We start from the raw sequence: 60,948 nt of genomic DNA on the forward strand, positions 1-60,948 counted from the left end.
TATTTAGCACTAGCCCAATCACTTGTATTGGGAATTACATTTCTGTTGTTAGCCCTTCAAGCACTAGACCACGTGAGAGCTGACTTTCCCCTCAGGATAAACTGCATTGCAGTGGCACCAGCACAGTTCCCTGTTTATCCACCAGATGGCGCTGCTGCCCATGAGCATTAGCTATGCTGAGCTCTCACTGTGAAGCAAATTCAGGGCATTTAATAATATAGGACTACCTTGTGTAATAAGCTATTAAAATATAGATGTAACTATGGATAACATTAGATCATGTTTTTATACTATAACCAGTAGTACAGGGGGACTGGAAGGGGATTTTTGGTTTAAGAAGTACCAGCAGGTGCCACTGGTAAAGCACAGGCCATTTCAATGAATGATTAGTCATCGCTTCCGAATGTGTGAAACATCAAGGATGTGCTCAGAAGTCTGTGCCACCACCTTTAACTGTATGGATTGTGAAGAAAGGTTGCTGTAGTTACTAATCTTGATTTTTGCGTTTTTATCATATGAGCTTTAAAGTTTTGGCAAGGAATTTAATTTAGTCCTGAAACTGCCAAATGAAGTGGCACACTTGCATTATATTTACAGAGCGAATTATTGGTCTGAATTTAGTAATTCCTACATCTAATGGATTATATTTTTCTTCTTTGTATGATGTGTGTGATTGGAAATTTGGATTACAAACATTTGCCTGCTGATTACCATTGAAGTTTGAAATATAATCTCAAGGCTAATAAAAAAAGGAGGACTGTGAATTGACCACTGAAAAAAGAGCTGAAAAGTGAAAAAACTCTCTCAAAGAAAGCACGACGTACAAGTATGTGCTACATGTTGTGGGTGCTTCTAAATCACGTTAAAAAGGCCTCAGCCAGTCTGACAGTGAAACACATATTGAAAGAGCAACATTTTACTATAACACCCGACAAGGCAAACCTTATTAGCAGAAGCATTGCGCAAAACCAAAATCATCCCACAAGGGCGCTGTGAAGAACTGCAAGGGAGAGTGGCAGACAAGAGGAAGGAACGCATAAAAACATAGTGAAAGGGGAATGTGTCCGAATGAAACGTGAAAGACAGAACTGAATTGGGTTGCTCTGGTGCGAGCGGTGCAGAGTGTCACCTCATAAACATCTATAAACCATTGTACACGCAGCCAGAAGAAAACACATCCTGCTCGGCCAGTCCCTTGTTATTGTACTGGGGTCCCTGCTGGGAATGGAGTGGGAGGGCAGCCCTGCAGGAGGGCGTTTGTGTGTGTGTGGGACGGAAGGGATTTCTAAATTGCTTTTTATTCTGAAACATCATACACCTGGACATATTGTACTTCGAGGCAGTGACCCAGCCCAGGGCAGGACCCTTTATCCTGGTCTCCATATGTACCAACTCGCTTCTAAAGCGCTTCCTCCCCCCCCCCCCCCCCCCCACCAATAATACAACATTTTCCCATATGTTTTCCTGTTTACATGACCTGTGTTTATATTACATTTTCAGGTTCCTCAATTAATTAAAAAAAAAAGAAAGCAGTAGTTCAGCCATGTGCCATTAAAATGATCCTGCATGCTTCACTCACAGTAAGATATCACGGGACAGTTATTTACTCCTTCTGTCTCCTCAAGCAGGGTGCATATACTGTACCTATTTTAAGAGATTTTAGAGGAAATGAAATGCGTCATGGATGTTGTTAGCACAAATGTGTAGATTTTACAACTGTAAACAGCCAGACTCCAGGGAAGCAGTATTCTTCTGATTTTCATTTCCTGAAAACAGCACTTTGAGATATTTAAACCATAAATAATCAACCTAATTAGGGATTTAAAATACGTATAATAAAATAGTGATACTAAAAAGTGTATTATTATTATAGTTAATCTTTAATTATTCTTATTTAAGAGTTTTTTTTGGTTTGTTTGTTTTTAAATGTACTAGTAAGTCTGATAGATTACAAATGTCCACATTGGTTTAAACATTGGGGTTGATGAATGAGGATATTTTGTGGTTGTTTTTGTTGTAGATCGCGATGGCCGCCAAGTGCTCGTTACAGGAAAGGGTGGAGCTGGTGTCATGTGACTTTTTGATCCCCTGCATGTTAACAAGATGTAATAACAATGGCAATACATTTTACAGATCAGTCAAAAGTAAATCCACAGTTTCCATGCACTGTGGGTAACTGTGGTATAAACAACTCTGACAAGGGTGTAGGAGGGATTTTTAACCTTCACTCCATGCCAAATTAGGGATTAAAAAAAAAAATGTATTCCCTATTGGGATGCCCAGCAGAACCAATCTAACAGACTTGAAAGCAGCAGCTAGCTTGAAATGATGTAAAACTAACCAGTTGGCAAACATTTTGAGTAATGCTTTCTTCATTGTACAGGAAGTTGTACTGGTGTTGATCTGCCCTTTATAAATGTGTTTCAAGCAGCAGGGCTGGCGATCTGATATGTCTGATTGATGACGACTGAAGGTGGAGTGTCTTTAAAATACAAATAACCCACGCCACCTAACCACCTAATCACGTCAAACCACATCAAACCACATGCCTATGCGATTCCATGAACTTTCACAGCTACCGAGAAAATGCATTTCACAACTGGGTGCTTCCACTCCAAGCATGAGCCACCCTTCCTCTAAAACACAGCTCTCATCAATGCAGTTCACACGGTCTAAAGGGAAAACAAACTGCCGGCTTTGAAAAAGATATTCTGTCCAAATGTTTGTCCATTTGACTAGTTTTAAATCTACAAAACCCATTATTAAACATCTTACTAAAAGCCTTTTTGCCATTTGGGATGATACCATGCAGTACAGCTGCTCTGTAATTTCTAGTATGCAGTGAACATGAAACCTGCAATGAGATCAAAGGGCAGACAAACAGTCACAAACTATACGCCTTATTCACGCAGCGGCCATGTTTGGTTGAAAACGAGAAACATACAGCAGAAAGGGTACAGCAATTGGATCGAGGGTTATATTCATGAAGTAGAAGGTAAATTAGCAAGCGCATTTGTGATCGGAAAGTGAATAAGCTACTAGCCTATACTAGATTAGTAAAATATGTTCAGATCTCACAGTTTTAGTTAGAGATCGTTTACTTTAATTATTATTGATGTTGATATCAAGCCTCTGTATTGTTTCACGTGTATTGGTTTGGTATAAGCATGTGTTAATTGTTTTCTAAATACAGTTAAGAGGCAGGAGAATGGCTGTAGCGTTAGGGCTAAGGCGTTCCGGTCAATGAAAAAGAATGAGTCACTTTACAGGGTTCAGGTAACACAATATCCGAAAACCTAGGCTTGGTTTGTTTCTCCAAGCTTAGTTCTGTTCAGTTATTAATCCCATTGTTAAGATTCTGTTCAGTTGTATACTAATCCGCTGTTCCATTAGCACATTCAATGTTTTGTGTGTAGAACAAGTGTTAGTATAATAAAAAGAAGGTAAGCAAATACATTTTAAAAACAAGAATCAAACGTCCCTCTTTGTGTTATTCCTGTACAGTTTATTTGGAGTTAATGTAACGTTACGGATCTCCTTTCTGACCAAGTACTGTGTAACTCAAGCATATTTTTTGTTAACTTGCGTTACTAAACATTTTTGTAATTTTGTTCAGTTGTGCTTAATAAAGACTCTTTTAGTACACTCAGTGTGTCATATATACGTTTTTTTAATACAAACTGGGCATTGCATCCCACAAGACACATTCCCTTTATTATCCATGCATAATCTCAAGCTTCTGCATCTTTATTTATTGATTAGGACTGATTGGAAATGCTCAATTGGCTCCCGGACAGTATAACTGAAATGTAATCAAATTTGTGATTATAATGAAAAATATGTACGCTCACACAGAAATGAAAGTTGAGATTTCTCTTCAGAAAAATATATATATATATATATATATATAATTAAATAATACATGTACAGAATTTGGAGTTTTAAGATCTAAAAAGGGCAACGTGCACTGGGTTACTTCTTAAATCAGAACTACAAAATGGAACTCAACAGTGCAACGGCATAACTTCTCTCCACTGCAGTTGGAGACATCAGCGACCGGAAGCTAGCAGCTGCACTCCAAGCCTCGTTTTGAGTCTGGCGTGAATAAGGTGTATAGCTGTGTTAGTGACTAGTCTGGGTGTGCCCTGCTGTTTGGAGGTGGGCTGGGCGCAGTCAGTGTGTCACAATGACATATTAATCCATTCAGTCACTGAGCTGCCTCCCCTTCCTGATCTGTCAAGCCTACCCGTTTCTACCCCATGCAAGCTCACAGATCAGGGGTGTGGGAGAAACCGGATCAGCTGGCTGGGACAGTGTGTCTGGAGACAGTTACATGTTACAGCTTGGACTTTGGCCAGCAGCTACACTGACTATCTTCCAAATGTCTGATGGCCCTATTGGAAGCAAGAATGCCTTTTAAAGTGCCTCTTTTTATATGTGGTTGCCTCCAAACTGCACCATTGTGGACAGGCAATATAGGGGACATTAGTCATGGTATGTCCCAGAGTCAAATATTTCAGCTAGTCACTTTCTCATTAAATGAAAGAATGCACTACCCGAAAACGACTGTCTTCTTGACTTAGTTTCTTCTACTTTTACCATAGAATTCTGCTGGAGCGTTTTGAAGCTACAGGTAAAGTCCCAGCGTGAAACGAATGTATGCATCTTGCTGATTACACTAGGCCCTGTGCTGATCCTAAAGCCTCGCGTATATAAAGGTCTAGTCTTTCAGGATTTGCTATTTGAAAGTATTGTGCATTATACAACACACAAGCTCTTACACAATGCAGGACAGGCTAGAGTGTGGACCAAAAACATTAAACGATTTTTGGTATGTACAGTATACGGTTTATTTCTAGGTAAACAGCACTAGGGGTGCCGTGGAGTCATTTGCGAGCTGTGTTTTAGACAATGATGGGAAAGACTGAATAGTACCAGGGCCTGGGTTAACACTTTCACTTTTAAAACCCAGGTATGACATTGTAATCATTAACCTTAGTCCTATCTCAAATATGCCTCTTTAGATTAAGTTCAGTATACCTTGCACTTTTCCTTAAGCCTGGTTTCTAAGTTGAGGCATCGATTCTGCTTTGCTGGTACATTCAAAAGAGCTCAGCAGTAGTGTTTCTGGTAAATATGTCTGCACCTTGACTTCAGCCTGAGCCAGAAAACAATTATTATAACTGATTTTATCATGCAGGGAGAGTTTCATCCAATCACATCTCAGCATAGCAAACCAGTACGTTATCAGGAAATAATGTCACTCTGACATCACTGTCTGAATTGCAATGTTTAAAACAAACCACTTTAAAAGCATCCATCACCAGCGATGCTTTGCTTTGTTTTCCATTCAGCCAAGCCCTTAAACTACAGTGACAGGGTTTAAAATAGATTTTTATTTAACAGCAGGCAAAATAGATTAAGATAATACATATTTATTTATAGAAAAACAGCTTTGTGCAAAATAGTAACATCATCATCATCATAATAATAATAATAATAATAATAATAATAATAATAATAATAATAATAATAATAATAATAATTTGAATTATTAGGTAAGGAAAGCAGGCTAAAAAAAATCCACCAGTCACTGTATTTAAATTTGTACTGAAATTAGAGATGTCACGATTACTGGAAACAGTGTGGATGTCTTTGGTAAACGATGCGGTTGCTGCAGGTCATTTCAGTGCCTGAGAACAGGAAACTGTCTTTTCCTGTTCAAAGGTTGCTTGGGTTCTTGTATTAGCATTGCCCCCTTTCTGCTCGATCATGATGACACTACATATTTAATAATATCAGATTAAGTGAATGATAATCCTACACAATCAACTTCGTCCTGGGTTGGTTCTAATTCACTGTGATCTTTTAATAACATTTCACAAAACTGACTTCTTAGGACAGAATTAAAACAAAAGGAGGTTGGTGGCCCGGTACTAGATGCTGTGGGAGCCTCTGCACTTTGAAAAGCATCAGCTGTTCTATAGAGAATCTGATTGCAATCCCACCGCTGAGCCACTGAATAGTTATGTTGCAATCTGATTGTTAAACTTTTTTTTTTTTCTACGAAAAATGGAGCAAGTTTGACTTTGGAGAAAATATCTTCATAAATCTGTCCCTGCCTACCCTGGCCAACCACAACATTAGCCTGCGCTAGTTTGTGGTGCTGTCTACAGCACATGTCCTGCATCAGTCTTGGCTGAACATTCAGTGATACAAACAAAGCAGAGTATGTAACAGTAGGGCCCAGTCCATGAAGTAAATTATCTTGCCCAATTAGTTGTCAGCAGAGGCTAGAATTAATTGTGAAGTGAAGTTCTGTATACCATCCATTACTGTGGGGTTAAAAATGTTACACTGGGCTATAAAACCACACTAAAACGCCCCTGCATTTTCATAGTATTTGGCAATTTATCACGATAATACTACGGCAAGTGTTTACTGCACTATGACATGGTTACTGTGCTCTACATCTCTGATAAGTACCATGCATGCCCGTGTATTATGTACTCGGTATACTGTGCCTTTCCATCATATAAAGTAGCACATTTTCATAACATCTACTTTGTATTTCAGGCTAAAGGACAATTACGATTGCTCATTAATGAGCATAAAAGCGCTATCCCTAGAAAAGATGTTCATTCGCCCTTAGCTAGGCACTTTACAGATGCAAAACATACAATTGCAGATTTTTAGTTTTGTGGTATGCAAAGATTATCTCAAGCTAGAAGAGGTGGTAACCTTGACCAGAAACTACTTCAATGTGAATCGAAATGGATTTCCTTAAAAACAGTACAACCTGAAGGAATCATGAATAATTAGGATTATCATGTTTTCTATAAAATGTATTTATAAACTGATTTAATTGATTATTTCAGATATATGTGATATTCCAGTGTTTACTACATTTATGATATGATGATGTGATGTCTAAATTCATGTTAGGATACTTAATGTCATTTTCAATAATGCCATCCTTACTTTGAATACGTCTTCACTTTCTGCAATTGCCTTTTCTATAATTCTGTAAACTTATGTATTCTAATTTTTTGATATCTATCTATTAAACACCATTAACATAGGGTTTGAACAACCTGCCAATCAATTATAACCCTTAAATACACAGGTGTTCTTGATTTGCTGGCACCGAGGATGGTCAGAATTTTATCGAAACATTTGCACGCAGCACTTTATTTTTTTGCACTGCTTGTTTTTTTGCCTGTACTTCCTCTAATAAAGAACATTGATTTTACTGGCATAAATTTGGCATTATAGTGATTTGTGTTGCCACTTGACGGTTTTCAGTGTGCGGATTCTTCCATACATCAACTACAGGGTTCTATTTTCCCTACTTTGAATGGAAAGAATAGAGAACGGAGCTCTCTGGAACAGCAGAGACCACAGGCATTTGGATCTCCTGGAAGAGAACGATGCCACCGAATTAAAGAAGAAACTGAACATCTGCCTGTCCTCTTTGTAAAAGTGCAGAGCTCTGTAGAAGGCGGCAGAGGCACAGAAAGAGATCATTGTTTTTGTGGCCAGCCCTGGGCTGCTGAGCTGTGTATTGGGAATAATATTTAAACCTCTCCCTAAACACTGCCAGCCTGTCTGGTGCACGCTCAGGCACTCAGACATTCAGACAGATGTAAGATGAACTGAGCCTCAGGGGCGAGGATCTGCTCTTGTCCGCCCACAACCTGCAACTTATTCAGTCAGCCTCACTGAATAGGCTGCAGCTAGTTTTGCATCGGGACTACCAACACATACCAAGTGTATCTGTCACAGTCCCCCAGTTTCACTTCATAGGCTCCCTTAGACTGCTATCTATGGTTTTGGTCCTGCCTGTTGAGCTCTTTTTATTGTGACCTCCACCATTTTGCTCTCAAAGAACAACCTGGTATATTTTTCAAATATCAGATTCATAAGTTAACTAATGAAATGGATTGTGGACACCCACTTCACAAAATCAACATGCCATGAGCTTAACTGGCAGTCACTGCTGGAGAGGCCCGGGACTGGAACACAGGGGGTGTACCAGAACGGTGGCACTCTCTTGCAGAGCTCTCACAGTGCCTGCTGGCACTATGCCTGACTGTAAGAACGGTGGCACTCTCTTGCAGAGCTCTCACAGTGCCCGCTGGCACTATACTTGACTGTAAGAACGGTGGCACTCTCTTGCAGAGCTCTCACAGTGCCCGCTGGCACTATACTTGACTGTAAGAACGGTGGCACTCTCTTGCAGAGCTCTCACAGTGCCCGCTGGCACTATACTGACTGTAAGAACGGTGGCACTCTCTTGCAGAGCTCTCAAAGTGCCCGCTGGCACTATACCTGACTGTAAGAACGGTGGCACTCTCTTGCAGAGCTCTCAAAGTGCCCGCTGGCACTATACTTGACTGTAAGAACGGTGGCACTCTCTTGCAGAGCTCTCACAGTGCCCGCTGGCACTATACTGACTGTAAGAACGGTGGCACTCTCTTGCAGAGCTCTCAAAGTGCCCGCTGGCACTATACCTGACTGTAAGAACGGTGGCACTCTCTTGCAGAGCTCTCACAGTGCCCGCTGGCACTATACTGACTGTAAGAATGGTGGCACTCTCTTGCAGAGCTCTCACAGTGCCCCGCTGGCACTATACCTGACTGTAAGAACGGTGGCACTCTCTTGCAGAGCTCTCACAGTGCCCGCTGGCACTATGCCTGACAGTAAGAACGGTGGCACTCTCTTGCAGAGCTCTCACAGTGCCCGCTGGCACTATACCTGACTGTAAGAACAGTGGCACTCTCTTGCAGAGCTCTCACAGTGCCCGCTGGCACTATACCTGACTGTAAGAACGGTGGCACTCTCTTGCAGAGCTCTCACAGTGCCCGCTGGGACTATACCTGACTGTAGCCTGTGTCATTGTCCCTCACCTTTCTATAACTACATCATTTCAGCCAGAACTGTACAAGATGATATTGCTTATTCAATAGGAAACATCCTATAAAACTATGTATTCATTTATAATAATTCGTTTTATACTTATTTGAAACTGATTTGACAGCACTGTTTCTGAAACTGAAGACACTGTTTCTGCTGTCCTATCAGAAACCTTTATTCTTTTTACAGTACGTGACACTTGTTTTTAGATTACTGCTTAATCAATATTCTATTATGTGGTAGTCTTTAAACAAACATTCTGATAGGATGTTGCAATTGTTAGTGTTGCACAGCAGGAGACACAGCCCATTGTAGACTGTAGAATGACACTTAAACCGTTAACATATTGCTTACATATTAACAAATGTTCTTTTTTGTTCATGTTAATCTAGACACCTGTCTATTAAATGAATAATAAAAAAGACCAGCTGAAGATGTTCAGCAAACATTACTTCTTCAGGGTTATCAACTCCAGGTCAATCATATCATTGAAATAGGGTTAAACGTTTAAAGGTGTATCATTACACATTTATTTATATATGAGAGAGAGAGAGAGAGAGAGAGAGAGAGAGAGAGAGAGAGAGAGAGAGAGAGAGACAGACAGAGAGAGAGATATTCTTGCAGAGATTACATGGAAACAAAGCAACAAAACAAGACTTCTATACATTATATAATAATAATAATAATAATAATAATAATAATAATAATAATAATAATAATAATAAACCAAAAAAATACTAAGATGATTAACTGTGCTTAAAAGTGTCTAAAAAAGGCTGGTTTTTAACATAAAAAAATACACAGAAAAAATAATCTCAGAAATAATAAAACTTTGTACCTCTTCGTTGGTGTGCATAATCCATTGCCATTTCATAAACGAACAGTAGCTCAAGTGATATTTTTTAATTGTATTAGTTCCTATCGAGGGTGCTTGCTGGCTTCTATATGGATTGGCATTACAACATAAAGCCTTTCAGTTTAGTGTCATTGGTTGGATATCAGCGCAAGTCACTGCACCGCGCAAAAATCTAAGAAAACACCTGTCAAAATACTTGCTGTCATGGAAGACACCAAGGTGTCATTTCATCATATCTTCCCGTTTATATTAAGTTGTACTACAAATCAGTTTGCTATTTTAAACAAGACGCTGTTCTGGTATTTTATTTGTAGTACATGCCAGTCATTTTCTGTAACTTCGGTCGGATCCAGTTGTCAGATATTCAGTTTTATTTTCCTCCTTTTAGTTGGTATCAGACGTCGTTTTGTGAAACTGACTCTTCATTAATTTTTAACTGTGGATATTGTTATATTTTCTGACAGTATTACATTACTACACGCGATGTCTTAACCACCCGACGTCTTTCTTCACTGTCTCTCTTCTCCTTTACTACCGCACACTCACTCTCTTTACAGAAACATGTAACAATAACATTGACGAGCTAGAAAAAACTGGAAATTAAATTAATACCACAAAACAAACACATTTGGATGTTAAATGCTTAAATGACTGGCTTTCTGAAAAATAAAAGATACAATTTGACTTTAAATGAATTACTTAATAATCGTCATCCCAATAAAGCAAACTTCTATGTGATCTTTGACAAAGCACCTTAAACTCCAGCGCTGTTAGAGCCAATGTGAGTACGTTACCTAGAGTATTCAGAAAGGCAGGCACCTCGCAGCTCAACCAAGTAAAGTTTTTGTGACAGTTATTTCAAGTCAGAAAAATGAACTGAAATATCCAATAAAGTTGTTTTTATATAGTTATTTAAGGTCCTTATTTGTTTTAAATGCATTTACTGAAACAAAAAAAAGAAAGAAAATGTTTTACCTCAATATGTATTGTATTTGTTTACGACTCCGTCTGCTAAGAAATAAATAATAATAATAATAATAATAATAATAATAATAATAATAATTGTTTTAGTTCAGGCTATTTTCTGTTGCATTAGGTTTTTCTTTTTTTTTTATAAAACGTTTATAAATACGTTTTGACTCTGTCTCGTGCCTAACAACGCGCCTTATTGCTTAAATATCTACTGAAGTTTGCTATGAGGTTGCTATAGAAACTGTTTTTGTTTTGTATGAGTGGGTTTATGTTCAGCATCTCGCCACCTTGAATGGACATAGATTTTTAAATGACGGCATGTCCATAAGAACATTACTGGGGAGTTGGTTCCAGACCCTCACAATTCGGTTAGCCTGATTAAAGTTCACTTCTGTGCCTCTGGTTTCACACATGTTTGCACTTGTTTGTGTTCGTTAGCTCGGCGTTACTGCATCGTGCAAGCTCGGGGAAGGAAGTGTGTAGGCTGCATTACTATGAAATTGCAGATGATGAATTAATGTGCCGTTAAACATACACGGTAATAGAGAGAGACAGACGTAGGTTAACATGTCGATACACCGATGTACTCATATATATATATATATATATATATATATATATATATATATATATATATATATATATATATATATATATATATATATATATAAATCATATCAGCATTATTTAACTCTTCTTACATCACTTGGTTTTGAAATACCTCCAACAGCACTGTCAGGAAGCTACTGGTTGGACTGATTACACCGTGTAACAATTATTATTATTTTTTTTGTTCCTGGGTAGTAAGTGTTATTTCCTAATTGATTATGCCTCAAAAGTATAGAAAATGGGTATTATTCCCCACAAAGTTTGCTTTTGTGACCGGGACAGTGATAGTTTGAAATTTACCTATTTTCCAGAACATTCCAGATAGATTCAGTGCTGAGTAAACTTGGAGTAACTTCTAGAACTTTCTAGAACTTTCCAGTAATATAAATAGTAGTATAAATACAGGGGCCTTAAGCCCACCAGTTCAGTTTAGTTCCAGCTGCCTAAGTGGATACATATCTGCATTTTTCTGAGATGGCATCAAGGTCATAGGAGACTTCAAAATGGTGGCATTCCTGATGGGTCTCCAAGGCGGTTTTATCAAGTTTCCCTGCTATCTTTGCCTTTGGGACAGCAGGGACACCAAGGCGCACTACCACAGGCGGGACTGGCCACAGCGGACCGAGTTCTCTGTGGGGAGGAACAACGTCAAGTGGGAGCCACTGGTGGACCCCTGGAAGGTGCTGATGCCACCACTGCACATCAAATTGGGCCTTATGAAACAATTTGTCAGAGCTCTAGATAAGGAGTCGGCAGCCTTCAAGTACCTTCAAGACTTCTTCCCTAAGCTGTCTGAGGCAAAGGTCAAAGCCGGTGTCTTCGTCGGACCACAGATAAAGAAGATCCTGGAGTGCAATGAATTCCCCAAGAAGCTCACTAGTAAGGAGAAAGCGGCTTGGAACAGCTTTGTCGCAGTGGTTCGGGGCTTCCTGGGCAATCACAAGGCCGAAAACTATGTGGAGCTGGTTGAGACTCTGGTGAAGAACTACGGCACAATGGGCTGTAGGATGTCCCTCAAAGTCCATATCCTTGATGCTCATCTTGATAAATTCAAGGAAAACATGGGAGCGTACTCGGAGGAGCAAGGCGAGTGCTTCCACCAGGATATACTGGACTTTGAACGCCGCTACCAAGGACAGTATAACGAGAACATGATGGGAGACTACATTTGGGGGCTGATTCGTGAAAGTGATTTACAGTATAATCGTAAATCTCGAAAAACTACTCACTTCTAAATCTTTTGTAGTCATTTTTGTATTACTTTAGTATAAATACATGTTAATTTGGATTCATATGTTGTTTTTTTCTGACTTTATGTGAACGAAAAGACACAAAATTTGCCAGTTTTCTCAATGGAAATAGGTAGATTTCAAAATATCACTGTCCTGGTCACAAAAGCAAAGTTTGTGGGGAATAATAGCCATTTTCTATCCTTCTGAGGCATAAGCAATTAGGAAATAACACTTACTACCCAGGAACAAAAATTGTGTTACATAGTGTTATTATTATTAAACAATGATTTTACATTGCCGTAAGATTACTGCTTCCAGCTCCTTCTTGCAATTCCTTCAGATGTTTCATTGTTTTGTTTTTTTGATCTCATGTAAAAACAACAACAAAAACACACACACACACACACACACACACACACATTACAATAATCTAAAAACAGATGGATTTGGACCCTTCAAAAGAAAGGCTGTTCTGTTATCACATCACAACCCATTATAATTACAGAGTTATTTTTTTATTTTATTTTATTTTTACTGAAAGCAGGTCTTTTCAAGTCAGCTTTGTTCCAGTGAACCGTAAAATCACATTTCAGTTAGATGTCAAATAAAATTTAAAAAAAATAAAATAAAAAAAACTGCTTTGAATTGTGTGTGTCACTTTGTACTTTTTTTTTTGTTTAATCTAACCAGCTGTTCATATGGTCTATTAAGCTGGGTATAAATTAGGAGGCACGCAACCTTTCAACTGTTGAAGTGTTCTTCCTGCGAGGACTTAGATACCATGCTTGACAGCAGTATTAGTTCAAAGTAATCCTTGCGAATGTAGGTCAACATTTCAGTAAGTACCGAGTTACCAATTAGAAACAGCTGCACAAGTTCCATGTATGTGCAGCCAGAAACAGATTCTGCACCGAGATTATTTCTGCACGGAGTTTCATGGGCGACACGTTCCCACTATGGAAACCTGAAGCCTAGCAGGAGCTGTACAACCAACAACAAGGAGAAAACAAGCAAAATTAAATTATCATATGTGCTACACCGTCTGTTATTCATAGAGCCATAAATGCAAATCAGGTGACTCCATGCTGTAGGAGGGTTCAATGAGAAACACGCTGGCAATACACACACAGAGAGACAGCCAGGCTGGAACCAGACAACAAATATGAAAGGACTGGCTTTTCTTGATATGCCACTTGCCATTAACAAATACCAGGACAGCAGCTTTGTGCTGTACAACACTTTACTGCATTTCTTACACAAGAATATAGACACACTGTTAATTTAAGGGATCCCAAAAATATTTTGCTATGGCAAAACATGTGGTACTGCAATACAATTCCACACCATGGGCTCACACCATTGTAGCTACCCTTGTTCTACCATTGCCTTTTAGTACAGAACCATTGCAGTGCTAAGAACAATTCGCTGGCTGATCCCAGAGCCATTCCATGTCTACTGTATACTCACTCCCCCAGTGCCCGTAGGAGTGCTCTATATCTACACCCCACTGAGCTTCACTCTCCTACCTCTCATAACTCAACCCCGAGTAACCCACAGAACCAAAACCTGTTCCCTTTAGTTAGTGTTCTATTGAAACCCTTCCCAGTGCAAGGGGGCACCCAGCAGACATTTCATCTTCACTTGACTAGCCAGGAAGATCCCTCTAGCTGGCCCAGTGCCCCCTATATGTGACACTATCATAGGGGTGCCACAAGCACTTTCTGGCAGTGTCTCCACTCCTCCCCCAGGTTTGATTTCAATGCATTGCATCACTTCTCCTTGCAGTGAACCCCTTTAAAAAGTTAGAAGCAAGCAATTATATGGAAACCACCGCTGTTTGCCAACTGAGACTCTCTGTCCGTGTGAACAGGAGGACTGGTGGTGACATCATGGAGACAACAGCAGACTGGGGTATGAAATGTGCTGATGTGCGTGTTTAATAATAAAAAGCAAAATAAACACAAACAACTAAATCACACAAAACGAGTACCTTACAGTTGGTAGCAATCGTATCTTCAAACATATTTTATGTTCCCGATCTCTCGTTCACTCTCCTAACTCCACCTGACTATATTATGGCCGAGGAGTTAACTAGCTATTAATTATCTTATTACCCCTCGGCCATAGTCTGCATGAGTTTATTAAGTCTGCGTGACTGTCAGCTAGTTAAATAATCAGTAGCTGACGCATTCTCATGAGGAATTTTAAAACAACAAAACAATAACAAATAATGGCGGACGGCACCTCGCTCGTCCTGTCAAATAATAAGGGCTTATTTTCGCCGTCATATAAAATACATACATCATAATACAACTAAACAAAATACAAATCATAATATGCACAGGGGCAGGGAGTACCCCGTTACAGTCCTTCTCCAGTTATTAAAATGTAACATGGCGAAATGGGAATGTCCCTTTCTCTTAGCATTACAGTAATTAAGTGAGAAGGAAACACTGTAAGTCAGTATAGGTTCATGAAACTTGAAACTCACACTTCATTTAAAGAGTTCATCTCTTGATCGCTGTTAAATGTTGCTCCTTCTCCTACTAAAAGAGATCAACTAAGAACCCCATTTAAATTTGGCACAGCAAATATGGTACTTTTTCACACAGAGAGTGGTGGTAGTGGTGTATAGAATGGGTTACCAGGCCTCGTTCTTGATGCTGATTCATTGGGATAGCTTTTGGTAAGCAGAGAAGCACTGAAGGCCTCCCCTCATGAATCTCATAGGAGTGGACTTGGCTTAAAGGACTTGAGGCACTATAAACACTGAGAAAAAAAACTTGTAGCCTTAACATTTGTCATATAATTGTATATGTGTATGTTTTGTGGTAGCGTGGCGGGCAGTCAAGACTGACTAGCGGCAGGAACAGCAAACACCCACAGACAGAGTTATTGTTCAGCGCCTTGGCGCACTTTTATTCTCACCAAATAAAACAAAACACAGGAACAAAGTAAATATTTGAACCAAAATACTATAAACCCTTTTACAAACAGAACAAACCAAAAGCCTATCTTCACTTGAAGATACTAACTTCACTATATTGAAGTCCCTAACTCACACAGGACAGCTAAGCTGTTTCCCTGTCTTAAATCTAGTTTATCAATTCTTTTAATCACTCTGCACTTACGTTCTCCACATTCAACACTCCTGCCACCTCCTTCTTACACTAAGAACAAAAGGACAGTTTATATAGCACAGATAATTGCAAACACTCAGACAATCAACACCCTTACTACCCAATTAGCCAGGTGTTTCCCTTTTCTGGCTGAATACCATCAGCCCTAAAGGCTTCTGGGAAATGTAGTTTCCCCAGCTACTTCGGCCATGACGCCTATCATGAACTACAAGTTTTTCACCTTAACAGGGGAACATAGATCTTGTCAGCCTCAGACTGACATACTTATTAGCCCTCACTGCCCCACAGTTTGTATAACTGCAGGTGTAAGAGGAAAAACACAAAAACAATCTTTAATAGATAAATCAATACAGATAATCTATGGGGCTATTTCTTACTAAAAAGCATTACCAAAAATCACTTAATGTGTATCTTTTTAATACAAAGCTTGACTAAGCAATGTTAAATATCACTGTACAGTATAAGGGAAAGATCCAGTATATGGGGCCTTACATATTTGGTTTTGTTGTAAAGCCAATTCTATAACCCCAAAGAAACCATAGTGTATTGCACAGTAGTCCTGATGCTGAAGCACACTGGTCCTCACATGGAAATACAATGGGTTCCTATCATGGTCTATTGGCTGGCTCAAACATGTGTGATACCAGTGCTATGTCAAAACATGTAGTACTGCAATACCATTCCACACCATGGGCTCACACACAAGATCACTTTAGAGATGGTAAGAAAGTTTGCATATTAGATTTATCAAAATGGGGCCTTTTTAAATTATCTTAGCAGTGTTATCTAAATAGACCTAAAATTGTTTAAAAAAAAAAAAAAAAAAAAAAAAAAGCTACACCATATGTTTTCTGGAAGGAACAGTTCCATGCCGGTTGATTAATTGTTGCTATGTCAGCATAGCTATAAAAAAGACAAGGCGGCAGGTGTTATTTGTTCTATATTTTACTTGGTTCATCTTGAATCATAGCTCTCTGAACCAAGCTGCAGATTGCATGTTTTCAAGTCACGCGGTTGCATGTGTGGGAGGACACAGCTTTGTTGTGCTTTATAGGGGGAAAAACAGTGGCTTGTGGTTTGATATTCAATAGTTTTTAGTAGCAGAACAACATTGATGCTTTTTTATAATTTTTTTTTTGTCAAAACCTCTTAAAAGTTGTTGAAAAAAGTAACATGTTCTCAGTACCCTCAGGAAAAACAGCTTGTTTGTAACCTGCTGTACAAACAACAGCCACCTGCTGGAATAACATCAGGGCACCGGAAAAAAGTGGATCAAGAAACAGACAATGAGGATTGCCAAGGTCGTGTTGAGTATGCCAAGACACCACTTAGAACACAGTGTTCAATTCTCCACATTATCAAAAGGACACTGTGGCCTTGGAGAGAGCTGGACGAAGAGCAACCAGACTAATCCCATGAAAACTGAATTAATTTAGCCAGAACGAAGAAGAATTGGGAGGGGGCTTGCTTGAACTCAGCACAGGAACCAGGTCCAGGAAGTGCAATCAGATACGTAGGAGTTAAGTAGGACAGAGGGAAGGGGACACTTCTTCACACTGAGAGTGGTGAGGGCTAGCAATGGGTTACCTAGCCACGGTGTTAAAGTTCAATCATTCCTTTAAGACCCGGCTTGACACACTTTTGAGATCAATAATAATAATAATAATAATAATAATAATAATAATAATAATAATAATAATAATAATAATAATAATAATAATCATCTTCATTTTATAAAGCGCCTTTTGTGACAAGTCATCACAAAGCGCTGTACATAAGAACACAAAATAAAACAATAAGAATAAGAAAAATATCAAAACAATACATTTAAAAAAAAGCCAGTTTAAACAAATACGTTTTAAGACGAGATTTAAAAACATCCAAGGTTTCAGAGTCCTTAATTTCTTTGGGAAGAGCATTCCACAACCTAGGGGCATAGGAACAGAAGGCCCGATCATCCTCAGTGCGTAATCTGGTTGTTGGGACACATAAGAGTCCAACGTCATTGGACCGCAAATTGTGTAATCAGCTACTGTGAACCGGACGAGCACGGAGGAGCCGAATGGCCTCCTCTAAATCGTATATAAAAATATATATAAAAAATACAATTGTTAAGTTTTCACAGCAATTTTGCAGTTCACCTTGCTTTTCAATGTTTATACAATACAGTGAGTTTACTTTTTTATTTTTAAATATATATAGGGATGAGACAAAAATGTGGGAATACATGCCATATGTAGGTATCACACCCTTGTAACTAGTTTGAACAGTCTTGTATATGGAAGCATCTGTGTGAATGGACTGCCTCTCACATGATCACATCTGCATCTCTGGTGCAAGTCAGTGTCAGTGACAATGAGCCTGATGAGACGGATGATCTTGTATCCCTGCACATATACCTCACACCCTTTTCAAATGAACCTAATCTGTGGCATGCTGATATGAGAATCACAAACAACCTAATAAACAGAAACAAAGACAGGGATGGCCTAAGATTAAACTGGGGTCCCCCCTCTAATTCAACAGCAGCGTTTGGATGCGCCCACTCTCGCTCAGTCCTTATTCCAACTGCCCCCTATGTTTGACTGTAAACACCAAGTTAGCTGCAATATATATCTTATAATGAATTGGCATCTCAGCCCATTGAATTGAACAGAAAGACAAGGGCCAGATGCAAACCGCAAACCATATGCTTCACAGGCAAATATCTTAGCATTCAGCTAAAGAGCAAACTTCACAGTCGAGAGGTCAGGACGTGTCTTATGCTGATGTCAGTATTATTAACTCATCAGCTGCTAGGAGGAGATTCATTACAATCTGTAAAATATATCTGAAGAATTGGTGCCAGAGTAAAAGTTCCTAATGTCTTTTACATTCTTCTGGCTTAGAACTGCTTGTCAAACTGCTGTAGTGATTAATCTGTAGAGTAAGAACAAGTGCAGGGTCTGTAGATAGATACCAGGATCTCAGCCAGGGGGCAGCAGCTTGGGAGGAAAAACAAAAGAAAAGTTCAGCTAATCGTGTATTATATATCTTAACAACAGATCTAAAAATATACATATTTATATATTAATTTGGTTTCTTACAGGCAATTGGAAACAGATGTCTAGGAAATCCATGAATGGTTATTGAAAGCTGCTGCTTCTATTGTGGAACAACACAAGTGTTTTCACTGGGTTATACTGGCCTATAGTCAGCTGCGTGGGGGTGTCCTGAACAATGCTGATGTTATCAATCGTTATTATTCCGGAAAAATGTAACTTAATCGAAAGCTCAGAAGATGATACCTTTTTTTGACAGGAATAGTGCTGAGCTTGCTAATAGTCCTGGTTGAAAAGCTCAGGGTGTATGAAAGGTTAACAGCTAATTCAAAGCTGTAATGCCACACATTTCTGTGAACTTTACTGTGGTGTATTGTTTTTGCATGCTGCATTGTGGTCATTTAGCACACTTGACCTAATTTTTTCATGTGTTTCCCACGTTCTCACTATATCCTTATTACACCCGCTGTAATGCACATGATAATTGTGGTGGACCTACACAGTCACCGCTTAGTGTTCCTTGTGAAACATCAGTTGTTTGTATGCAGCTGCCAACAATCTGTCTATTCAAATCTCTCAGCTCTGCCGTGTTGCCCTTTGTGACTGAAATTGACATGCTTTTACACAAAGTGTGTGCTATATATTGAAGGAAACCATTTTTTTGCCATGTGGCTGCTATGTGTCTTAAGATGTGATTAATATAATGTTTATCTGGGTAAAACCATAAGAAACAGTGAACTTCACAAACTTTCTTCTTCACACTAAAGAAGGCAGCCGCCAAACCGTTTGTCTACTTGACTTGTTTTAATACAGTTTTACCTTACTGTTTATTTTCTTACTATTTTATAAAAATAAAAATGTATTTTGTTCAAGAAAAAATAAACACATGCATGCAGGAAATTCCAAGACTTAGCAACCAGCTTCCTTTGACATATCCTTTTGAGGCTGTAGTAATACCTCTGGTCCTGCAACGTATATGTGGCCAGTCCTTGAGCGCATAAACATGTGTGAGGAAACTGCAGATGTGTTGGACAGGCCTACAGGCCACCCATTGCTCAGATCTGCTAGAACAATGAGATGAAATTGGCCAGTGAGTGCGGAGGAAGGTAATGCCAAGTCAGCACCCCAGGTCTTAGCCGTTCTGGACAGAGGAAAGCAGTTTCCAGGCTCTGAATATCAGAATCAAGTACAGTACAGAGCAGATTATCTGGATGGTAGTCATTAAACAGGGCTGCTTTCTGATAAAGTAAAGAGCAAAACTAGTAAGCTTATTGTTTAACAGTTAATAAACTAAAACAAACATGTCCCCTAATCTCTCACCTGCAATCCCTTGGCATATCTTGTGTTTAGTTCAGTCTTAAGAAAATGTTGTACTTTACTTTGGCAGAACATAATCCTTTGCTACTGCTCCCTATGCTCGTTTTTTTGCTGCTACTAAGATCTGGCAATGGGGAGGTTTTAAATGACAGTACATTGCTCAGCTAAGCTGCAAATCAGATATTAAAAATATATCATTATTATGATTACATAATTCAGGTGGTGGAGAGTATTCCTGAACTACTGAGGTGGTATACAGTAAGTCCACATGAAGAGGTGTATGGGAGCTAATTGGGAGTCTCTTACTGGGAGTCTCTCATCTCACTAAATGTATCCCTGTCTGCAATGAGTAAGGAAACCAATTCTTGCCTGTGAGTGTAACAAACAAAGCCAGCTGGTCAACAGAACCCAGAATTTAAAAAAAAAAAAATGCAGAACTCTGGACAGATTATATACTTACAGCTGTAAGTACTTGAAACACTAGGTTAATATATATTTACCAGATTGGATCATTTTCCGAAGGCTCAATTGCTTCCTCATGCATTTTACTCACATCATTCACATATGGATATAGAAATGGGGGTACATGCGACAAGAAAGAAAGAATTGGGACTGGCATACATAAGAACATAAGAACATAAGAAAGGTTACAAACGAGAGGAGGCCATTCGGCCCATCTTGCTCGTTTGGTTGTTCGTAGCTTATTGATCCCAGAATCTCATCAAGCAGCTTCTTGAAGGATCCCAGGGTGTCAGCTTCAACAACATTACTGCGGAGTTGGTTCCAGACCCTCACAATTCTCTGTGTAAAAAAATGCCTCCTATTTTCTGTTCTGAATGCCCCTTTATCTAATCTCCATTTGTGATCCCTGGTCCTTGTTTCTTTTTTCAGGTCGAAAAAGTCCCCTGCGTCAACATTGTCAATACCTTTTAAAATTTTGAATGCTTGAATCAGATCACCGCGTAGTCTTCTTTGTTCAAGACTGAACAGATTCAATTCTTTGAGCCTGTCTGCATACGACAGGCCTTTTAAACCCGTGATAATTCTGGTCGCTCTTCTTTGCACTCTTTCTAGAGCAGCAATATCCTTTTTTGTAACGAAGTGACCAGAACTGAACACAATATTCTAGATGAGGTCTTACTAATATATTGTAAAGTTTTAACATTGCTTCCCTTGACATGATTCTGAGAGTTATATTGAGGTCACTGGGGTGCTTTAAACTTCAGAGCCACCAGGATGGGATGGCTGAAACACAAACTGCTATCTGAGCAAAGAATACATTAGTGAAGATAAATGTGATATGTCACACCTACACTGCTGCAACCGCCGAACTGACTCGGGATAGACAAAGATGAGCACTTGTGTCCTCCGAAACAAGTGCTGTCGGCTTTTGTTTGCTCTGCAAGCCTGCCGTGCAGCTATATTCAGAACTTACAGCGTCCGAGGACCACGCAGTTCCGAATTGCATATGGCCAGCCTGCAGGCGCCCGGCCAGCCACAGGGGTCGCTGGTGTGCGGTGAGCCAAGGACTCCCCAGCCGACCTAACCCCTACCCCGCCCGCTTGGCCAATTGTGCACCGCCTCCTGGGAACTCCCGTCCACGGTCAGCAGTGGCATAGCTTGGATTTGAACCAGCAATCTCCAAGCTATAGGGCGCATTCTGCACTCCGGGCAGAGTGCCTTTACCGGATGCGCCACTCGGGAGCCCCTGTGGTTTAGCTATTGATTTAAATAGCCTATTGTCTTCACTCTGGCTGGCACTCAGATGCTCCTAATGTATGTCTAACACAAGGCCCTGTGTATGTTTCCATACCTATTTAATGCCTATTTTCTCAATGTCAAACGCATTGGACACTGCGCAGCAAAGGGCTAAAGGCCACACTCCTTGCTGCAACCTCTGCTGATAATGCAAGTGTGAACTACTGCACTGCAAACACAAATTAAGTGCTGGAAATAAACTTGGCATTGATGACAGCAAACTATCCCTTGTGTGTTAAATATTTATTACTGGCAACCCTAACCCATTGTGGTCAAGCTGGCTGGTGGTGATGACATCAGACCAAGAAGAACACCCAGGCTGCTAGGAGTTCCTCCTCCCGCTGCACCACTGGCAGCGGAAATGCTGCCAACGGTGAGTCTGTTAGCAGAAGTGCCTGCAGGCTGGCCATATGCAATTCGGAACTGCATGGTCCTCTGACGCTGTATGTTCTGAATATGGCTGCGGCAGGCTTGCAGAGCAAAAAAAAGCCGACAGCACTCGTTTCGGAGGACACAAGTACTCATCTTTGTCTATCCTGATTCAGTTCGGGGGTTGCAGCAGGCATCCCCGGGCGGTGCGGGATAGGGCCGGAGCAGACCCTCGGAAGGCGACGGCAAGGGCAGACCCTCGGGAGGTGAAGCCGGTAGGAGAGCCACCGGCCAAGAGGGCGGCAGCAGGAGATCCACTTCTCCCCCTGGTGATGGAGTCAGGACCAGTCATGGTGCTGGGGTTGGCCACTCGGGCTATTTTCCCCAGTGCTCCCCAGCATCACGTCCTGGTCCTTCCTCTTGTGGCGGAGGTAGGAGCTGCAGGCAGTCTCCCTCTTGTGGTGGTGGTGGGAGCTGCAAGTAGCCTCCCTCTGGTGGTGAAGGTGGGAGCTGCAGGTAGTCTCCCTCTGGTGGTGAAGGTGGGAGCTGAAGGTAGTCTCCTTTTGGTGGTGGAGGTGGGAGCTGCAGGCAGTCTCACTCTGTCTCTGGATACTGCTGTGGCTCTCCCTCTGTCTCTGGGAACTGGTGTGGCTCCCTCTTGGGCTTTGGATGCTCGATCCCCCCCTTCTGGGCGCTGGACACTCGTGTTCCCCCCTTCTGGGCGCTGGACATTCGTGCTTCCCCTTCTGGGCACTGGACACACCGGAATTCTCTCCACTCTCACTCCTCCTCCTCCTCCTTCTCCTCCTCCTCTTAACTGCAGAAGGGACAGTGTGCAAAGAAATGCTTACCCTCGCAGATGGGGCACAATGGCCATGGCAGTCGATCTGGCCCCAGATTCCTGGCGTTCCAGCGGAACCGCTCCTCCGTATCTTCCCCCCTCCCATCTTTCAAGAGATTGCCAGAAGGTCCGCGTGTACGGAGCAGCGCATGGTGGTGTGGCCGGTTTTGCCACAGGCGAGACACCGCAGCCCTGCTTCCTCCTTTCCCCCAATTTTCTTCCTTCCACAAAAGTACACACACAAAAAAAAAGTTCTTCAAAAAAATATTCACCCGCAGTACTGTTCCTGGCCTGCATCGTGGAGGCGTTGTTTATCCCACTTAGAACACCATAAGTGAACAGGCTGGCTTGAGCGGTGACCCGGAAGAACACACAGTACTGTGAGTGAAATGAAGAGACATCCACAGCAGATTGGGGAGTTGATAAATGCGCTGCTTGCACGTTTATTAAATGAACACACAAATAAAACAAAAGACCCAAAATAAATGACACGGTCGCTAAACGAACAGACAGACACTAAACAAGCACGTTGAGTCAAAACAAACAAACAAGTTTCCAGCATGAAATAGCAATTGTTACATTTTTTATCTTTATTCTCCCCTGACTTTCGACCGTTCTCAACTCACCTAACACCCAACCCCGAGTGAGTGCTTCGTGCATCTATATATATACAATTGTGCTGGGATTCAATTACTAATTAATTATTCACTTAAATCCCAGCACGTGAACTAATCTGTGCACTCCCCGTGCTCACATATTAATACACATTTTATCTGCATGTGAAGTGATTGTGCAATCCTCGTGCCTAAGTACAACTATATATTTTAAATCACTCGTGCTCCACAGCTCCATTATATCCCATACACCAATATATGCAGACGACACAAAAATAGGAGGAGTGGCAGACACTGTTGAAGCAGCAAAGGTCATTCAAAATGATCTAGACCGCATTCAAAATTGGGCAGACACATGGCAAATGAAATTTAATAGAGAAAAGTGTAAAGTATTGCATGCGGGCAATAAAAACGTTCATTATAAATATCATATGGGAGATAGTGAAATTGAAGAAGGGAACTATGAAAAAGACCTAGGAGTTTATGTTGACTCAGAAATGTCTTCATCTAGACAATGTGGGGAAGCTATAAAAAAGGCTAACAAGATGCTTGGATATATTGTGAGAAGTGTTGAATTTAAATCAAGGGAAGTAATGTTAAAACTCTACAATGCATTAGTAAGACCTCACCTAGAATATTGTGTTCAGTTCTGGTCACCTCGTTACAAAAAGGATATTGCTGCTCTAGAAAGAGTGCAAAGAAGAGCAACCAGAATTATCCCGGGTTTAAAAGGCATGTCGTATGCAGACAGGCTAAAAGAATTGAATCTATTCAGTCTTGAACAAAGAAGACTACGCGGCGATCTGATTCAAACATTCAAAATCCTAAAAGGTATAGACAATGTCAACCCGGGGGACTTCTTTGACTTGAAAAAAGAAAAAAGGACCAGGGGTCATAAATGGAGATTAGATAAAGGGGCATTCAGAACAGAAAATAGGAGGCACTTTTTTACACAGAGAATTGTGAGGGTCTGGAACCAACTCCCCAGTAATGTTGTTGAAGCTGACACCCTGGGATCCTTCAAGAAGCTGCTTGATGAGATTCTGGGATCAGTAAGCTACTAACAACCAAACGAGCAAGATGGGCTGAATGGCCTCCTCTCGTTTGTAAACTTTCTTATGTTCTTATGTTCTTATATACTGAGCATCAAAATAAATCGTTATACCATCTCGCCAGGTTTGAAATTGCTGGCTGTGAGCACCCAAGATGGCGAGCCACAGTACACTGCCCCAGTCCAGCCTCCAGCATGCCGATTGCACGAAGGCGCTGCTCTCTTGACAGACGTGGCATATTGTTTTTTCTGTGATTTTCTTTATTGCTTTTATTCAAGCTTGCAATTCGACAGCTGAAATCACTCCATATCCAGTGTCCAATCAACTGTCTCACTAATTAGGTGATTAAGTGCATATGCTTCAGTCATAGTCACTTAAGCGTGTCATGGGCAAGAATGAATGATCGAGTGATTAAAAAGAAACCAAAAACATTTTGCCAATATCCATCATTTATATACCTTATTTTTTTCGAAAATAAATGTGTTATAATAATGATAAGTTTCTTTTGATGCTCGGTATATATACACCAACAATAACACACTACATACAACATAAAACCCAATCTACACACAGGGGCGGGACACCCCACCACACCCATACTGAGTGATTTGGCAGTTTTCATCAGATCCAGACAGGCATCCGTAGCCTGGTGGTTTCAATAAGCATCATTATTAATCATTCTGGCTGTTCTTTCCCTGTTCCACTCAGATACAGTCTCCTGATTGGACGTGGAGTGCCTATGTCTCCCTATCAAGTAAAGCCACTCAGTGATTGGTTGCTTAACGTTACAAGACGTGGTAAACATGATGATTTTCCATCACACAGTGCAGTGTTCAGTAAGTTTCCTCTGAGCTGCATGCTGCAAGGCAGTGCACTGTTCATGTCAGCTTTACAGAGAGCTTCCCGTGTAAAGTTTGCCATGGCACATTTGCAGTGCAATGTTGCATATCCCCATCCATTTTGCATATTTCCCCATGAATTTTGCCATGTGTCACTATGGAAATGTTACGCCATGACATATGCAGTATCTCCCATGGGTTAGAATAATTAAAGAGGAAGAAGCTTTGACCTTAAACTTAAGAACAGAACAACTTTCCTCATTCAATTCAAATCACAGGACAAGCCACACCTACGCTCTGTCTATATAAATGTAGAGTAGGCAGGGCTGGCAGAGATAAAAGGCTGCACTGTCACATGACTTGAAGGTGCTTGTACTTTTTTTTTTTTTAAATGTATAGATATAGTGCTGAGCTTGCTAATAGTCCTGGTTGAAAAAGCTCAGGCGGTCTGTAAGGTTAACAGCTAGTTCAAAACTGTAATTTCTGTGAACTTTACTGTGGTGTATTGTTTTTGCATGTTGCATTGTGGTCATTTTGCACACCTGACCTAATTTTTTCATGTGTTTCCCACGTTTTACCGCCATTGGTTATATTTTCCAGTGCTTTCACTATGTTGAAGCTTTGATCGTCATGGAATAGCACACTAGTACATGTCACAGCGCTTAGAAGCGGAAGTCAATGGCTAGTGCAGGATAAAAAATCTACCTTTAGTTTAGTTTCAATAAGGTTTCCAAAAGCTTGGTGCTTATGGGCATGACACCTTAACCATGTTGACAACTGAGATAGACGTCACAGAATAATAAAGATGCAGATTCGTTTCAGTACTGGCTTTGCTTCTGTTCTCACCATATCTTTACTACACACGCCACAAGATCATTGTGAAAAACTACACAGCCATCACTTGTACTTAGGGTTCAGTTGACAAGCTCAAAGCAGCTCAAAACAGCTCAAAGCAGATTTAGAGAAATCAGAACCATGCACAACGATTACAAACACAACATAATTTTAAAGAAAACTGGAAAAAAAACAATTAAAATGTCTTTTGTGCTGCTAACTCTTTTAAGGTGTAGTTCTAGTTTGTAAAAACTTAAGAAGCTCTGTATTTTGTTTTTGTTTAAATGTCAAAACACTAAAATAAACGTAATCAATTAAATGTACAACTTTTAGACTACATATACAGAAAGGTATACTATTCAAAAATGCAGTAAACTGTCAAACAACAATGCTGTGTTAAAATAAAACTGAATTCAGCTTTAAGAACCCTATGAGTTCCCAAATAATCACTGAATCGTTTCTGCCTCCTACACTCTGTGTGTCCTGAACTTCAAAGGTTACTGGTAGGAGCTTTTCTTTTTTTTCTATTTGAATTGGTCATTTGCCTTTTTTTCCTACATGTTATCATGAGCTGCAGAAACAAAACCCCTAAAAGATAACTAACCGCAGGCAGAGGTCACCAAGGCTATAAAATCAACAATACCAAATGCAATCTTGGGCGACTATAGAGCTTAGTGTGATTAACCACATGGGTTACATCATGAAGCTGCAATTACCTTTTATAGAGTTGGTGTGTTTCTACTTGAGATAAGGTTGCAGTGAAGTTAAGGGTTGCATGCTTTGCATGAGTTGGTTAAATGGAACCAGCTGATATTAAATAGGGTTTTGTTTTATTTGAAAAACAAAAACAATTGCACATTATTAGAGGTATGTTTTTTTTCTTCTCTCCCTTAGGTTGCTGATTTAAAAAAACTGAAAATCTAAATCCAGTAAATTTCGATACCAGTTTATTGAGAGTAACCCACTTTGTGTACACTCCCGCATTTAAATGACCAGTACTACTGTAAGTACTAACATGTGTTTTTTAATACAAGTTTAAAACTGTGTACCACCTCAATCATAATAGAATCATTATACTGAATGAAAGAATAGAAAGACAAAACACGTAAAACCAGATTACACCAGATTTAATTTGATGTTGAAAGCCTAGCGAGGATATAGGGAGAATTGGCCAATTAGACTGAAATGGAAGAGGCAATGCACATTTTCAGGGTTTTGTAAACACTTCCACCTCTGTGTTTGGGGAGGGAAAATGTCTTCACACAAGGGGTGGTCAATATGATGTCATCGGGCACGCACTACAGATCAGGGACTATGCGTGTTTATATGGAGCCAAAGCCAGCTTAGGTCTGTGCTCAAGTGTAAACAGGTGGCTCAGATGATAACAATATTTGAATCTGATCGATCCTAAACCAGTTCAGGTCAGAGTTCTATGTGTAAACGCACCTTATAGTTGCTACTTGCTATCAGAACGTACATAGACCTTTCAGAAATTATCACGTCACCATTCAGACGAGGTCAACTACCAAAATAATGGTTTAATTCTGAGTATAAACTTGTAAACTGTGCCTTTTCTTGGCAAGTCTTGTTATTTTAAACATTTGAAATATCTAATTTACAGATTCATTGACCTTTTTAATGTCTCGCATTCCTTCCGTTTAGCTTTTTGAAAGCTAGACATTCTATCTGAAGGTTATGAAAGTTATGCAGTCACCTACCGTGTGGTGATGCTGTGCAACAACACAGCGTCCTGATTGGTGGATGAAAGTTCTGGGGTGTGTAATATTCTGCAGCCACCACCTTACTGTCACTGCTCCCTTTCGACCGATTTCTGCAAAGTCATGTGGTTTAGCATTGTGTGACGACAGGTCCTATTTTCCACTGTGCTGTAATGATAAGACATGACTTTAATTTAGTAAGGGCCATAAAAAAAATCCCTTTACACTTTAATTTTGTTTTTCTTTCATATTCCATGTCAATGAGTTATCTACCTAAAGGAAGTTACATTTGCAACACAATGTAATAAGGTAAAGTGTAAAAGTATAAAACCTAATTGATTTATAAAAACTCCAGATAAAGTGGCTCAGTTTACATTTCTGTGAACTATTGAAAAGAACAAACTTTAACAAACACATAAATACAGACCAAGGGCACAAAAAAAAATAGAGTGCTGGTGTTAGGAAACTGTATAGTGATTTTCCACTTGCAATTAATAATGAGAGCCCTGAGGTTTATGCAGCTGATCTTTCTGACCACAGCAATTGAAAAACAACTTAGCGCTGAGAATGGAAACACAATTAGACACTTCATTTTAACAAGACATGCACTCAATATAGGATTCTATAGCTTTCCTGAGTCACCATTGAACAATAAGTACTGCCACTGAATTCATAATCTTGTAAAAGCACAATCAGGTCAGTATATTTAAAACATGTTTGAGGAGAAATAGCCATGGACTCATTTGTGATCTGTTTATTTCACAGGACCCAAGCTGTGATGAGTCATTCACTTGATTCACTGTGCATGCCTGTGTGTGGCTGAGTCTAAAGAGGTTCTGATTAAACTGTAACTTTAGAAAGAAGCATAGTGTGTTAGAATCACAAGCGTATCCTTTTCAGCCTAAAAGCTGTGGTAAACCAAGTCTGAACACTGTCATGAAACATCTTGAAAACACCATCTATCCTACACACCAGCAAATGAACTGTGTGTGAAGAAAAAGTGCCCAGGCCAACTTCCCCACAATAAGATTGACTTCACCAGACCTTTGCCTGGGAAAAAACACCCTCTTACAGATGAGCATGAAGTGTGCATCTGTTGACACTACTGTAGTGTGGCTAAGTGTTGTCTTCCTTGTTGGCACTATATGTGCAAGTTCAAAGCGTCAGTACTGGAGTGTATCTTTTTTCTAGTACAGCCACTACCATAGCGTAATTTCTTATAGATGCTACCACAACCTCCACTCTTGTAATCAAACCAATTGTTTCTGCCCCGCAGCCGTACCTAATCAACGCCGAACCACACTTGCATGATTCTTGCAGCCGTCCTTTTACTTGAGCACATGGGTACACAGACTAGTCCCACTAAATACCACTAAAAAATGAAAAATAAGAATAATAACCTAATCCAGGCCTTTGTGAAAGGGGTGCGGGGAGCATGAGGCTGATTTAGAAAAGCCACACAGATTCCAGCAAGCATAAACAAACTTTACTACTTATGGAATGTGGTGGGTTAGCTGCTGAAACACTGGCCATTTACCCTTAAAAAACACCCTACACAAAATGATACGGACCGATAGGCAGCTATCCCCTCCTAACAAAGGTAGAGGACAATAGACCCTGCAGGTAGTGGTGTAAGAATACACTGAGGGCACGAAACAATAAAGCAGTGAAACATGCCACAGAGCTTCTTTAAACAACTGAGTTTTAACAAGGTAACCAGGATGTGACTAAAACAGAAATTGGTACACATTGTTTTTTTTACCTTACAGTAGATGTTTTGTGTACTATCCTGACATCCATTTCTGTTCTTAATTTGCAGTACACATGCTAACAGTATGTGCCATCATAAAACAAAAGGGAGGCGACGGGAAGGAGAATATTCTATGCTATGGGTTCATTGGGTGGGTTTCCGCAGACAGGGTTCCTAATGTCACAGGGCGCTGCAAGCCAAGACACCTTGGAACCCTGCTCAGTAGCATAAGTACATTCTATAATTATACTGTATGGAATTTCTGTAGCCAGCAACAGATTTCTATAACTGTATTTTTTCCCTAAAGTATTTTACCTCCAATAAAGATGCATAAAAAGACAAATAGAAAGCATGAATTACACAACAAGAGCAGGGCTCTGTCCAACAGTTAATAAGAGGAGTAGCCCAATATACCAGGATAACCCTTATAAACGTGTACCATAGGAAACACATAGCAAAGTGTAATCATGCATGGTAAAGTATAGTTAAACATTGCAAGGCCTAGAGAGGTATGGGGAAGCATATTAAACACCATGAAAAACGATGATAAACTATAGTAAATGCATGCGAAAACACTGGCAAACCCTTACAAGAGAAGGTAGTCCAGGCTGTTAATTTGCCATGGGTGGCTGCTGCTGGGTGGCACCCCATGACCAATGGATTAACTCAGGGGTTTTCAACCTTTTTTTGAAACTGCACCCCTTCTGTGAGGAGGTTTCAGCTAAAGTACCCTTTACAGTTTTTGCTCTGCTGAATGGTACCAGTTGCAATAAAAGGCAGAATAATCTGATTAACACCACCCCCCCCCCTCACCCGTCAGAATGGCGATTGCACCCTCAGGTGGTGCAGCGCATTTGGGAATGCTTCGGGGAAACCCAGGTCGACCTCTTTGGAAATATTTTCAAAACTGGTGCATGGCCAGAGGCCATGATCCCATGTATTGCCCTATAACAGTTACACTACAGTTTCTGCAAGATCTACTAGAGGTGGGTAAATCCCCCTTTACGTTGAAAGTGTACCTAGCAGCCATATCTGCTTGCCATGTTCCTATCGACTCAGTATCCCCGGGCGCTCATATTATGGTGACCCGTTTTCTAAAGGGTGCTCGGTGGTTACGTCCTCCTATAAAGGACGTCCTCCCCGAATGGAGTCTAGACGTGGTACTGGAGGCTCTCACTAAGGCCCCATTTGAGCCCATAGATACCACACAGCTGAAATATCTCTATGAAGACATCCTTTCTGTTAGCTATCACCTCCGCTAAGCGGGTCAGTGAGCTACAGGCACTGTCCGTGCACAGTTCCCTCAGATGCTGTCCACTCATCCTCCCTCACGATGGCTCTGGTATACTTTCCCAAAAGTATCATTGGCGGTCATCTTCGAATTGAAAGGGAACGATAGGTTACAGATGTAACCCCGGTTCCCTGGAAGAGAAGATGACCGCCAGCCTTGTGAGGTTGCATCACTCGCATTCGCGGGTTCAATGCAAAACAGACTGACGTCTCTGCACAGTGACTATTTGTTACATCGGTGAGGCGGGACCGAGAACGTCAGTCCGCGGAGGGGCCTATCGGCAGCTTTGATATAAAATGCTCAGCGAATACCTGACAAGCAGGCATATCCCAAAAGTATCATTGGCAGTCATCTTCTCTTTCAGGGAACCGGGGTTACATACATAACCTATCATTTTCTTCCTTCCTTTTTCTTTTGCAAGGAAGAAATGTATCAGTTTCAAACATTGAAAACAAATTTAACCAGCCGCAGTAATAAATAAAATTAAAAAACCTGTCAAAGTATGAGTATCATGATTATTATTTATGTTTACTAGAGCATTTATACTTCTAAAAAATGCAGAAACACTGTGCTTCACTGAGTGATATGACAAGCAAAGTTCCTGAGAAGCACAGAGCGCTCTCAATAGACAGAATCGCCAGAAGCCAGCTTCACCCACAACAGAGAGGAAATCCACTCAATCGAAATCACGCACCTGTACAGGTGAAAAGTATGGACATGAAAGATTCTGTGTTTGGTTTTTTATCATCTGTGGTTCACTTTGAACTGCTAAACAAAAAAGAAATATTGGTATGTATGCACAGTGGTTTAGGGATAATATATAATACTGTAAAAAATCTATTCAAGATCATTATTTTCTTTTACTTTCAATTTTTATTTGTGCATTTCTTTGTCACACCCCCTATGACCCTAGAAGTCCCCACAGGGGTACGTGTACTACCCTTTTGAAACGGGTGCAGGCATTCTTTGGGGAAGGTTTTTTTTTTCTGCAAGGAGTACTGCAGATAAACAGAGAAACTTCCCTTTTCTGAGAATTTCAACATGCTCTTTTCTTGGTGCGAGTGACTGACGGCATATATTACCTAAATGTAGTTTTTCTTAAGTTTGAGACTGAGGAATACTAGAAGTGAGAAGTCAAAGGAATTTGAATGACGTCTCTCACAAATCATGGTCTTAATTTATAGGCAGTTACCGGTATTGCAATTAAGTGCGGATGGGCACCACTAAAGTGCCACCTACATCTCGTTATCCACAAACCAGTTGTGTATGGCTTCAAGCACGTAGCCTGCACCCCCTTCCAAAACTAGATACACACTATTTTGCAATTGAGATTACCGCGGTATTATCATGCACAGTAAAGTAAAATAAATGCAAATATGTCTTTTTTCATCTCGATATGATTTCTGTATAGCTATAAACAATACAAACAGTTTCGTTTCCATTGCCACAATAATAATAATAATAATACAAAGTAATAGTAAGATGCTAAACTAACACACGATTGTAAAAGCTGCACTTCCCGTTTCCTGTAAGTAAGTTGTTTACGGACTACTATGAGAAGGGTGCAGTTTTACAAACAACTGCCTTGGTGGTGACACGAGTCACGCAACAGGTTTTGTTTCCCAGACTTATGTTACAAATAGAGACGTGAAATGATGTGTTAGGGGTTATCGTCAAATTAAGAAAAAAACAAAAAGAGAACGTATGCTACAACACGAATTTACACACAACGTGTAAGACTTTAGATGTATGTCAGACCGTTTAGTAATGTGGGTATTTTTTTTTTTTGTAAATGCTGTTAGATTGACAAAATATTTATAGTTGACGTTTTGTAATTATTTGATCACTTCACCTCGATTCCTAACCGCTCATCTGGCTTTTTCCCCGCAGCAACGTCAAGTTCAAGTTTCATTGCGAACGTAAGACCACACCCACCTGTTGCCGTCTATCCAATAGGTGGCTACGGGATAACTTTCTGGCCAATAGGTGACTGTGGGGCCGGGTCACACGTGCTGTTGCTAGGGTTCGGCTTCTAAATTGTTACTATCACTGTCCAGCCTCTCAGAGGGCAGATATCAATGTATCAACATTCTATCAACATTCTACTGTAACCCTAGCAGCAGGCGTTTGCGATTGGCCAGAACAGGCATTAAAGATCAGCCCTTCTGCCACAGTTCACGATTGGATTGGGTCTTCACAGTTATCAATCTTTAGGTGGATTTTAGTTGAGGTGCAGTTGATATGGACTTGGAAGTTCCCTAGATTCTGAACTGTGCAGCTAGAATTGATCTCACCGATTTTTTATTTTTATTTTTATAAAAGGATTGCAAAGTGTATACATATATATTTTTTAATAATACGACATCGACATGGAACTGAATTCTCTTCTAATTCTTCTCGAGGCTGCTGAATATTTGGAAAGAAGAGACAGAGGTGATTTATATATATATATATATATATATATATATATATATATATATATATATAGTTATTGTATTGTTATTTGAATTCTTGCAATTCATATTGCACTACACAACACGAGTACATTCATATCAATGCAACGAGTGCATGCTTTGCATTATGCAGCTTATTTTATTTGATGTACTGAAATCAAAACAGAACGGTGTATAATTATAATATAATAACAATAACTTGAATGTATAATTGACAGTACTTTTAATTCTCATTGTGTACTTTCAACCCATAATAATAATCCATGCAACGAGATTCATGTTTTGCCTTTTAGAAAACATTTGAAAGTGATTGCATTATGAATGAGATTTAAAAAAAAAAAAAAAAAAAAAAGGATCCTACAGTATTTCTCAGTGCATGTTAACGCATGCCTGGTGTGTTAGTATATCAACCGTATAGTTACCTGGTTTGTAATTGCACCAGTGATATTTTCGTGTATTTTGTGTACAGTTGCATTAAATTATAATATGCTCTAAAATTAACACTGACTCTGTTTACTTTGTTAGAAGCAGAACATGGTTATGCATCCGTTTTACCGTACAATAGCGACTTTTCCAGAAAGAGAACGAAAGCTTCAACAATTTCAAGAAAAACGCAGAACAATAGGTAAATATAAGCTGCCATTCGTGACAGAAACGTGTTGTGTTTACTCTGGTTGTTAGTTCATCTGTCGGTCGATGTACTGACGCCATTTTCCCTGCTTTGGGCTTGGCTGCTTCTATTTTGATGTCGCATAAACACTGCCACGCGTACAACAGTAACTTTGCTGTTCACATTGCACCACTCTTTCACTCCTCTGTTTTGCTTCCGACTTTCTATTTCGATATTCGAACATGCATTTATTTCAGTTTATTAAATTTTGTGCTGTAAAAAAAAACCTGTGTGTATTACAAACTAAACAATAACAGTAAAAATGCATTATGTATTTATTTTTTAAAATAATATATAATGTACATAAATACCGGTATATATTATGGACAAGATTTGTTTCTTGCAGTACTGGTAATTATCTTACCCGAATTAAAGTGCTCGATATATGTATGACATTGATATTGTTCTCAACAACTAGTATTTTCATGTAGCAAGCAGTGTATCTGTATCATATTTGTATCGGCTTGTGTTTAGTGCTGAATCCTGCTTTTCTGGGGTCTTGGTACCTGTGATCATATAATTAGTTCAGTGTAGTGTGTTCTCACGCAGACACTGTGCAATGTGTTGGCTGGCCAGGCAATGCCCAGAGTGCTGCCTACGTGCAAGAAGTCTTAAAGAGACAGTCACATGATTATGTAACTTCAGTCAAGTATGGCAAAACCAGTTTGATATATTTGAAACACTCCCTCTTTGGTCTGCCACATAACAATTCTTTTTCATGTTTATCCATGATATAGAAAATATCTGGAGGAGGAAAATGTACAGATGTGATTCTATATTAAACATGCTAGGAAAGATAACGTGGTACATTGTATATAGTATATCGAAGACAACTAGAACACACAGAATGTACTGTATACCAGGCAAGAGAACAAAGTATACTGGACATTTACAACTGCAGTTCCCTGAAGTATTTGCATCATGGTTTGCCAGTGTTGCACCCATGAATTGTCAAACTTAAATTTCATCAGCCAACAAAGGGTGTGTTGTGTCTTTCCCCTGTGGAAACACTTGCAGAAATGATCTGCAGATAGTGAGGCATGACTTTTTTTTTTTTTTTACATCAGATAATAGCTAACAGTGTGTGGGATGATGGGATGGTGTGTTAGCATGTCCTGTAAGCAGGTCGTAAAACCGGAACTATAATAAAGATTATAAGTTATATAAAACTTTTTATATAACTGCAATGCATTAGTGTGTTGATAAGAATGATGTAGGCCTACTTGTTATTGAGTTATCTATTTTTATTGAGAAAGCCAAAAGCAAAACAAAACAGAAAAATAACAACTCGGTAGGTGAAAAACAACTTGATAGTCTTACGAAAAGAAGAACCGATGATGTAAAATTTTGTACAGTTACAGATTCAGGTTCAGCTTGGTCCATTAACAGAGTGCTACCCAGGGTGTGGGGGCAATTCGTGCAATTCTAAAAATCAATTCCCAATCCCTTTTCATCAATTCCAACACATCATTGACATCAATGAGCAGTATTCTGTTAAAATGAGCTTCTCACAGTGGCAGCACGTTACGCAAATTGAATAGGAAGTCACTGTAGTCAATTAAAATGAAAGCCGTTCATGAATCCCAAATACTAAGTCTCTAAAATCGCAATTCCAGTTCCTCCAAAGGAATTGGAATAGGGAATTGATTTTAAAAAGGAATTGGAAATGGAACTGGAATTGACGCCAACCCTGGTGCTAACCAGAGATTTTCAATCAATTCTCCACCTTTTAGTGCTAGTAGTGTTATCGCTGGCCATCCCTTTGTCCTGCCAAAGGTTTTCTGCTGCTTTGCCTGCTTTTCTATATTTCGATTTCGAACATGCAGATATTTCGAAGCCAACAGAAGAAGGCTGCTCTGCTGCTGATTCTCGGAAGCTAAATTACATGTGCTGTGACTCAATTGACATCGATAATCGGGGCATCATTTGAGCTGAGGTTACACTATAGATATGCATATGTTTTATTTATTATACATTGGGAATAAACAGATTCAGCATCCCACTTTCAGTTTTACAGTTAGTAGTGGTCCCTTTTTAAAATGTTTTCTGTGGTGGTGTGTAATGAACGTTAAAAGCAAGACGAGCAGGGTCAAACGTATAGTAAGGTGCAGGGGAAATGCATGGTAAACATTTACAAGGGGCAGTGTAAGCAGAGATTGCACACCCACAAACCAGTACACGCGGTATCGGGCACAGCTCAGTTTGGCTGGGTTTAGTTTCTGGCATTGACTAACTAACTGGGATTCAACTACCATTTACTCAGATTACAGACTCTCCTATATTCCTCTGGGATACAATGGTTGTAAAGTGTAGACATTTTTTTTATTTTTATTTTTATTTTTTTCTCCCCACAGGTCATCACATAATGAGCTTGAAAAACACAGGTAAGTGTGACAGCTGAAAACAAAAACAAAAAACCCATTTAATATTTTTAAAGCCGAACAAACAGGGTGTTGCTCTGTGTTTGAAGAACATTGCCACTGAGGCTACTTACTGTACCTTGTATAGTTTGTGAACCCATGCACAGAAAGAGATAGTGTTCAGTCTGCCAGTCCATTTGTGGTAGTTGTACTTATGATCTTTGCTACTCCACATGTCCCCCCACAACAACTTTGTTCATCATACAAAATAAAAATAAAAATAGCATGCTTGTGCCTGCTGCTGGTGTATGTAGAGCCTTTTATTTATTTGATTTGATTCTGAGGGGGAAAAAAAGCTTTGTGAAGCAATTGTGAATCACGTGTCCGGCCAATCTGCTAAGTTTGTAGGTCAGATGACTTATCTCTAGCGAGAACATGTAAGGGCATATCCTTGAAACTGAAGTGAGCTGTCACACAAAAACCACCCACACATGTTTGTATTCCTGTATTTGTGAGGACTTCTCATTGACTGTAATTAATTACTATTTCTAACTCATTAAACAAAACTCCACACAGGATGAAAGTCAACAACAAACTAAATATTTGGGCACTTTTATTTTATTTATTTATTTTTTTAAAGGCATATTTAGTTCTTAAAAAAGTGTTTTACAAAGTGGGGGACATCCCCACAACGTCGTTTTTTCAGGAGTTACTATCTTTGTAAGGACATTTTCTCAAATTTTGTCCGCACATTTATAGTAATACCTGCCCACACGCACACACACGCACGCACACCCACACACAGATGTGTGTCTGATCACTTTTCTCTAGTAAGCTTCCACCCTGAAGTTAAACTGCATGTGACTTTATTCAAGGAAGCTTAGGCAGTGCCGTGGAAACAGCGTAAGCTGTTACAGGTGTACGTAGTAAAAATAAATAAATTCACTACTGCATAAGGTGGCAGATAATTGTTTCAGATGAATTGTGACTGTCATCCAAATCTAATTTCTTTAAGGAATACTTCATTTTTGCAGCCGGCTCCTGCAGTTTGCTAGTTTTCATGTATTACTGTGACTCATGATAGGACCCCTTTCTTTTCATACAGTAGGTTTGTTTCTAAATTGGCTGTGCTGGCATCCATTTGAATCTGAGTATTTCACTACAATAGGCTTGATTGCATTTTGAGAATAAAGCAGACATAATCAAAAGGAACAGTTAGATATTATAAAAGGGGGCTGCTTGTTTTAGTTGAGTCCTGACAGGCTGTAAGGCTCATCTTTGGTCTACCTAGACTACAAAGCTGCAGTTGGATGTTTCCCATTCTCAGTATCCACTATTCTAGTAACTACAGCCTTTTTAGAACACACACAGCTCTTCTGTACAGGACGCTTCCCAGCTACCTCTTTATATAGAGGAATTTGTGTGTCGTTTTACTGCCCATTGTTTTACATTTTTATCAGTACCATGCCTTCGATTTACCCGATTTGATTGATAGCCAGCCCTACAGTAAATCCCTCCTACTATGAAACTGTAACAATGCAGCCCATGAGCAAAGGGTTCTTCACGCTGAAGTCATGTGTGTACAGAGCATTACTCGTCTCTGGCAAACTTTACTCGAGCAGGGGCCTAAACATAGCTGCTCTGGACTGCAGAGACAATTTGATTGTGACGTCAAAACTAGAAGGAATCTTTGGCAGTGGGTTACATGGATATAGATAGTAGTCATTATGTCGCCAACAAAACCTTTGGGCAGATCTTAGAATGTATGCTATGAACCTGCAGTGGAAACCTACAGTATCATGCTAACCCTTCCTCATTCCCAAACTAACTCTTAATCAGTAGACCAAGAACCCCAAGTGTTTGTTGGAATAATACAGAGTTGGAATAATATGCATACTTTTATTTTATTTATGTATTCATTTATTTTGCTTTGCTGCATTTCTAAAGAGTTCAGGATTGTAATTTGAAGGGAATAACGGGGGACAGACAAAACAGCAACGAGAGGCAAATAAACAGCAGTTTAAAAACATCTCCTGCTGTTGCTGTAGCTCTCATAAAATAAATATAAACCCCAAATGTTTGTTTTCTCCAACAAAAATGTTGATCAGGTGCCAGAAAAATAAGTAGACAAATGTTTTGACAAAGTGTCTGTTTCAGTGGTTTCGAAAGACGCCTTGCCCAGGTCTTCTGCAGGTCTTTCATTGGTTACCTGCTGGGTAAGACCAACCCAGCCATGGAAAGTAAACCTTAAAGTAAAGTTTATAGAATATTTGACACAGGGATGGTGTCAGGCTCTTCTACAATTACTACTGTATCACATTTCAAACTTAGGAAAAAGCAAGTAGATTTCTACATGCTTTGGCTTTCCCTTATAAAAGATGCCCATAGTAAAGTATCAAAACGAACCGTGAAAGTGTGGTAAAGCATAGGTAAGCATTGTAAATAATAGCAAGGTATGGTAAAACTTATTAATAAACAGGGCAAACTATGGTAAATGCACGTTATAAACCTGGGAAAAGCATGTTAAAACTACAAAAATACTGTGGGAAACATTTAAAAGGGTCTCCCCAGTGGGGGGTGGGGGGAATGGTTGCAGCATCGCATGCAACTTTCCTTTTTTATGCTCTGCAGCACTCTGTATGTGTTTAAAAATAACAAGACTTTTGGTTTTGAGACAGAGTGCTGTGCTGTCACGTTCACCAGTGTGGTCTGGAGACCACATCTTTATCCGGAGACCCTGATTGGTGACACAGCAAGAATAAAAAAAAAAAAAAAAAAAAATATGAACAAGTGCAGGCATGTGCGAGAGCTGCTTCCAGGAAACCTCTTTGCTTATTATTGTGTCCTATTCAAATTGCTTCACAGGGGTGTAGCATATGTGTGTACTCTGTCAATGGCTACATATTTCTGTGTCTTACTATCCATTTAAAACCACTGAGTAACAACCAGTAGTGTTTAGATTTTTCATTTTCTGTTTGAATCATTTGTGTCTTTATTTATTTATTTATTTATTTATTTATTTATTTATTTAATAACAAATGTTTCATTGCATTTAATATAAGTATAGTGACACACAAATCAATACACGATCAAAGCATTTTAATTGTTAAGGGTTTTCATGTTTTTCAAACAATTTCTATCTAAGGATATGTTTTGCATCAAGACAGCAGATGTGTTTTTTTTTTCAAGTAGTTATTTGAGCACAACAGGCAATAAAATATGGGAAACTAAATTGCCATGAACTGGACAACAGTTGCGTTATAAGTACAACCTTTGGTTTGGGTCACTTTTGCATGTGGGTATCTTATTGATGGGATCTTTTTATTTTATTTTTGTTGTATTTTATATTTTACTTTAAAAAAAAAAAAAAAAAATATATATATATATATATATATATATATATATATATAGATATAGATATATATATGTGTGTGTGTGTGTGTGTGTGTGTGTGTGTGTGTATTTAGCAAACTTTTCACTGTGTTAAAAGGTAAGTATGTGTTTTGTTTTATATAGTGTAGTCAGTGATGTGGCTATCTTACCCCACTCACTGGCATGCAGGATTGCAAGGCTGTCAGGATTGTGTGCACAGTGAAATTCATGTTCCCCAACACGCTCCACAAACACTGAGGAGTAAATTGTTTCCAGTAGTGGGTGAGTCAGCGCTGTCAAGGCCTGCACGCAGTGACTCGTACACTTCCGGAGGTACACCTCGCATATTCACATCAGCTGTGTTTCATTAACCACCTGATTGGAGGGTGAGGATAGGCTCTTTATTACAGAATGGTTTAAAACAGATACGTCAAACTGAAGAAGTCGTTGTTTTTGTAACACTGGTACAGTCGCTGGTTTGTTGCATACCTCTATTTTATTTATTTGTCTATTTAATTTGCTTGCTTTGCTCTCCCCACCCAAAAAACAATACAAGAAAGCAAAATTTAAAGATGTGTTTTTGACAGGGCACTGTGCATCATAGATGTGGCTGAGTTCATTCAATTCAGAAAACCTTTGTGAAGTGTTTACTCCTGGTCACGCAATGGAGGGTTACTCCTGCTATTGCTGTTCTTTTTCTCCTAACATGAAATTGCTTCCATTCCATGACCTGACGCGCAGTCTTCACTGTACCCTTAGACCTGACTGTAAAGTCGACCCTGACAGGAATTAGTATGGACTGGATTTTATTACCGGGCCAAACCAGTTCCTGCAGCATTCGCTACTGTACAGAGGGACCTTGCAGATATTTGTCCTTGCTTTAGTCTCAGCTGCGTGAAATCTGCCATGAAAGATTCCTGCAGAGTTTACATGGAAACAAAGCAACAAAACACTGAGGTGCTGTATCCTGTCTACTGTAGGGGAGCTTGACAAAAGCATCCAGGCATGGTATGTGTGTGTGCGTGTATATCCAGGAATGCTGTGTGTGTGTGTGTGTGTGTGTGTGTATACATCCAGGCATGCTTTTGTTCCTACAGTAGACAGGATACAGCACCTCAGTGTTTTGTTGCTTTGTTTCCATGTAATCTCTGCAAGAATCTCGTCTCTCTCTCTCTCTCTCTCTCTCTCTCTCTCTCTCTCTCTCTCTCTCTCTCTCTCTCTCTCTCTCTCTCTCTCTCTCTCTCTCTCTCTCTCTCTCTCTCTCTCTCTCTCTCTCTCTCTCTCTCTCTCTCTCTCTCTCTCATTTTCAGATATGCTTGTAGGTGGGTTTCATGTCATCCTGAAAGTGCTACTGCTTTTTGTTTCATATAAGTTTCTGGTTTTAAATTCATAATTTGAAATGGTTTTGTTTGTATATGGTACCTTGTTAAAATTGCAGAAATTGGGACATGTGTGAATGCTAGTCCAGTGACAGGCTGGATAGGGGATGTGATTGACATTCTTAATGCTCTCTCAGATTACCTTTGTGGAACATCATCCTCCCACGTAAATGAGTGTTTCCTGGTTGTAGCCTATGTATTTTGCAAATTTCTTTAAAGGAATTGCATACATTACTACTAAGTAAGGTGTGTTGTTTTTTGATAATAGCCTAAATATTTTAGTAATATTTCGAGTACTCGCCCCATAGTATGTATTAAGCAGTACATTTGGTGGCCAGTTAAACATGACTTGATTCATATGTGTGAGAAGGTAAATGTGTGTTAAAACGGAGGTCCTCTAGTGGTCAAATGTTTTTACAAGGTACCGGTATTACGCTTTCGCAAAGCTTGTCGCAACCACCAGTCCCTTTGCAAGTGTCCAAGAATGAGAGTGAGGCATTTCAATATACAATATATTCAATATACTTTTGAATATGATGTAAATGAATATAAATTAAGCACAGTGGTCTCTCGACAATCTGAACCAATTGAGCACAGACCCTATTCAGATTACTGAATACTGATTGGCTTTGTACTGAAAATGCCTTGTTTTGCGCTTGGTCTATGTTTTGATATATCCAGTGAAGTCAAAAATCAATAATATACTTTTGAATGAAAAATACAGAGACCACACACTCGTCACAAAATGATGATCTTAAAAGTTTGGCTTCTACAGCTGCTATTGGAATCTATTTCATTGGGGTAGTATGGTTTGAATTATACGTCACGTTTACTTTATTAAGAGAAAATGAAATCATTGTAACGGACTGGAAAGCAATGGCTAGCTGCAGGCACAGAGTTGTATTGTTTTTATGAGAGTGCAGCTCTAAAACTAGCCAGCAGTGGTTGTTTTTGCAGATATTCTCTGTGTGGGAGGTTTCACTTTCGGTTCCTCCCTGTGTGCTGCTCACAGACAGCCTGTTCAAGTTCATGTATATCGAGAAACAAAACAAGGAACAAGAAAGAGTGCCCAGAAAGCAAGGCTTTGTAAAAGAAAGACCTCCGTGCAGACCAAGGCTCCCGTGGTTCATCTGCTTCTGAAGCTTTGCCATCTACAGCACGTTGTAAACCCGAGCACTTCCCCAGTCTTCTTTAGGGCTATAATTCATGCACTTGACTGCTTCATTGATGAAGGTGTCCTAATGAAGGGTTTTGTCAAAGGGCAAGTGTAAATCTGATGTTCTCATTTGGAAGGCATGCATCTTTTCATAGAAGGACATTTGAGACCCGTGCCATGGGCACAGTAATTTTAAATTCACCTTTCATAATATTGAAAGAGGTTTCGTGTTTCTTTACATTTCTACCTACACCTGCATTTTGAGGTCTTAAAAGCTAGTACTGGTCTATCACAGCTAATCTAATAAACAGCATCAACCCTTCAAATCTGTCATAATATGACATTTCAGACCGGTAGACCCTGTCATTTTATTATCACCTGCTCATTAAGTAACAATGTCTCCTGGCTGAAAGTGGCAGGTCCCACATAAAGGCAGGATAATAGTCAGAAAACCATTCAATATCCGATGCAAAGAGACAACCTGCCAAGTGGAAATGTGTTGTGCAAGTTATTCTGGGGGCAATGAAAGGTAGCTAAAACAGCGGGTGAGACTGTGGAAGCTGAGTTCTAATAGAAGTCTTTAAAGCAACAGCCAGGGATACTCCGGCCTGCAAATGTTACTAAAAAAAAAAAAAAAAAAAAATCAATGGATTCTTGTTATGATTATTATTTATTAGGAATGTTACTGTGAGTGTTTGTTTTAATAAATCCATCTACCCCCCTGCCCCCTTTATAAACAAGACATGGCACCTGTGTTTAATGAAAAAATGTAAATAAACAAACCAAAGCACCAATTTAGTGAAACCCGTTTTCATTGCAAAGTTTCTCATATCAGCAGTAAAAATGGTAACGTTATTAGTCAAATGGCGTCGCTCTGTCTTTGGTGGGTTTCAGAAAAACACCAAACAAACCGGCTCTTCCTGTAACATGTTACATGCCGAACCCTGCTATAAAAATACAGAGCATCTGTTTTTGGATGACATCATTTCCTCAGTAATTGCTGTGTGTGTGTGTTTTTTTAAATGATGCACTACACAGGCTTGTTTTGTAAACTGCAATCTTGCGAACTGTCAGCTTTGAAAACAAAGAGGGCCCGCCCTGGAAGCAGAAAGCCTTTACGTTTATCATTGGCTATATTGCCTTTTAGAAAAGTGCCAAAAATGTCTGGTTCATTGTGAACATTTGAAAATGTTGTCAATGTGGTGACATTCCACCAAAGTAACTGTGTCTGGGCTACCATTGCTCCCTAGGACAGAACCATTGCCACTTCAAAGTGTTGCAGTACCCAGGGTGGCCAAAGGTGTCCCTTCCACTCCTGCTCTTTATTCCAGCCCTGTTCTGAATTGTTTTATTGAACCAACTAAACCTCCATCCAGACCCTGAAGTAGTTCATTATATAAATGTACCTGTTAAACCTGGAGTGATCTTAAAACGGCTTTGTGAATAGGACCCCATATTTCCAAAAGGCGAGTCGGAACTGTAGATGAATGTTCTCTGAAACTTATTACTGTACTGTTCCACTTGAATTATTATTTGTTTTTGTATTATTATTATTATTCTCCTGGAGCTTGCTTTTATTTTTCAAATGATACAGTACAGTTATGGATTCATGGTTAAAAATGTAATTCCAGGAGCAGATTAAAAGCATTATGTATGAGTGATTTCTGAGCCCAGAGAAGATCAAGAGCTTTGGTGCATGTTTCCAGCCCTCCAGAGTTTTGATTTTCATTTCTGCTTTCTTTTTGGGATTGCTGTCACTTCATTATTTTCCATTGAGGTGCTGAACTGAAAGAATTTGGCTCTTTCTGTGTTTCTGTGCCAGCATTTCCTTATGTGTCCAGAAGTGCCGGTGGAAATAGTAAAAAAAAAGTTGTATGTATTTAAGAAAGGGCCAGCGTCTCGTGTGACACTGACCATTTTGAAAATCCTGCCAAGCTCCGTCCCTACTGCTGCTGAGTCCAAGCCTGTTTGAATCACTTCTTTTATAACAGCAAGAATGATTCTTTGTTTTTTAATTTGATTATTTATTTATTTATTTATTTATTTATTTTTTTTTTTTTACTGCTTCCCCTGGCCTGCGACCGACTCATTCATGTAGCTTGTGAAGCAAACAGGTCCAGACAAGCACCAGCCTTGCTTATTAAAAACCATGTTAACATATTTCAATTCAGTTTAAACATTTTCAAACGTACATATTTGGGGGCTAGTTTTATCAGTCTTTAGGCCAAAACGCAATTTGTACTGAAGGAAAATATAACTAAATGTTGCAAAACTAGTAAAATGCAATTCACAGGGGTCATTTATTATTTATTTCTTAGCAGACGCCCTTATCCAGGGCGACTTACAATTGTTACAAGATATCACATTATTTTTACATACAATTAGATTATTTTTTACACATTACTTTTACATACAATTACCCATTTATACAGCTGGGTTTTTTACTGGAGCAATCTAGGTAAAGTACCTTGCTCAAGGGTACAACAGCAGTGTCCCCCACCTGGGATTGAACCCACAACCCTCTGGTCAAGAGTCCAGAGCCCTAACCACTACTCCACACTGCTGCCCTTTAATACTTTAGAGAGGAAACAAAGTTGTTTGTTAAACAGTTACATTTTTCTGTAACAAAGTCATGCAAATTGCATTTTGGTGTAAAGACCTTCAAGAAATCTGTCCTTTGATCTTGATGTTTTTGGGAGGAGGTTGGGCTTGGCAGAGGGTGAGTTATAGGATTTTGTAAGTTGAATAGCAGCACCCTTCTTTGAATTGATACCTATAAAACAATATGTTTGTGTACTTGTAAAATCGGTTGACTGAATCTCCTTTCCTTGCTCGCTAATGGCTTTGTGAATACAGCAGCATCATTTTATTGCACAGTGTGCAGCAGAAGCAAAATATGATTAATGGGAGAAATGAATAGCGAGTGCTCCAGCTTTATGTAACAGCTAAGCGTGTCTCCCCATGCTGAGTGGAGAGATTGGTTCGCAGAGCTATCCGGGCTGGTATCAGAGCCAAGGCTTCAGTGACAAGCTGGAGATGAGAGCTACCCGACAGTGAAGGGACAGTAACGATAACCCAGTCACGGAGGAGAGGAACTGGAGCTTAGCTCATAGTGACAGCAGCACATTGTGTTCCATTGCATGCTTTTAGAACAGGCTGCGAATGCACAAGCCTGGACCTAGAATTTGTTTAATGTATTTGTAAGGTGGCCATATGACTCCATGTTCACCGGGATAATGTGGGAGAGTTCAGGTTGTTTTTATTTTACCTTACATCGCAGTGCATTCTTGTACCTTTTTTTACCTGTTTCTTTTCTTTAAGATAAGCAGGGCTACACTTACTAGAATGCATTGTGATGCGAGTTAAAAATCTCGAACTGTCCCAGTCAATATTATTAAATACACAGGGTGACCATATGACTCTAAAGTAAAATAGCATCTGTTTTTACTGTACTATAGTAAAGGCAGTAAAAAGCATTACCGGTATAATGCACCTTTACCCACAGAGTTTAACTGACTCAATCTAGACCATTGTGGATCTAATTACCAACCCTATTTTCATCATTTATTATAGGACTCTTTGTGTACCTAGGTAATAATGCTAGTCAATGAATGCTAGTCTCTTCAATATATCTATACCCTACATAAGAGTTTAAGTGGGTGTAGCTACTGTATTTATAATCCAGCTATACCAGATGGTAGTACTGCTGCACAAGCCTGCATTTTAATAGCAGCTCAGCAGTTTGAGCCCTGGGTAGACAGGCACTCCTGAGGTGCAGCTGGCCTAGAGAGTGGATGTGTAGTCCAGCCAATCCCCATGGCTGTGGCAAACACAGCGGTTACAGCCTGAATATATGGGTTGCCATTTGAATTCCAGGAGAGAGGGCCAGAATGGCCAATTAACTAATAGTGGCTTGAATAGTTTGCAAAGCTAACAATCCTACAGCTGGCTCGTTGTTGTGACAACAAATGTGGTTTGTACATCATCTCTTGTTTTTATTATTATATTGCAATCACTGTGGCAACAGGGAAACATGTTTGGAAATATATTCTATAATATAATATATTGACCTTTAATGACCTGACCTGATATATTTGTCCTGGAGTCAACCAGTTGTAGAACTGGGCCGAAGCACCCACCTCCCCAGAAATGGCACATTTCAACTGAGTCCCGTTTGAAAAATGATGACTTAAGGGACTTTAGAGATGCATCACCTTTGACAGGCCCCCTGGGACATATTTTCAAAGATTCTCTGGTAATTTTTAAAGCAGAAAAACAACTGGATAGTGTAATTGAATTAAAGTTAAGTAAAGAGTGGCATGCATGTTTTGAAAATACACCCAAATGAAATTCAGGAAAACAAGTTTAATTTAATTGATCAATGCAGACTATTTGTTGTGCACACCATAATAGTTTCTAGCACTCTGTTGCAGAAGAAACCTTCTGTCTGGGAAAACATGGTGGTGCACATTGTATAGCACACTCATCTTTAACAACTCGTTAATCAGACTTAAAGAAAACCAAATGTTTTGGTACTAACTTCAGTAACTTGTGCTGCTGTTGCTGCATGCCCTCCCCCCTCCAACTGTTGGGATGCTGACATCAAATCCACTTCCTTGGAACATCCATTTGGCTAGGTTTCAAGAAGTGTACTAACACAAGCATTACCCTTTTGTACAATTACATAATATAGTACAAAGCACAATGTTCCCTGGTCGTGCTTTGCCCAGTTATACAACACTCCTCTATTTATATGGATCATTAAACCGGAGAAACACTTATGTGAAAATGAGGCTCAGCGAGTAGGAGGTTCCTGGTAACCATGTGCTGTGTTGTGGATCTTTGTAATAAATAGCAGACAATTCCATGTGAATACAGAGCCTTAAGTACAGGTGTGAAAAAAAGAAAATGGTGTGATTTTTTGTTTTTGTTTTTGTTTTTGTTTTAATATTATAAGTGTATTGTCTAGTAAGAAATAAACCAAACTATCATACTGTTGGAAGCCATAGTTAAGAGGCTGTGCTATTTGTGTTCCGTGCTAGTGGAATGGCATTAAGGGTCAAATGGGAGCAAGACCATATCGCATTAGGTTCCCCAAATTCAGAAAGCTTAGCATTATTGCATTGTGTTTTTTACACAAATGCTTGTCCAGTAAACCTAAGCAAGGCTAATTGAAAGAGATTAAGGCAAAACGTTTGCCTTAATTTGAGTGAGGGGCAAGAAAAGCTGGCACAGAGCTTGTGGAGGTTTTTTGTTGCTTGTAGTAGCCAATTCCTTGATTTTTAGGGGGACATCATAATAGATCTTAGGTTCTGTTCAGTGATTTCTCTATTTTTCTGTCCTCCCACACCACCCTTCTCATGGTATGCCTCCTTGGGGTAAAAGCACAGTAAATGCCGCACACTGAATCTGGTGTCTTCCGTACATTGTACAGTATATTCAATCAGCCCAAAACAACCAATTTTTCTTTTTTCTTTTTCACTGATTTCAGTATGGCCCTGTCTGTACAACCAAACAGACACCCTAAAGCTGTTGCATGGGCAGGTTTTTAAGAAAGGAGGTGATCACTGTGCTTTTGTCCTTCATTGCTGAGCCTCAGTGGCTCGGTCTCCAGTCCCTCCCTGCCTGCCTCACTCTGGTGTTGAGAAGCTGTACCGAGTGCTTCTGCATTTTCTCTGTTGCAGACGTGCCAAACTGCGGCTTTATCTTGAGCAGCTGAAACAGCTGGTGCCCCTGGGGCCGGACAGCACCAGACATACCACTCTGAGCCTACTGAAACGAGCCAGGATGCACATCAAGGTAAATGAAGACTCCACAAACTGCTCATTGACTGACGGGGCGGGGTGGTGTGGCATGGGGGTATCACCTCATCAAATAAACATGCTGGTTCTTAGTCCTGAAGGGCTATTCCTACTTTTATTACATTGGATAAGACCTCAATATCAGACTGCTGGCAAGCCCAAAGCTGTTTAATAATAAAACTTCTGTGTATTTGACCCTGAAACTATACAAGTGGAGCTTCCATTAGTATGATATTGATGACTTGTCAGTTAAACATATGATAAAACTGCAATAGACGAATGGACAAAATAACCTTTATGGGCCCTACAGAACTATAACAGTTCAAAAAAAGTCATTTTGAGTGCTATTTTGGATTTTCGATTGGAGAAACTGGAGGAAAAATACAAAGAAGACATTTTGTCCAAATGTTTAAAATGGCCGTTAAAATATTAATCAAATAATATAAAACCCTTGACAATGAAAACTAAACAAGGAGTCTAATAATAAATTACATTATCTACCCACCTTTACTGTTCCTTCTCGTGTACATACTTGCTTTCTGTGTTGAGGATGTACAGTGGTGGAAGCACAAGGCATAAAGTAAATAATGTGCTTTTCTTTCTATAATCTGTATGATTGTAAACATGGAAATTCGGCATCCTGGGCTCTCCGAAGCATATTAATAAGCATGTCAATCCAGGGTAAACTGGTAAATGCATAGTGCAACCATGGGGAAATACATTGGTAAAACTGCAAAAATACCTTTTCTAAGGGTCTCCCCAGTACTAGCATGTTATAGACTAGTGTGGTTTCTACTTGCGGTGCTCGGTTCATTTCAAACCAGTACCTTGCAGAAGCCAGGATACTAATTACTTGGTTCAATTCAATATGTAAAGACCATTTTGGAACAAGGCTAGGCAATGCATAATTCAATAATGTGTAAAAAATAATGTAATTGTATGTAAAAATAATGTGATATCTTGTAACAACTGTAAGTCACCCTGGATAAGGGCATCTGCTAAGAAATAAAAAAAAATAGTAATAAAATAAAAAAAATAAAAAAAAATTCAATAGAGTGGATTGAGTGGTGCCTGATTACCGCTATTACAAAAGCTTGGGGGAATAAGTATAAAAATGAACAGCTTCTGTCTGGTTCCCTTGCTGTTTTTACATAAAAAACTAAAAAAAAGAGTGTGACATTATTACAGTTGGGCTCTGCACACTTTTCACAGCCCACATAACTTTTAATATTATTAGTCCACAACCTTGGTCTACAGAACACTGCTGCCCAAACCTAGCCTCATAAGAACAGAAAAAATACCATAGTAAAAGCATAGCAAAGTGTAATAAAGCATGGGTAAGCATTGTAAAGCACAGAGGTATGGTGAAGCATTTTACAAAAACATGGCAAACTGTTAAATGCATAAATGCATAGTATAACCATGGGAAAGGGTCAATGCTTGAACCAATGTTCCAATGTTGTGAATCTGCCTGGCCTTGCTAAAAACGTAGGCAACTGATTCAGACCAGGTTAACACCAGCTGATGGTTGCTGGAATGTGTGACCAGGATTGCCAGCATTTTCCAAAGCATTCTGACAGATTCATGAAGGGTTCGGGACCAGAAGGCGCGGATCATTCCCAGAAGAAAAGATTAGCACCTACTTTTTGGAACTGTGCACTCGGCTTTAACTGCCTCGAAGGATTAAATTGTATCTAAATCATATGCGATGCGATTTCCAATCCTCAGAACTTCAGTTCAAAGGTTGGGTTTAAAAAAAAAAGAGAGTTTACTTTGTCTTTTATTTATTTCATTATTAAAGCCATTCTAGTGCCCAAATAATATTACCGCGATATGGCAAAGACTCTCTTAATGTTGTAAAATTACAGTTTTATCTGGTGTTTAATATTATTTTTTCAACAAAAAGGATGAATGTGCAACCTGTTGGTAATGGAACATGATATGGTATAGTGTATGATGCAAGGGGCTCTTTATCAGCAAGGCTCTGCTGTAGAAGCGAAACCCCACAAAGGTTCAAAACGTCAGACATATTCTTGAATAACCTCCAAGACGGCCTAATCAGTCTGCAGCAGGCCCTACATGTTGGATTCAAGAACTTTCCCACTTAGGCTGATTGCGTAACATGATACTAAAATGACAGTCAGAAAAACAGAATAAGTGGTCGTTTAGTTTACAACATTTCTGCAAGCCTGGTACAGACCGATGATAAAACAGATCAGCACCTGGAAGTTAAATAGAGTAACCGTGTTAACCCTTTGTGTAAACTGTTTGACAGGTTTCAGGGTCTATCCTAATACATTGTTTAAAAGGCCTGTACAAGTATGTTCATCACTTACCCAAAATACATTTTGGGTACTAAAACTGTAAAACTCTACAACAAGATATTTATTATAAGTTTGTTTTTAGTTTTTTTAGGTTTTTTTTTTTTATATTGTTTAAACTTTTACCTGACGTTAAACACAGTTGCATTCCCACAGAAATGCATTGCTATTTTACAAGGTCTCCTAAGAGATGAACAACTACAATCTGAGCCCCTTGTTGGGTTAATTCCCTTTCAAGTATGAAATGTAACCATTACCGAATGGGTATTTACCTCCTAAAGACCTGAAACCTGAATAAGATTAACAAAGCTGCTCCCCCGAGCCTGTGATGCATTCATGCCTGCCCCGAGGGTATAAAGGACTGCGTGCACAGATAAGTACTTGTTACTTTCTCTGCTATAGATTTTCATATTTTATTGTGCTTACACAGATGATGTGATATTAAAAATAATCGCTGTATTTGTAATTGCACACAGTTGTGCACTACAGCCTGTTTGTTACATCCCGCTGCGGCTTTGTGCCCCGCATGAAGCCAGCGCCTTGAGTCACTCCTTCCCAGGGATCAAGCAACGTAAGTCGGCTGACTTTGTGCTCTCCCCTATCCCCCCCCCCCCCCCCCCCAGGCTGTAATAACTCTGGCTGGAGTTATTTTCTTCTTGTTTTGGCTTTGGCCAAAATTATGATATGGTTTGCATAATTAAAGTAATTGTTATTGCTGTATTTCGTTGAGAAATATTTTTTCTCAGTATGTTTTTCTGTTTTCACAGAGATGAAGTGCAGGCCTGTTTGCAGCGTGTGCTGAGGCACAAGTGCAGTGAGAGCTGCTGGGTTCAGAAGCGCTGCACAGGACCAAGAGGCTGTTTCGGTTGTGGTTGCTTGCAATCCTTCCCACAGCATCTTGATGCCATTTTGGTGACAGCCTTTGCATCACCATAAACCAAGGGCTATTAGTTCATTTTAACAAGCAGGCTTCCCTCCGTCTCGTGAGTACTGACTGAGTGGTTTTGCCAGTAGCTTGCACATTTGGGCATCCCTGTACATTGCTAGCTGCGGTAAGTGTGAATTGGGTGAGCCGTATCGTACTGGTAGCGAGGTCACCAACCCACGCCGTTCCCGAGCCAGTACCATAGGTTCCGACCCGGTACCATACCATACGAACCTAGTGGTACAGTCACCAAACCGGTACTGAACTGATCTGGTACTGTACCGACTCAGTGCTACAGTCACTGAACCAAACTGGTACCGTCCTGGTTCCGACCAGTACCATACCAACCTGGTGCTAAAAGTCCCCGAACTGACCTGGTACCGATCGTGCTTAAATCCCTGGTTCGGTACCAAGCCGGTCTTGTTCGGGTGTTAAACAGCCCAGTTGGTGTCTTTGAGTAGACTGAGACAGCACCTGTACACAAAGCGCTTTACAGAGGTAGGCTGTGAACTGTGCATTATATGCAGAGTCACTTACAATAGGACATTGATTTAACATCTCATCTGCAGGATGGAGCACAAAGAGGTTAAGAGAGTTGCTCAGGGTCACACAGTGAGTCAGTCAGTGGCAGAGGTGGGATTTGAACCGGTGATCTTCTGGTTACAAGCCCTGGACTTTAATCACTGGACCACACTGCCTCCCTATATTGTTGCTGTACACTGCATTGCTACTTGCATAATGCCTGGGTTTTATCCCTGTAACACATGCAAGGCCCGTCTGCCTGTTGAGGACAAGCACGACAGATGTCTAAAGGACTCGTTTAGCCTGTGCTGGGGCACTGTCTGGAATGGCGTAAGGTTTGTGAAACTGCCCTTGACAGAGTCTCCACATAAATGTTTTGGAGCTGCAGGCAGTTTACCTGGTCTTACAGAACTTCTTTTAGGAGGTTTGAGGGAGACATGTGCATTGTCCATATGGACAACACAACAGTGGTGGTGTACATAAACCACCAGGGCGGCCTCAGGTCTCCCAGTCTCCATCGCGTGGCCTGCAAGTTTGTGCTCTGGGCACCGAGAACCTCCTCTCACTGCCTGGGGTGACAAACTGGGCGGCGGACCTCCTCTCAAGGGAGTTCCTTGAGAATGGAGGCTTCACCCGGGGTGGTGAGCCTCATTTGGGAGAGATTTGGGAGAGCAGAGATAGATCTCGTTGCCTCCCAGGAATCGACCCACTGTCCCCCTTGGCCCACCGCTCGCCATGCTCACTGTGTCTGAAGAAAAGTAGGCAGGACCGGGCCAAGGTGCTCTTAGTAGCCCCTTATTGGCCTAGGAGGCTCTGATGCAGCTCCTGAGCGGCCCGCCATGGAAACTTCCCAAGTGCGGCGACCTGCTCAGTCAGGCACGGGGGATGTTCTGGCACCGCGACCAATAGAACCTGCAGCTCTGGGTCTGGCTCCTGAACGGCTGCATTTGAGCTGTCTGGGTCTGTCCAATAGGGATATTTTCACCCTGCAAAATGCCAGAGCAGCGTCCACATGTTCCCACTGCTGATTCAGATGTGGTGTCTGCCTCGTGGGTTCGACCCCATGACCAGTCCCATGGCAGTTATACTGCAATTTTTGCAGGACCTGTTTGATGAAGGGAAAACCCAAAATTGTAAAGGTCTATCTGGCAGCTATTTCAGCTTAACATGTTAAAATTGATTTGGTCTCCCCAGGAGCTCACTTGAAAGGAGCTTGCTGGCTTCGCCTGCCTATGAAAGACATTGTTCCTTGCTGGAGACTTAACGTGATGCTTGATTCACTCATGAAGCTTCCATTTGAGCCCTTGCATTTAGCTGAGCTGAAACTTTATCGCTCAAAGTGGATTTCTTTCTTGCAGTCACCACCGCAAAGTGGGTGAGTGAGATGCAGGCATTCTCAATCGCAAAAGCAGAGGACCATTACAGTTTTCAAGTCAAGACTAAAAACGCACTTTTATAAAACGGCTTTCTTATCTTAATGGGTTTTAATGTAACTTTTAAAGTTGCTGCTTTTGTATGTGTATACTGTTATTTAAATGGTCTAACTTGGCAGTTGTATGTGTGACATGCTATACAAATTTTTTCTGCTATGTACTGTACAGTGCTTTGCGATACTTTTGTATAAAAAAGCACTATGTAAATGCAATCAATATATATAATATATGAGCGAGTCAACTTTCCCCTTCCAGAAAAGCTCACTGCCCATTCCACCAAGGGTATAGCAACTTTGTGGGCTTTATTCCAGGGTACATCAGTCAAGGCCATTTGCAGTGTAGCGGTGTGGGCTACTCCCCATACCTTGACTAGGTTCTACAGACTAAATTATCCTCAAAACCCTGGCTTTGGAACTAGAGCGTTAAGGGCGGCTTCCCAGTCGATCCTCACAACACAGGCATAGAGGTGAGGTTCTTTCTCAATTTTCTAGCCCAAGCTCCTTGTTACTGGGGTTCCGAATGGTAACGCACAGGGCAGCCTCGGCTTAGGCGGGCATGACTGCGTCACAGGCTCGGGAGAGCAGCTTTGATACATCTTATTCAGGTTTCGGGTCTTTAGGAGGTAAATACCCATTCGGTAATGGACCAGGGTTTTGATAATAACCTAACGTTTTCTACAAATTCCTTGCAGTTAAGATTTATTCATACATGGGACACTTCTGCTTTGCAGCATGCTGGCCCTCATGAATCAATGACATCTATTTTGTATTTATTTTTTTGTCCCCCACAGAAATTGGAAGAGCAGGACCGGAAGGCTTTAAACGTAAAAGAGCAGCTTCAGCGAGAACACCGCTACCTCAAGCGCAGACTGGAGCAGCTCTCAGTGCAGGGCCTGGAGAGAATCCGCACGGACAGCATGGGATCAATCATCTCCACCGACTCCGAGCAGGGTAATGACACCTTCTTCACTGTTTAAATACACAAGGGCAGAAGGAAATGAACTATCGAGAGGAGGCCACTAGACTATCAGTGCTCATCTGGTTCCATGCAGCTGGTTGATCTCAAGTCGGGTCTTAAAGGATCCCAGTGATTCAAAATTAACAACATGGCCAGGTAACCCATTCCATTCTCTCACCGCTCTCTGTGTAAAGACAAGTCTCCAACCCTCTATCCTAAGACTCTCTTCACTTATTTTCCATGTGTATATGCATAGCCTTGCTGTTCCTTAAAAACCTTGCTGGTCAGATGTTATTTTTGATTACAGAATTTTGCTCTGAGCTTTATAGTATATTACAAATTGCTAAAATAATGAAAGTCATCATTTTTGTTTTCATTTATTTTAAGCCAGTGCAGTTGTTCTTAGTACCTGGATGCAAAATCTCTCTTTACTCTAAACCATGTTTGAGTGCATGGCAAAAGTGATCCATGTCAGGGGAACAGGACAAGAATTATTTATTTTTTGGGGGGAATATATCAGATAATCGTCAGCAGTATTTTTATTAGATGAAGTTGTGTAGAGGGTCAGACGGTCACTCCAGTGCAGACTTGAAGCACGCTTTTGGTGTGGAAATTTATGGGAAACTCACACCACTGCTTGTGAAATCACCCCTGGACTGTAGATAATAATAATTCCATTGCTGAAATGAGTAACAAAAATGTACATTTAATTAACAAGTAGGCTACTTCAACAACACCACCTTGGATTTTGACCCTGTCAGACATGCATATTAAAATAGTGACATTCCCTATTTCACCTTGTCTTGACCAAAATCGACTTATGTCCCAGAGGGCTTTCGAAAATGTCAGACAGTAAAAAAGTGTTGTGTTTGTTCTTGTTTTTGTAGAGGTGGATATTGAGGGGATGGAGTTTACGCCAGGGGAGATGGACAGCTTAGGCAGCGTCAGTGATGGTGATGACCACTACAGTGTCCAGAGCAGCTCGAGCGATGGCAGCTACATACATTCCTGCAGGTTACAAGCCAGGCCCTCTTAGTGCGGCTGGACCAAACTCGCCAGCAAAACCACCTGAAAACTGAGGGCACTTCTACAGCAACACCGCAAACAGCAACAACAACAAAATAATATTCTAGGTGTCAACTGCCACTCTTCTAGGAAACCAACCCGCAGATACCCTAAAAAGTGATGTTCTCCTTCCCACAGTCCTCTCTGCATTGTGACCACAGAATCAGGTAGCAGAGCAATTTAGGGTTTTAGCGGCGAGAGTTGTGGTGTGGTGTACAGTTTTGACTTGGTATTCAGAACCCTTTAATAATAATAATAATAATAATAATAATAATAATAATAATATTAAATGTGCCTTGATAGTCTATTCCAGAAATTGCATTACAAAATAAAAAAAACATTTTCATGATTGTCGAAGGCTGTAACAACAAAAACCTTGTAACTACTGTAGAAGCACAAAAAAGGCAGCACCAGCATTTAGGGCATTTTCCAGCACTTGGGAATCACCCTGGATGTCATGGCTTCTCTATCCCTGGTTATCCAGAGATTACTCCAAAGGTTGATGTCCTGTGCTGTAAAAAACAAAACAAACACCCGCTGTGATATATCCTGGTGGGGGAATACTGTCCTGGCAGTTTTTTGCAATCGCCCACGTTCTGCAGAATGCATCTTCTATGTATTCCACTCAGCTGGGATCTTGTTCATATTGCAACTGTAGAGCTTGCGCTTAGGTCGTGTTTTTATTGTTCACAGCAGTCGACATTGAAAATGTGTGTGTGTGTGTCTCTCTCTCCCTCTCCCTCTCCCAGAAGTGCAATATTAGGGTTCTGTGGAAGCATAACGCATTTATACCCCCTCCGTCCGAAAGAAAGAAGGACACAAATGGAAAAATAATGTCCCTCTAATGATTACCACTTGCTTTGGTCATGAAAAACACTCAATCGTAACATCTAATGTATAGAATAGTACTAAAAAGCAGTGTTACTGACATTTCTTTGGGGGGGGGGGGGGGGCAAGAGAGAATCAAGCTCAAAACTGTACAGAGAAAAATCCCAGCTCTAATGATTAGCCTTTGTTATGATTATTTCATTGTTATCTTGCATTTCAGTGGGTGTAGTTGTACCAGCAGTTTATATGGCTTTGTGAGGTTCATTCATGCGGATTTGAGCAAGGCAGGAGAATCTGGGCCTTTCCAAGATGGGCATAGGTGCTTTTGTGTTTAGTTTTTTTCTAATTGGCTTTCCTACATACACAGAAACTGCATTTTAACATTTAGGCTAAAAGCATTTGCTTAAACAGTATTTGCATAGTTTTAACTCACATTCTCTTTGCAGCATCTGGATATTACATATATGTTTAGCATTACAGTATAGGCATATGGTCATTCTTTTTTCATGGGGGGCTGGAGGGGGGGGGGGGGGAGTGTGTGCTCTCATTTGCACACCATATTCAGTATTCACAGGGGAGCATTTTAATTACAATTAGCAATACTATGACTACTGCTACTACTACTAAACTCTGTTTTTGTGCAATCGCAGCTTGGTTCAGTCATTAGAGCACAGCCTATGATGAAGTTCACAATGGAACGGTCTTGAGAAAGGTCTAAAAAAAAAAAAGAAGAAAAATTACATAATAAAAAAAAAAAATGCTATGAAACACTTTAGAGAAGGTTTTTTTTTGTTTTTTTTGCAAGTGTAGTCTGTTTCCTGTAAGAAATTTTGTATTCTATTTTCCTAAATGTTCTCAAAAAATCTGGCTTGTATGGGGGAGGGTGTGGATGATAAGACCCAGAACCAGAGTCTCAGGGACTCTGCCATTGCTATATTTTGCTTTGGTGACTGTTAATGGAAGCCCTCCTTTTTGTTCAATAAGGCAGCTACACTCTGTTATAATGAACAGGCTTTACCAAGACCAGAGGTTGTAGCAGGCTTCTGACCTAGTGAGATGTGGGTTTATTTTGTATTATTTTTTAAATTCTATTCTTCTGTATGTCAAATGAGGCTGTGACCCTTTTTTTGTTTTCAGCCTTAAGGCTTGATGCTACAGGGAACTTTCTGTACATATTTTCAACATAGAAGGAATAAAAACATTTAAAATATCCTCCCTGTACAACTTCAGTCTTGAAGACATGAAGAAAAAAACTATAGCAGCTTGAAAAGGTGCAGTAAAAGTGAAATGGCAGAGGAAAAAAGACAAAACCAAAAACAGGCTTTTAGACTGCAGTTCACTGTAGGTGTAGATTACAGCAGTGTAATTAATAACTTCTCACTGCAGTTAAAAATGAATTGACTTCACATGTGAGCCATGGGAATTCAGTGGCTTTTTCAAGAGGCCCTACACTGGCCAGTAAATAGCTGGTCGGGCTCTGTCTTGAATCGCTGTACGCTCTGCAGTGAATCTTCTTGCAGTATGATTGCTCCAGTCTTCAGGCTGCAGGTGTTTGACAGGGTACTTTCTGGTGACACCTGGCTGTAGAACAGAGTTTAGCTGCCTTCCCATCTGCGCTGTGGCCCGAGGGTGCCCTGATTGGTGGCATCGTCATGGCAGCTTGAAGTCCTTGTTTGCATTGTTGCCTACCACTAGAATGACTTGCAAACAAGGAAAATCCTACACTTGTTGTTTTTGTTTTGTTAAGTTACAAATCTTTTTACGATCCTTGTTTGTTTTAACGGGGAGGGCAGGGGAAAAAAAACATAACAAGAAAAAGCAACGGCAGCTAACCCCCCCCCCCCCCTGAAACAGGTTCCAGTATTGTAAATCACATACAATAATAAAACCTTGAGAGGGGAAGACTCAGCAACATTAAGATTATAGTGTTTTTGGCTGACAGGCAGTGGAAGCGTTTTCAATTCTTATAATGAAGAGTTGACACTATTGTCAAGTAAAGCAACACGACTGTTAATCGCTTAATTGGAGCAAATGCTGATTTTTTTTTTTTTTATAGTGTTACTTCAGTTAATTGTTGTCTAATTAACCTGGGTGAGTTGTAAATGGGGGCGGGGGGGGGGGGGGGGGGGGGGGAACTCTTGCACAGAACCTCCCGCTTTTGACAAAAGAAAATATGATTAAAAAGTAGGCAGGTGGCTTTTGCTTTTTCAATAAGCTGATTTACTTGGGTTAGAGAAGTGGGTGGGTGGGGGTGTCGCATAACGAAAGTTAGACTATAGTTACCACATTGTCATCCAGTACAGTAATGTTTCAATCTGATCCGCTTGAAACTAGATTTTAAAATGACATGGAACATTTAAATAATGCTATGTTTCCTCATCCTGGGAAAAATTGTCCAAAACTATTTGTTTATTTTGTATATGTAACCGTGGTGTAAACACTTTTCAAACGGAACACAGTGTAGTTGCTTGTTTACAGATGAATAATCATGTCCAATAGATTAATATTAATGGAGCAAAAAAAGACTGAAAGACAAGTAGCAAGTAGTGTAAAAAAAAAAAGCAAAGAAACAGAATAGGATTTTGTGTAGTCTGAACGACCTCCGTTTTATTCAGTTGTTACTGTGTTTTTAAATGAAGAAAACCATCACAGAAAACATAAACCTGTTAACTGTATAATCACTTTACAACCATTGTAGCATTGGTTCATTTAAACTATTCGCTTTGAATATGTTGCAGTAAAAAAAAAAATGCATTCAAGCACAAAAAAAGTCCATTGACATTGAAATGTTAGTTGAAACACTCAGACACACCAGTGACTATAAGCGGTATTGGTGTACACAGAGTTGGCTGGGGGTGGCTGTGGGGATTGTCGCAGAGAAAAGGACATTTTTAACACCATTTGGCACCACTGAATGCCACCAAGACTGAATATCAATGTGTAGGTAATCCCTTGGCAGGTAAGGAGTAAGGAAGGGAGGATATAGTTAACCAGAAGGTAAAGTGACAGTATACCGTATCGTTTAAAAACAAAACAAAAAAACCCCCACCTACGTTAATAAAATGAATCCACATAACTGCGCTCCTGCCAGAATGTTATTTAACCTGGCAATCTGCTCTTTATGCGAAACATTATTAATAATTAAAATAATAATAAACAGCTATATACTGGTCCTTTATTCATTCTGCTTATCTCTTTCTATTAATGAGTATAGGTGCTGAGATTCAGCTGCACAGGCTGATCTGACTCTTGTAATATAGTTTTAATGTTGAGGAAGGTTCAGACCCACTGGAATTGGTGGCCACAGACCTGAGATTACCTGTTCTGTGGGTGGGGGGGAGGAACACTGGGAGGGTGGGTTCTGTGCCAGAGACCTGTGAACATGTATCTTTTTAGTAAAGGAATGCTTCATGGATCCTAAGATGTATAATATTGTATAAGTTCATTTGTACACACGTACATATCTGGTGCTCGCTACAATCTGTAGCACACAAAAGGTATTGTGCTGTATCATTCTTTCGTTGTAATATAAATAAAGAAAAAAAGTTTTATACAACAGCTTGTTGAATCCTTTTTTTTCCTTCCCACATTAAAATTCCTATTTAGTACCAGCTTTGTGCATTCATGTTGAGTTTTACCTAGAACTTTAAAACACTCAATCAAAAGTATATTTGATATTACGCTTCAGTTTAATACTATTTTAAAATCTGATTATTTGAAAGGTGCAGAAATACCCCCTGCTCTACATGCAGCAGGTCATGTCTAATATTACTCCTACACGTACAACTTTTTACAAGAACTACATGCAAATGTGATGTGTATGTGTTGCAATATTCCAGTATGGGATGTTACTATGGTGTGAGGGTGGAGTGGTTTTGTTTTGTCCAGATAGTTCAGACAGAGCTATAGATGACAGGCTGCTGCTGCTGCTCCCTGGTATCCGAAGTATTTGCATATCCTGAATTAACTGAAGTTCCCAAAGATTCTCAGCACATGTTTCAAATGCATCCTGGTACCTTTGCTCTAGCTCACATGGTAGGAGCACACTACAGGAAGGTGTTGCAGGGGACATGTAATGGTTCCACTCTGGTGTACCAGCTCAACGTGCTTGGCAGCCCAGAGATAAGGCTTGTGAGAAGTAATAACAAGCGGAAAATAATACACAAATTAAATCTATACCAAAAGTAAAATACGTTGGTTAGGATATTTACAACCCATACCTAGTCTTAAACTGCCCCTACTGTACGCCTACAGACGTGCTCAAATTTGTTGGTACCCCTCCACAAAAAACGAAGAATGCACAATTTTCTCTGAAATAACTTGAAACTGACAAAAGTAATTGGCATCCACCATTGTTTATTCCATATTTAATAGAAATCAGACTTTGCTTTTCATTTTTTATTCAACATAATATTGTAAATAAGAAAACAAATGAAAATGGCATTGACAAAAATGATGGGACCGCTAACCTAATATTTTGTTGCACAACCTTTAGAGGCAATCACTGCAATCAAACGTTTTCTGTAGCTCTCAATGAGACTTCTGCACCTGTTAACA

At 40.0% G+C, this 60,948-nt stretch overlaps 1 protein-coding gene across 2 annotated transcripts; it reads left to right on the top strand.

Moving 5' to 3' along the window:
• Nucleotides 1-33,211: 33,211 nt before the first annotated feature.
• LOC117421183 (max dimerization protein 4-like) lies at nucleotides 33,212-58,233 on the top strand. 2 transcript variants are annotated; one of them, XM_034035248.3, is made up of 6 exons: nucleotides 33,212-33,582; nucleotides 34,128-34,227; nucleotides 36,627-36,656; nucleotides 48,224-48,338; nucleotides 54,332-54,491; nucleotides 55,386-58,233. In XM_034035248.3, exons 1-6 carry the CDS (start codon nucleotides 33,519-33,521, stop codon nucleotides 55,532-55,534), a joined length of 618 nt encoding a protein of 205 aa, XP_033891139.1. In that variant the 5' UTR covers nucleotides 33,212-33,518; the 3' UTR covers nucleotides 55,535-58,233. The 2 variants fall into 2 exon arrangements, with proteins under 2 accessions (XP_033891139.1, XP_058890448.1); XM_059034465.1 differs by lacking the exon at nucleotides 36,627-36,656.
• Nucleotides 58,234-60,948: the final 2,715 nt, after the last annotated feature.

Source organism: Acipenser ruthenus, chromosome 1 (assembly GCF_902713425.1).
Source record: "Acipenser ruthenus chromosome 1, fAciRut3.2 maternal haplotype, whole genome shotgun sequence".
Taxonomy (NCBI): Eukaryota; Metazoa; Chordata; class Actinopteri; order Acipenseriformes; family Acipenseridae; genus Acipenser; species Acipenser ruthenus.

Bases quoted from the DNA above. Each gene is read 5' to 3' on its own strand.
- LOC117421183 (XM_034035248.3), top strand. From the start codon at position 33,519: ATGGAACTGAATTCTCTTCTAATTCTTCTCGAGGCTGCTGAATATTTG. The intron at 33,583-34,127 runs GTGATTTATATA...TTACTTTGTTAG, and splicing joins TTTGGAAAGAAGAGACAGAG to AAGCAGAACATGGTTATGCA. The intron at 54,492-55,385 runs GTAATGACACCT...TTGTTTTTGTAG, and splicing joins CTCCACCGACTCCGAGCAGG to AGGTGGATATTGAGGGGATG.